General features: G+C 44.6%; 4 protein-coding genes across 14 annotated transcripts in view; 3 read left to right on the top strand and 1 right to left on the bottom strand.

Moving 5' to 3' along the window:
- The window catches only part of Ska1 (spindle and kinetochore associated complex subunit 1), a 13416-nt gene extending 8478 nt beyond the window's left edge, over positions 1–4938 (bottom strand). Inside the window, exons 1-3 of one of the 3 annotated variants that reach the window (XM_042675156.1) lie at positions 4735–4938; positions 4181–4270; positions 1511–1635 (exon numbers count right to left, since the gene is read on the bottom strand). In XM_042675156.1, coding sequence (XP_042531090.1) covers positions 1511–1635; positions 4181–4265 — 210 coding nt within the window. In that variant the 5' untranslated portion in view covers positions 4266–4270; positions 4735–4938. Of the gene's footprint in view, positions 1–1510; positions 1636–4180; positions 4288–4734 lie in introns of all 3 variants that reach the window. The other 2 variants (XM_042675154.1, XM_042675155.1) reach the window with 2 other exon arrangements.
- A 17660-nt stretch (positions 4939–22598) lies between these two features.
- On the top strand, positions 22599–27378 carry Cxxc1 (CXXC finger protein 1). 2 transcript variants are annotated; one of them, XM_042675212.1, is made up of 15 exons: positions 22599–22709; positions 23133–23251; positions 23337–23437; positions 23666–23901; positions 23995–24171; positions 24513–24539; positions 24617–24862; positions 24999–25106; positions 25276–25460; positions 25751–25958; positions 26035–26145; positions 26266–26315; positions 26487–26583; positions 26725–26877; positions 26956–27378. In XM_042675212.1, exons 1-15 carry the CDS (start codon positions 22707–22709, stop codon positions 27100–27102), a joined length of 1968 nt encoding a protein of 655 aa, XP_042531146.1. In that variant the 5' UTR covers positions 22599–22706; the 3' UTR covers positions 27103–27378. The 2 variants fall into 2 exon arrangements, with proteins under 2 accessions (XP_042531146.1, XP_042531147.1); XM_042675213.1 differs by having other exon boundaries at positions 24513–24558; positions 24639–24862.
- Positions 27379–28861: 1483 nt separating this feature from the next.
- On the top strand, positions 28862–49907 carry Mbd1 (methyl-CpG binding domain protein 1). 8 transcript variants are annotated; one of them, XM_042674994.1, is made up of 18 exons: positions 28862–29128; positions 38056–38190; positions 40854–40968; positions 41061–41227; positions 41312–41394; positions 41599–41639; positions 41998–42144; positions 42238–42366; positions 42544–42618; positions 42715–42834; positions 42917–42985; positions 43626–43793; positions 44094–44229; positions 44335–44498; positions 44587–44724; positions 45046–45177; positions 45264–45325; positions 46489–47264. In XM_042674994.1, the coding sequence occupies exons 2-18, from the start codon at positions 38081–38083 to the stop codon at positions 46526–46528; spliced, it is 1896 nt and encodes a 631-aa protein (XP_042530928.1). In that variant the 5' UTR covers positions 28862–29128; positions 38056–38080; the 3' UTR covers positions 46529–47264. The 8 variants fall into 8 exon arrangements, with proteins under 8 accessions (XP_042530928.1, XP_042530923.1, XP_042530921.1 ...); XM_042674989.1 differs by lacking the exons at positions 42544–42618; positions 46489–47264 and adding an exon at positions 49827–49907 and having other exon boundaries at positions 28863–29128; positions 43629–43793; positions 45264–45346; XM_042674988.1 differs by lacking the exons at positions 42544–42618; positions 46489–47264 and adding an exon at positions 49827–49907 and having other exon boundaries at positions 28864–29128; positions 45264–45346.
- Positions 49908–50856: 949 nt separating this feature from the next.
- Positions 50857–68231, top strand: Cfap53 (cilia and flagella associated protein 53). Its single transcript, XM_042674996.1, has 8 exons — positions 50857–51282; positions 54974–55203; positions 56022–56195; positions 60431–60734; positions 61504–61722; positions 64159–64375; positions 66092–66194; positions 67905–68231. The coding sequence occupies exons 1-8, from the start codon at positions 51214–51216 to the stop codon at positions 68131–68133; spliced, it is 1545 nt and encodes a 514-aa protein (XP_042530930.1). The 5' UTR covers positions 50857–51213; the 3' UTR covers positions 68134–68231.
- The last annotated feature ends 1408 nt before the right edge of the window (positions 68232–69639 follow it).

Raw genomic sequence — 69639 nt, 5'->3', positions numbered from 1 at the left:
TGAAAGATGGATGTTTCTCATTCTGGTAAACTGCTTCTGTTGACTGAGCATACATTCCCAGTGCTACCTGTGTACAAGGTACCAGGGAGATAATGCCCATTCAGGTGATGAACATGGGGTGCTGCTTAGAATGGCTTCAACACCAGTGTGATTAAAATTTCTACTTGATCATAACTGGCTTTGTTCTCAGTGGTGTTAGGTGATTTGGTTTTTTTTTCTTTTTTAAATGTTTTTATTTAGTACATGTATTGTATTTAATAAATTAGAATGAGACAATAAAAATCATGCAGATTTTAACAAGGAATATATTCTGTACGTTCGGATTCTTTCATCTGGCTCCAAAGCATAATGGAAACAAATTCTAAATCACCTTTAGTTCTCAGCTGAACAGTCTCTAAGCTTACACCTGCCCTGGTTGTTCTTGGACAGGTTGGAATTGAAATACCAATAGTAGTTTCTGTTTCAAATTTATGATGTTTCTTCTAAAGTACTAAATGAGAGCTGGGCATGGTGGCTCACAACTACTTGGGAGAGTGAGATCATTGTTCAGTATCAGATCAGACAGTTAGCAAGATTTCACCTCAAACATCAAAGTGTAGTGGTAGGCTTGTAATCGTAGCCAGGCAGAAAGCCATAGGTAGGAGGATTACTGTTTAAGGCCAGCTATGGGAAAAATGCAAGACCTTGTCTGAAAAATAACTAAAACAAAAAAAGGTTTAGGGACATAGGTAAAGTGATAGAGTATCTACCTATCGTCACCCAAAAAGAAAAACAAAACAAAACACTAAATGACCTTCAGTTTCATGCTGACTAATAGATAGGATAGGCATAATCAAGTCCATTCCTATAGCTGCAAAATCCTTACAGATTTTAAGGCTTACAAGGCTGAATGAGACTGTGGAGGCTACCTTGTTCATTTCCATAACAGCATGAGATAATGGTACAAACTAAGTATGTTCTCGTTAAAAAGTACATAAGCACTTTTATGAGCTGAAGTCAACCAGAAGTTGAATTCAGAACAAAAAGTGTATATGAGACTCCAGTTTTCTTTACTGAAAAAAATCTCTGTTCAACATTTTCTAAAAGAGAAAGAAATGAAGAAATAAAAGACAGCTAGCAATCCAGCATTATTTTTAAGTAAATTTCCTGAGCCCCCAGTGGATGAAGGAGCTTCCTCAAGTGACAAGTGCTTTCAACAGAATCTGAGGACTCAATATCCCCCCAAGCCAAGCTATCACCCTCCCCAAGCATGCTTGATTTATAACAAACCTAACAAGCATCATTAGAAACCCTCCTCTTTAGTGAAGTTCACTTTCACTGGCTATTAGCATGAAGAAAGAAACAGCAGCAGAGTAGATTCTTCACCATGGACATAAACACTCACTACCACAATAAGTTAAGATACTAAAAACATTACAAACTTAAAGAATCCTTACAAATTACCTGGTGATCAGGGAGTTTGTGTTTATTGCTCTGTTTTTATTTTGTTTCTTCATTTGAAAAGCCTTACCTTGAGTGACGTGTTGGTTTGTTCGAGATACTGAATTTCCAATTCAAATTTATTGAGAAGTTCATTAACTACAACAATCTCATCTCCTATTTTACTTAATAAGGTGTTTGAGGCAGGTTCCTGGCCTGTTATAAACAAAAATAAAGTGGAAAACAAGTATGTATATCAAAATAAGAACATAGAAGTACCCATGTGAACTCATAAGACAAAAGGCCATCTTTAGGAATAGCTGGGCTGAAGAAAGGACTGTTCTTTCAGCCCTAGGACCTGTTTCCATGGGTAATCTCTAAGTAGTATGGAAGAGAAGGATGAAAAGAAAGTACCAAGTATTCCCTAAGACTTTTGTTTCTGGAAAATTCCTCTACTATAATGGAACACCTGAAAGACTAAATAAACACCTGTATATATGCCTGGCTGAGCATGCCTGAGAAAAAGGTAAATCTTAAGGGATTACAATATAAGAGGGACCACAGACAAGGTAGCACGAGTGAACAGATGCTCAAGCATCCTAGTCCAGTGGGTAAAGAGGGATGCTGGGAAGGAAGCTGTCAGCCTTAGCAACTGGATAGCCTTGACTTCAATGGGAATAGATCTAAAGCTCTGAGGCTTCAAAACATACACATTGCATTTGGGGGTCATATTTATACCATCATATGTACACTAGCAACACTACTCAAAACTCCTAATCAGACCAGCAGGGTATTTTATGCCTATAATCTCATTGATTTAGGAGACAGATTGAGAAGAGCAAAGTTTGAGGCTAGCACTATCTCAATTGATATTTTTGATATTAGTCCTCTGGTAAAGTGATAGCAGCCAAAGGGACTGACAAATGCCAGATTCTATTAAACTGGCTAAGGGAATAAAAACAAAGTGTTCTCCGCATGTATAAAATGACAATTGTCCAGGATATAGTGGTCATGGGTCTGACCACTCCAGTTAGGTTTCAGATATTCATGGGGTCATTTTAATGTAGGTGTGTGTGTGTGTGTGTGTGTGTGTGTGTGTGTGTTGGGGCTTGGACTCTAGACCTGGAGAGATACTGTCCCTGAGCTCAAAGATAGCATTCTACCACTTGAGCCACAGCTCCACTTCTGGCTTTCTGGTAGTTAACTGGAGAGGGGAGTCTCAAGGACATTCTTGCCCTGGGCTGGCTTTGAAACATGATCCTTAGATCTCAGCCTTAGGAGTAGCTAGGGTTATTCCAAGCCACTGGTGTCCTGCTGAATGTAGTTTTATATATTCGCAAATGATTGGTTTATTCAACAGTAAACAGGGTCTCAGAATGATCATCTAAATAAGATTAATTATTAAAATCTAAAATTCTTCTAAGTTGTTGCTTTTTCGATAAAAGTAGCCTAGAAGTAGAAATGGTACCATACTGGGGATCAAGACTCACAAACTGCTGTTCTGCCTAAGTATACATGAGCTGGGAACTCTGTCAAGCCATTTCACTTGGTTTCCTCAGGTATGAAATAAGGGGACTTGTTAAACTGAGCCCACAGTGTCTTTGGCTTTTATTTTCTATGGAGTAAGTGAGCTGTAAATCATAAAATAAATGAAGGTTCTTTATTAATGAAGTAAGGAGGTCAAGTCTGGGCCATGACATATTGGCCACATGGTGGATGGTAGGGTCTGGCATCTTGTCTTCATTCTGGGGGAAGGACACCTCCCCCACCCCCTGCCCCCATCACCTGCCTCCCAAGTAATGAGTATGCCAGGACCCCTGGAGGCAGGGGCGGGCACTTGGCTGATAGGTTACTGAATCTGTCAGTCTAGTGCCTGGGACTGGGAATTTCCTGAGGATCTGCCCCCAGCACCGACCTATTTAGGCCCATACCAGCCTAGCTGCTGGAGGCCATGCCACACCTGAGTTGTGTCTCTGTGATTGTGTCCTGTGTCCTGTCTCCTGGCTAGTCTCCAGTCATTATGGAGTCTCAATTCAGCTCTCCATTGGAGCTGAATTGGCTTGTTGGTATTGTTTTTGTTATTTCTTTCCTCTTTAGCATGTTTCCTAGCTGTGTTATGTGTATTTGTGTGCTATAGGCCTTTGTTAACTGTATAATAAAGACTCCAATATTCTATATTTTAAAATGTGACTTCTGGGATGATTTACCTTACAACATAAGAAGGCCTGAGAATAACAAATCCTTGGGGAGCATGTGTAATTCAAAAAGGCATAGCCAACATAATTTGATGTTGGGTGGTGAGGAGATGCTTTTAAACCATCAAATTTATGATCCAAACTACAGCAAAAAGCCAACTCTTCCAAGCAGAAAATCAACTTTTCCTGGACTGGAAGGGAAACACATCCTTCCTAAAACACTCTAGGCTTGGCATGGATCAGCTGTTCCTTTGAACTTTTCATTTTGACCTCTACCACTTCAGGTTTTTCCCTCTTACATTTTAGAATATCCATTTAGTTCTGTAGATGTCATGGATGACATATAGCCTTCATATCTCAAGACTGCTCTATATGCTTCAGAAAAATCTAAGTGAATAATGCTGACAAAATATCAGCTCATCATCCAGTGTATCCTCTGTATTATTCAAGTGGAATGCTTTTTAAAAAGCATTCAAAATTTAAAATTATCTTTCTAAGATACTACTCGAAGTGGAACAATAATTAAAGGGCATTTTCTATACAGAAAGTCAATAATCTTATCTTACCAAGATTTCTTAGTGACAGAGTTCTTTTAATATTGCTGATCTTTTCATTAACATGAAAGCACAATTGTTCCAGATCTGAGGCCATCGTTTAGGTGTCTGAACAACAACAACAACAAAATGTAAACACATTTGTAAAAAAGGAAGGAAAAAAGGGAGGGTAAACTAAACAGACGGGAGAAAGGGCGAGTCACATAATTTTCTCATTTTCAAAATCCAAGAAAAGTAAAACACGGAGTAAATTACAGTTCTTTCAATTGTACAAAATTCGGTTTCTAACCACAGTACTGACACGTCTTAGAGCCTTCTGCAGCCCACGGATCTCAAAAACCAGGGCACAGGGGATCATCCTAGCCCTTTTCCTTGAAGATCCGGTTAGAAAAAGCACTATGCAAAATACATGAGCACATTAAAGAAAACCGCCTAAGAAAGGACTTTCTCATGGGGTAGGGCTTCAGTTTGTGGCAGGCAGAAATGCTGAGAGGGAAAAGCTCACTTCCTAGTCCCGGGGCGGGTGAAGGGTGCTGGGCCCAGCCCACGCCGCGATCCTGCGGCCCCCACCTGCCAAACGATGCTTCTGGCTGCTTCTGAGGTCCGGATCCTCAACTTCGTGCCGACTAGGAACAAAGGACTCACTGGAAGCTGGAGGCCAAGCTGCACAGACTCCAGAAACCCAGGATCAGAGGAAGCAGCGCCCCGGGAAATTCAAACTGCGCGCCAGGCCCAGCATCGCGCAGGCGCACAACAGGGCTCCTGGAACACGGACTGGGCGGGGGAACTCCCGGCTCTTCCTGGGTCGCAGTGGGGCGGAGCCTAAACGGGGAGGGGCCTAAACGGGGCGGGGCCTAAACGGGGCGGGGCCTAAACGGGGCGGGGCCTAAACGGGGTGGGTCCCGGCCCCATAGTAGGGGCAAATCAATAAAAACTTCCTCTCTTACCCCCAAGGAGCTGGGTTGAACTCAAGTCAGTCACTACAAACTGGGGCAAGAGCTCAGATAAAATTTTATGACAACCTGAGATAAAATGACAAACTGACAGTGATTCTCAAAATCTTCTGCAGAGTTACCAGGGGCCCAAAGCTGCCCTACTATGGCTAGGAATCAATGAATGAAATCAGAGCTAACTGAGTAAGACCCAAGCTTTAGTATATTTTTAAAATATTACCAAATGATTCCCAAAAGTAGCCAGGAGAGTGAGCTGAAGAAACAGTGGTGGAGTTTTTTTTGTTATTGTTTTTTGGGGGTGGGGGGTTTACACTCTCAGTAAGAGAAAATAAAAGTAAAGAAATGAAAGTTTATTTTTTCCTAGTTAAAAGAAAGAAAGACAAAGACAAAAGTAAAATGGTACCTGCACAGCCAAGTACCAAACTCCCTCCATCTTTAGATTCCACATGTGTAGCAGCATGCATTCTAACCTTCAGTCCCTGACACCATATCTTCTTCCCAGACAGGGTGATAGGCAGCACAGCCAGCATCTGTAAAGCATTTTCTTCGAGGACACGCCCAATGGCTTCTACCCACTTATCACAGATCGCTCATATCTGTCCAGGAAAAAAAAATTTTTTTAATCTGGAGAGTTGCATTTCATTCCAAAGAGACTAAATGTTTTTTAGTAATCATGAATGAGAGCACAGGTATTAGATTGGTAAAGAAGTTTTAAAATGGACTGGGAATGAGGCTTAGTGGTAGAGTGCTTACCTAGCATGCATGAAGCCCTGGGTTCAATTCCTCAGTACCACATAAACAGAAAAAGCTGGAAGTGGCACTGTGGCTCAAGTGGTAGAGTGGTAGGCTTGAGCAAAAGAAGCTCAGGGACAGAGCCCAGACCCTGAGTTATCAGGACTGACAAAAAAAAGCTTAAAAATGACACCCTCAAATATGCCATTCTGACATATTAATTTGAATTAATAGCCCTAAAAAAATACCAGCCTTCTCTTCTCATGCTGAAAGCAAGAGATGTAATTCCCATGTGAAAGATTAGCTCATTGTAATGTTACCAATGAAACTTAACTCCATTTTGCACCTAAACTGCATTTGTATACTGGCATGGAGGAGGTCTTTAGGGAGTGAAACCAGCTGACCCTTGGGTATGAAGTTCAAGTTTGTGATACTGGAAAAAAAAGGTTATAGAACACATGGAAGTGGAGACCAAGACAATGTATTAGTAAAGCTAAGCAAAGAACAAACATAGTACACAACCCAGACATAAGTGTGGACATATCTGTTATCACCTGTTATCACAGGTGCAGTGAGTATTCTAACATCACTAGGATTTGTGGCGGAAAAAGTAGGCTGGGGTTTTGGCTCAAATTCAACTTTGGGTAAGTACTCCACTTTGTTTGGATACCTGGTATAGTTAGTCGTTCTTGCTGTTACACTGTTTTATTAGTTGGGCCTACAGATGTCAAGGTGGGTCTGTGTATTAAGATGTTTCAGCATCTCCCTTTTTCTTAAGGGTACATTGTAGGTTCTGCCAAATACTCCCTTCAAGACAGTTATTGATCCATCCTGTGAGAAATACTTTCTCTTGAAAGAAGATTTTTGTGTCCAGAACTCTCATTTTCCCCAAGAGATTTTTCCCAGGATATGTACTTTTCTTTAATATATCATAGTTTTACTAATTATTTGTTCAAGTAGTCAGATCAGAGGGAAAGAGATGCTATGTCTTTCCTTTTTAAAAAAATTCCTTTTCATTAAGTATTGCATCTTATTGTTTGATTGGGGACAGCATAAAAGCTGAAAGCAAAGAAAATATTGTTTTGTGTGTATGTATGTCAGTCCTGGGACTTAAACTCAGGACCTGGGTACTTTCTCAGCTTTTTTTACTTAAGGCTAGCGCTATACCACTTTAGTCACAGCTCTACTTCAAGTTCTTTGGTGATTAATGGTTAATTAGAGATAATAAGAAAACATCTCATGGGCTTTTCTGCCAGGCTGGCTTCAAAACCAAGCTCCTCGGATCTTAACCTCTTAGTAGCTAAGATTACAGATATGAGCCACTAGTTCCTCAGCTGCTACATGCTTTTAATCAAACTATTCCCTGATACAGTGTTTATCATTGAATTTCTGGGTCTTTTTTACCAGGCCTTACTTTCCCTGATCTACCCAGCCTTAAACCTAAGCATACTTATCTTCACTGAGCCAGCAATTTCTCTTGTTCTTTTCTGAGAAACCATAGTACTCAGAAACTTTGAAGATGTGACTCTGGGCCATAGCACACCCTGAGTCAACTGGCCCAGCTAATCAGGGTTACACACCTTACCTCATCATCTGCTAACCCACCCACTTTCCTACAACCCCCACTTTTGAAGCTGGCTCATTATTCCAGGAGGTCAACATTACCCTGGGTCTCTGGCCCCCTCCTCTCTTAGAAAATGAACAAACCTTTGCTCCTTGATTGATCTATTGTGAATTATTTTACACCCTGACCACTGGTAGAATTAACTCTTGAACCCAACACTCACTACACCAAGTAGGAAGAAACATTTGCAAGAGAAAAAGAAACATTTTTACCATCAGAGATGAGAAATCAACTCTAAGGAAAAAATGTACAACTAAACTTTATTAAACTAGCCTCTGTCTTTCTAGTCATTTATCCGTGATTAACTATGTAGCCAACGTCCTTTATCTTGCCACATATCCATAATTTGCTACTCTTCATCTAATTTAGTATACAAGCATTTGATGCTGACTGCTTCTTCACTTTCCTGTAAAAATGCACATGTGAAAAAATGATTGGAATACATTGCAAACGTGTGGAAATGTCACAATGCAATCTTCCCACTTGACAAATGTAAGCTAAGAAAAATATTTTTTTCTTGTTAATTGTTTCTATCAGTCCCTGTGAAAAAACACAGAAGAAAAGTTACCTATATTATATAGGCAAATTGGCCATTTGTTTTATTGGTTTAAAAAATAATCTCTTGTTGGGGAAAATGGTGGAATTGGAAACACCAGACTGTCTCCCTATTTAAATAACAATTTCAGAAACTGTGCTGCAACTATTTTGAAACTCTGGAGTCTACTGAAGGCTTGAAACTTCTAGGAAGGGGCTTCGATAGTAATTCTCGTAGTAGCTGTGATATATTTCCTGCTCCCAGCCTTAGAAAAGGCAGCTGTGTATGTCTTCCTGGTGATTTAGGAGCACAACTAGCAGGAGTCAGGGTGAGCAACAGGTCATGTGGAATTCCCAATATCTAAATCTGGGCTCTGATCACTTATTGTTACTGTAAAGTGATTTAAAACTACTTCTTGGAGAAGAATGATGGGGAGCCTGGCATTGGTCAAAATGTATTGTACTCATAACTCGACGTATGGAATTGGAACCTTTTTGTACAACTACTTAATAGTAAAATAAAGTAAAACTACTTACCCCTCCCCAATATTGATGACTGAGCCTAGGGCCTTAAACTTGAGTCATGTCCTAGTCTTTGTTTTCCAGACAGAATCATAGGATAACTTTGTCTGGGCTAGCTTCAAACAGTGATCGTCCTACCTTTGCTTTTCTGAGTAGCTGTGACCAAGAATATACATCATCTTATCCGTCATATTTTTAAAATAGGCTCTCACCAACTTTTGCTCAGGCTGGCCTTCAACTGTTATTCTCCTGTCTCTGCCTCCAGAGTAATGGGGATTACAGGTATACAGCGACATACCCAGCTCTAAAACAACTATCTTATAAATACTTGAGTTGAAAAATACAGATAAAATCCCCTCTTGCCCCAAACACCTGTGAGCACAATAGAAATACTTATAAAGAGATAGGGAACCTAAAAAGACACCAAAGAGGAATTCTACTGAAGAGGCTGGGATCTGAGGATCATAGTTCAAAGCCAACCTTGGCAGAAATCTCTGACTCTTATCTCCAATTAAGAACAAACAAAGCTAGAAGTGGAGCTGTGGTTCAAGTGGTAGAGCACTAGCCTTGAGGAAAAAAGTTCAGGTATTCCTGAACTTGTCACCTAGACCATGAGTCCAAGCCCCAGGACCGGAACACACACACTTCACTGGCGGTATTTAAAAGCAGATTTGAGCAGGATAAAGAATCAGTGACCATGAAGACAGGATGGTTAGAATTAAGGTGTTTGGAAAAAAAGAACTTTCAAAAAATGGGAAAGCTGGGCACCAGTGGCTCACACCTGTAATCCTAGCTACTCAGGAGGCTGAGATCTGAGCATTGTGGTTCAAAGCCAGCCCGGGCAGGAAAGTCTGTGATACTCTTATCTCCAATAAACCACCAGAAAACTGGAAGTGGTGCTGTGGCTCAAGTGGTAGAGCGGTAGCCTTGAGCTGAAGAGCTGAGGGACAGCGCCCAGGCCCAGAGTTCAAGCCCCATGACTGACCAAAAAGGAAGACAATTTGAAGAAAGAAAGTGAATAGGAACTATGGGGCACATGGTCCACATAAAGCAGACCAATAATATGCAAAATTGAAGTCTGAGAAAGAGATCAAAGAGTGTGATGATTAATCTTGTCAACTTGCTAGGATGAGAGATGCCTAAGAGATTAATATGCACACTTCAGGGAGTTGAGAGGATGTTTCCAGAGATGACTAAGGGAAAGACTTTCCCTAAATATGGATAGCACCATCTAATAGGCTGGGGCCCAGGAGGAACAAAGGGGGAAGAAGGAGAATGCCAGCTAGCGCTACCAGGCACCTTCCCTCCCACCCTCCCTCCCTCCCTCCCTCCCTCCCCCCTCTCTCCTCTCTCTCTCTCTCCCTCCCTCCCTCTCTGTCTCTCTGTCTCTCTCTTTCTCTTCCCCCCCCCCCTTTCTGCCTGCCCTGAAGTGAGCAGCCCTCTGCCACTATAACCTTCTGTTTTGTATTGCCTTGGATCTAGTTGCCTTGGATCTGCTCCTTTTAAGTTGTTTTCTCAGGTATTTAATCAGCAATGAAAAATAACACTGACAGAAAAGAAGACCCAAGAATTTTGAAGAAATAATGGCTGAAAATTTCCCAGAATTTTATGAAAAATATAAATACAAATATCCTAGAAGCTCAACAAACTCCAACTTAACTGACATCAAAGAGAGCTACACCAAAATTCACTACAGTTAAACTTTTAAAAGACAAAAAACTTGGAAGCATAAAGAGAAAAGTGATTTTCCATATGCAAATAATTTTCAATAGGAATATTGGAAGATTTCTTCATTGATAGCTGTGTTGGAGGTAGAGTCTTGGGGGAAGTGTTTGAGTCATTGGTGTGGCATAGCTTCCATAAATGGATTGATATCTTTCTCAAGAAAGTGGAGTTCTTGCTATCATGATTCTGTGTTAGAGACAGAATTGTTATAAAACTAACTGACCTGTTTTGTGTCCTTCACACATGCTAGCTTGCCCTTTGGCTTGCTGGCTTTCTGTACTTGGAGTTCTTACCCTCCAGAACTGTGAGCCAAAACAAACCTCTTTTCTTTATAAACTACCTATTCCATTGCTATTTTGTCATAGCAACAAAAAGCAGACCAAGGCATGAAGCAACTCTAAAGATCCTGAACTTCAGGAGTTGGAGATTTTTCCATGTTGAATATATAGTAGTGCTGGGAGGGTTGTGGGCCCCAGAGAAGGCATGGAAATTTCCCACTCCTTCCCCCATACCCTGAACTATGCATCTCTTCCATCTGTCAACCTATCTAGAACTTTTGCAAGGTACTGTAAAAGTATATGGAAAATGTTTCTGAGTTTTGTGAGCTTTATTTTGCACTATATACAAAAAGTAATTTGGGATGGGTTCAAAATCCAATTTTAAATCTTAAAATTATAAAATCTGTAGGGTAAAACATAGGGCAAAATCTTCACAACATTGAATTTAGCAATGATTTATTGACTATGATGACAGACACAGGCAACAAAAGGAAAAATATTGGATTTCATGGAAAAAGATAATATCAACATACTACAAAGGCAACCTACAGAATGGGAAATATACTTGCAAATTATACATAAGATCTGGAATATACAGAAACATCTAAAATCTCAACAAGACACCAAACAACCTGATTCAAAAAAATAGCCAAAAGTGTCAAACAAACAAATGGAACATCAGTGTTAAGGAAGTACAGATCTAAACCACCATGAGAGCAGGCACAATGGTACACCACCTGTACTCCCAGCTACTCAGGAGGCTAAGGTAGAAGAATCATTTGAAATTAGGAGTTCCAGATGAGCTGGGGAAACAAAGTGAGACACCTCCCCTCCCCAATTTCAGAAAGCAAATGAATAAATAAAAACTTACAATGTGGTACCTCCTCACGTCATTTGTATGACTACTATTTTTTAAAAAATTAAAAAATACTAAGTTTTTGCAAGGAGTGGAAAGTTTGTGACTGTTGGTAAGAATCTAAATTGGTACAGCCACTGTGGAATAAGAGTATGATGGTTCATCAAAATGTATTAAAAATAGAATTACCATATGTCCAGCACTTCCATTACTGGCCATATCCCCAAAAGAAGAGAAAGAAGATTTGAACAAGTATTTATACACATAAGAGCATTAAATAGCATTAAGCTATTTTATAATAACTTATATATAGAAGTAACCCAAGTGTCCATCAACAGATGGATGGGTAAACCAAATTGGACTATATTTAGCTTTATCAAGGATGGAAACTCTGTTATATGCTACAGCATGGTCACTGTGGACATTATCAATAGAATGAGTCAGTCACAACAAGAACAATAATGTATAATTCAACCCCTGAAGACAGAACAAGACAGAACAGATTGCCAGGAGCTGGGAACAGTAGAACTAGGGAAGTACTGTTTAGTGGGCACAAAACTTCCATTTCAGCTCAGTGAGTTCTGAGGATTTGAGTTTGAAGCCAACCCGTGCAGGTGAATCCTCCAAATTCTTAATACTCTTATCTACAATTACCCAGCAAAAAGTTAAAAACAGAGATGTGGGGGCTGGGAATGTGGCTCAGTGGTAGAGCGCTTGCCTTGCATGCCTGAGGCCCTGGGTTCGATTCCTCAGCACCACATAAGCAAAAAGAAAAAAAAAGCTGGAAGTGGTGCTGTGGCTCAAGTGGTAGAGCGCTAGCCTTGAGCTGAAGAGCTGAGGGACAACGCCCAGGCCCAGAGTTCAAGCCCCATGACTGGACCCCCCAAAAAACAAAACAAAACAAAAAAACAGAGGTGTAGCTCAAGTGGTAAAATGCCAGCTTTGCATGAAAAGGCTAAGCAAGAGCTTAAGGCTCTGAGTTCAAGCTACAGTATTGTCACAAAAATGAAACAAAGCTTCAGATACACAGAATGAAAAGAATTATGGAGGCAGAGAGTAATGGATGCACAAAATATTAATGAATTAAATACCATTGAACGGTATGCTCAAAATGGGTAATATGGGAAAGTTATTTGATACATGTGTTTATAAAGGGCAACCTCTTTTAATTTTAAAAATTTCCAAGCAATAATTTATATAAGTAGTATAATAAACTTCATGATCAATCATAAGTCAGTTTTAATCAATATAAATTTATCACAAATTCTGTTTTATCTGTTTCTATCTTCTCCACCAAAATAGTTTTGCATCTTCCTATCCTACCAAATATTCTAAGCAAATCTTGATTTTGTTGTTGTTGTTGTTGTTGGTCATGGGGCTTGTACTCTGGGCCTGGGTGCTGTCCTTCAGCTCTTCAGCTCAAGGGCTAGTGCCCTACCACTTGAGCCACTTTTTTCTGCTTATGTGGTGCTGAGGAATTGAACCCAGGGCCTCATGCATGTGAGGCAAGCACTCTACCACTGAGCCACCTTCCCAGCCCCTTGTTGTATCTTTTTATCCAGAAACAGATCCATGTTGATCTCCCAGAGATAAAAACTTTAAAAATATGACTGCAAAGATTATACATGAATATTTTCAAAATTGTTTTTGAATTTTAAAAATCTAATGTTCAAATTTCTCTAACTGTATCATAAAAAGGTAGATTTACATCAGAATTCAAACAATGTTAATCCATTGCATTTGGTTTATGAATGTCTCAAAGTCTTTCTTATTCTTTCTTTTCTCTCCCCCTACCCCCTTCCACACACACCCCCTCGCCCCCCCCCCCGCCCCGCCCCATCTCTCTCTCTCTCTCTCTCTCTCTCTCTCTCTCTGCCAGTCCCTTTGAACTCAGGGCCTGGTACTGTCTCTGAGATTTTCGCTCAAGGCTAGCACTCTATCACTTAAGCCACAGCGCCACTTCCAGCTTTTTGTAATTTATTGGAGATAGGAGTCCCACCGACTTTCCTGCCAGGCTGGATTTGAGCCTTGATCCTCAGATCTCAGCCTCATAAGTAGCTAGGATTACAGGTATGAGCCACTGGCTAGGCTCAAAGTCTCTTTTAATCTATATGCACCTGCTTATTTTGACCTGAATTCCTTTAGCAGGACAAAGCTTTGTACAGTGGCTATACCAATTTAGATTTCTACCAACAGTTATAAAGTTTCTTATTTCTCCACATCCTTGACCAAACTTGTTATTGTCTGTTGTATTTTTTCTTTTTTTCTGTTGTATTTTTCCTAAATATGAGTCTTTAAGGGTCTATAATTAAGGAAGTCATATGGTCACAGGACAGATGTTATCAAATTATTTCTCATGAGAAAAGAAAAGCTCATAAAGGCACTGAATACAAAACTGGAAAATGTGGGAGAGATAGAGAAATGAGCAATATTTCTTCATATTTCCTTCTAGAACTAGTTTGTAAGAATTCCACAGCAATAAAAGCTCAACGCTTAGAAAGACAAAGACTTTAAAGACTTTGCAAGTAATTCAAGAAAGACAGACTTCACCGGTTTACTGAATGGTGGTGATAGTGGTAGTGGTGTGTGTATGTATACACACACACACACACACACACACACACACACACACACACACACACACATACAGACACTTATTTTACATCTGGTCTCACATGCACTAATATTAGTCCTCTCCATCTCTCAGTTTTGCATTCCTCCATGCAAGTAGATAAATTGTTGAGCATGTTTTTCCCCATGTTGATCTCTGATTCCTCCAGACTTATCTTCATATAGGCTGACAGAGCTCAACCGTCCTAACAGATCCAAAAAAACCCTGGAATTGATATTTTTTAGCCCAGCTTGAACTATTTGCTCTCCTCCTGAGTCTATCCATCTATTTAGATGCGTAGAATGGTTGGATTAGGCAGGCACCTGGGGGTAGGAGACAAGGTCAGCTTTTCCTAAAATATGTCTGTGGTGGGTTCTCTAAGGAAAATCTAGGTATTTTATGAGGTGATGTGGGAAGAAGGGGTGAAGGATATAGATTTGAAGGGGATATAAACAAAAAACAAAACTGTATTCATCATGACTTGGCTGCATATATGCAAGGAAGGAAGGAAGGACATGAACGCAAGAAATTGCTTAACTATTTCTTACAAAAACCTCCCCAGGGGCTGGGAAGGTGGCTCAGTGGTAGAGCGCTTGCCTTGCATGCATGAGGCCCTGAGTTCGATTCCTTAGCACCACATAAGCAGAAAAAAAAATCCGGAAGTGGCGCTGTGGCTCAAGTGGTAGAGTGCTAGCCTTGAGCTGAAGAGCTGAGGGACAGCGCCCAGGCCCAGAGTTCAGGCCCCACGACCAGACCCCCCAAAAAAAATAAAAAAATAAACCTCCACAGGGCTGGGAATGTAGCTCAGTTGTACTCACCTAGCATGCATGAAGCCCTTGGTTTGATTCCTCAGTATCACATATACAGAAAAAGCTGGAAGAGCCGGGCGCTGGTGGCTCACGCCTGTAATCCTAGCTACTCAGGAGGCTGAGATCTGAGGATCGCGGTTCAAAGCCAGCCCGGGCAGGAGAGACCGTGAGACTCCTATCTCCAATAAACCACCAGAAAACCGGAAGTGGCACTGTAGCTCAAGTGGTAGAGCGCTCGCCTTGAGCTGAAGAGATGAGGGACAGCGCCCAGGCCCAGAGTTCAAGCCCCACGACCGACAAAAAAAAAAAAAAAAAAGCTGGAAGTGGCACTGTCGCTCAAATGGTAGAGTGCTAGCTTTGAGCAAAAGAAGCTCAGAGACAGAACCCAGGCCCTGAGTTCAAGTCCCAGGACTGGCAAAAACAACAACAAAAAACAAAGGAAAAAAACCCCACAAAGCTGGGCACAGGTGGCTCATGCCTGTAATCCTAGCTATTCAGGAGGCTGAGCTCTGAGATTAACCACCAGAAAATCAGAAGTGGTACTATGGCACAAGTGGTAAAGCACTCTCCTTAAGCTGAAGAGCTCAGGGGCAGCACTCAGGCCCAGAGTTCGAACTCCACGACTAACAACAACAACAACAATAACAAAACAACAAGGCCAGGCTCATGTTTATAATCCTAGCCACTAAACAGCCTGAGATCTGAGGACTGAAATTCAAACTCAGGTTAAAAACAAAGTCCATGAGATTCATCTCCAAATGACAGCAAGAAGCCATAAGTGATATAATCGGGCCGTCTTAGCGTTTACCCTTAGCTTCTGTAACTCCATTTTATTTTTGTGACTGCACACCCACTTATGAGACTAGTCCCTTATGGTTTAACATTTAAAGATATGTATCAACTGTTCCTTCATGGTCCTAGGCAACAGGTCATGAAGACAATCATAGAAATGGGTTATGCTGCCCTTGCTCAAAGCTTGCTTACAGCATTGTCTAGCTTACGCTTCTGTCATTTCTTGCTTGACTTGGACCTGCAGGAAAGAACCATTAGGGACTTCCACCCCTGAGCAAACAAGCAGGTGGGTTTTCTGCTCTTTTAAATAAAAGGAGCCGTGAGACCAGGCTTAAGAATGCACTTTGGGCACCCAACTTCCCAGTGTAGTCCCCACTGGTAATAAAGACTTTCTATTGGCTGTACTTTGTGTCTGTGTAGTTTCTCCTGTGGCTTAACCTACAACAGTGAAGCTGTGGCTCAAGTGGAAGAGCACCAGCCTTGACTGAAAAGACCAAGTGGAAGCTCAAGGCCCTGAGTTCAAGCCTTAGTACTGGTCTCAAAAAGTTAAAACTACCTTTCACCAATTCTTGTAGGAATAAGGAACACCCAGTGCTCCTTACATTGTCATGTCAATCTGTTAGGCAGATATGAGGTAGTCTTTGAAGTTTGTGGTTTTGACCTAAGACAGCTTGTTTCAACCATATCTTTTTTCCCCCTAGGTCTCTCTAGTAAACTAGCTAGAGGATGGCTTAGTTTGTTCTGCTTAATTAAGAGCATCGACCAGCATCCTCTTACTTGGCTTACATCCAAATCTCTGTTGTTTTTGAATGTATCTTTAGGCTTGAACTTTCTCTCCTTGTTAAAACAAAGTTAGTTTCTTGCCAAATTTTTTTTTTTAAGGCTGTTTTGTTTTTTAAGGCTGCCTCTCTCCATCTGCACCAAACTCCGGGACACTCTGTTCTGTGTGTGTGACAGAGAGAGAGAGAGCACGCATATGTATGTTCACACATGTATGTACAGGATCTTAAATGACTTAAACTTAGGGCCTTGTGCTCTTACTTGGCTTTTTTGCTCAAAGCTTAGTCCAATATTTTCATGTGACAGTAGGCTTATAGAGTAAGAAAGTGAGTTGAGAAGACCATCTGCTTGATGAGGGACACACACACACACAATAAAATGTACTTAATTTTTCAGTAATAAGAAAATCTGTCCTTGTTCTAGTTCACATATTGTAGAGGATGGCTGTTGCATGTGTGGGTGTAAAATGCTTAACCCAAACAATAACAATGTCTGAACAACACCTTGAGTCCTGGCAGGCTGTGGGTAAACTGACCTCGAGAGAGACTCAGCTGCAAATTAGAGCAGCTGTTTCTACTCAAAAGAAGCCATGAATTAATAAAGCAGCTTTGTAGTACATTTTTCAGCTTTTGGTAATCAAAGATTAAGTTTCAACACCTTTTGCCACACACTGGATTTACACAAAGAAGAAGAGTAAACACACTGTAAACACACTGTATCATTCAATGCTCTGGCTAGAAACAGATGGAAATCTCAAATTGAATCATTGGAGGAGAATCTAATAAAAAAGGAGAATTAAATGTGTGGACAGAGATTACAGAATGCAGCAAATAACTCAAATTCTCTGAGGCCAAGGTCTGCGGGGGTGGTGGTGGTTGGGGTGGTGGTGGTGGTGTTGAGATAGCTATTACTTCTGAACACAAAGATTAAAGGTCATGTGAGCAAGGGATAGATCTATGAAAGGGGTCACTTAACAGGAACTGTGATATTGGGTAGGGGTTGGTCATATAGATCTGCTGGGATAATAAATACCTACTCCCACTCTTCCGCTTACACATCTCTTTCTGATAACCTTTGCTCTGTTGGATGAGCCCAACCTGAAGCCAGAAGGCAAAGGAAATCCTGAAAATAGTGTGTAGGTCAGGCAGGCCACATTTAACTACTTGACTTTTTGATTATTTACCTGAGTCCACTCCCCTTGCCGCCGATCCCACTATACGGCCCTTATTCCCAATCTTAAGTCCTACCTCTTTCCACTTGAACCTGACACTGCCACCCACAGCAGCTTTGTAATTAGCAATGGCATCTTTTTTTTTTTTTTTACTTGACCTGTTTGTCAATATTTACAAAAGTAGATCCGCTGATAGAAGGGCCACCAAACCTGACAAATGACGGTCAGGTAGGAGCCCAATGATCTTCAGACTCCCTTTCTGAAATGCCAATACAGAAACCCAGCTTTGGTGTGATGCACAAGCCACCGTTGACCTGGCTGGCCTCTGTCTGCCTCATCAGCTTTGTTCACAGCACTTCTTGCTTACAAGTTGATCTTGCTGCAGTAGCTGCTTTTGGGATTTGCCTGTGTCCCCTACCACCACCATGACAGCTCCAAGAGCTCATCTGAAACTGAGAGACAGCCTCAATAAACTTTCCAGCTTCTCTTGCTCTTAGTTGTCTTTAAAAATATCACTGAGTTTGGAGATCACAGAGCTGGGAGACATATTTCTAGTTTCCTATAAGCTTTGCTATAGATAATGCTATTGATACATTGGTTCTAACAGTTGCCTATGTTAGGAACTCCAAGGATGCTTTTGTTGAAAAAGAAAACAACTCTTTACTTGGGCCTACAGATGTCTTGAAAGTGACGAAAAAAGTTGACATCTTTGCTTTCATATTGTACCTCTGTCCATTGTCACCTTAATCTTTGGGTTGGATTTCTGCTCAGTTCTGTGTGATGATTAGAAATGTTTTGTCCATTAGGTGAAGACTCCAATGTACCACCTCTGAACAACTAATGAACTGTTTAGCACAATCAGGAAGCTGAAATATATTTTGGGGAGGGAGGAGGGGGTAAAAAAGAAGGGAGGCACAAGAGTAGAGGGAGAAAGGTGAGCAAATGCAGCCATTATATTCAATGTACATTATGTAAAAGTTGAACTATATAACTTGAGGGTGGGAATGGGATGGGAGGAGATGGGGGTGAACAATAGATCATGATGCTTTGTACTCATAATCTGATTTGCGGAATTGACGCCCCTTTGTACAACTACTTTAAATATAGACATAAATATACAATTCCATATATGTTATATAGCTATATATATTATATGTAAATGTTTTGTCTAAAACTGTAATATAGGATTGATTCGACTTAGACTTGCCTAGACTTTCTCCTTCTCCTTCAAGGCTGAAGATAGAAAGATGAGCATAGTAGATGGGATCCCATTTCAGCCAATAACACAGCATCTGAAGGACTATTTTCTCCCTATAAAGGACTTTGTCACACCTGAGTCCCGAAACAATAATTATTGCTAGTAAATAACCTCTGTCTTCTTAGGCTTGCTAGCTTTCTAAATATTTTTTTTTTCCTTTCACCAACAACTTATCCTGGAGATGTCGGCCTTTTGGGGTGGCAAGTCCAGATTGTTTAATATCTCACAGGCTTCATTCATGTCTGTCTGTGCTCTTCTTTTCTATTGCAACAATTTCCATTCATTTAAAAAAGTTCAGCAAATGAATCCCCTCTCATCAGAGTTATTCCTTAATCCCCCAGAGGGTTCATATCAAGACTCAGAGAAAATTGATAATCACATTTCTTTTTTGCTTGTTTTTATTTTGTTTCCTTTTGTTTGTCTTTGTTTTTTGAGCCAGTACCAGGCTTAAACTTCCTCTGCTTTCCCACTCTTGCTTGGTGCTCTAGCACTTGAGTCAATCCTCTAGTCCAACATTTGGCTGCTTATTTTGAGATGGAGTCTTATAGACTTTTCTGACTGGGCTGTTTTGAAACCACCATCCTCGGATCTTAGTTTCTTGGGTAGCTAGGAGTTTCTTGGGTACGAGCTACCAGTGCCTAGTAGCAAGCAAATTCCAGAGAAGATTGGGAGGAGAATCAGAAAACTGGGTGAAGAAACTCTCCCTGAATCTGGCATCACTATCAAAGAGATGGAATGAAATAGTGGAAGATGGGGGAAGCTTCCTCACACTCACATTGACCCTTTTAGAGCATTTGCACGTTTTTTTGCTGCTGCTCTCACCAATAGAAGTCAGACTCCAGATTGTTCAGCACTTACATACTTACACAAGTAGCTGTCCCTAGTGCTTTCAGGTCTTTGTTCTGTGACTGGGTCGACATCATTGATGACTCCTAATTCTGAGGCTTCCAGCTTCTTGAACTGAGCAGCTACTGCTTTCTCTGGCTTTCCAGCATGCAGACAGTCATTGTGGGACTTTTCAGCCTTTGATGATGTAAGCCAAGCTTATAAATCCCTTCTATAATCAAATATATTCAGTTGGTTCTGTTCCTAGGGAGAACCTTGACAAGAGTAAGAAAATGCCACAAGTCCCTAGAGTACTAGTATTACTCTGATTATGACTAAGCCTGGCTCTGCCTGGTGATGGCTGCATCTTCTCTGCACATTGAGGAGGTCCTGACCCCTCAAGGAAAGGCTTTTATGTTTAACGTATTCTATGTAGGAAATCTCCACTTTGCCAGGTGCGAGTGGCTCACACCTATAATCCTAGCTACTCAGGAGGCTGAGATCTGAGTATCACAGTTCAAAGCCACCCAAGCAAGAAAGTGATACTATTATCTCCAATTAACCAACCTGGAACTGGTGCTGTGGCTCAAGTGATAGAGCACTTGCTTTGGGCTGAAGAGCTCAGGGACAGTGCCCAGTCCCAGAGTTCAAGCTCCATGACTGACAAAAAAAAAAAAAAAAAAAGACAGGAAGGAAGGAAGGAAAGTATTTTCCACTTTGAAGAAATCACATTTGTTGATGATGCAAAAAAGAGAACTATACCCTCAAATAAGATACTTACCTTATGCTTGGTATCAGTAAGGCTTCAGCCAAATCAGAGTTTACTTAGAATACTACTGTTTTCAATCTTGCTAAAAACAGATTTTTTTTTTTTTTTTTTTTTGCTGTACCACAATGTGTGTAGCTGCCACAAGATGGCAGGGCAGTGAAATTCTTCTCAAGGATGTCAACAAAACAAAACCCAGTCAGGTCTGTGCTCTAAAACTTCAAGAAGCAAAACTTCACTCACTTTTTTTTTTTTTTGAATACTCTTTATTTTTCTGTTTTTTAGAGAAGTATGTGCCCTTAAATTTTTAAACAACACAGTCAAGTATAAAGAGAACAATCTTATTAATGTACCTATCAGAAACACATGCTTAGGCTCTGGTCCAGCCCCTATGGATAAATACTGATGTCTGGACCATATCCAGCATTTTTGGCAATGTCACCTGCTATAGGTTCTCACCTCTGCAGTGACACACTTCCTGCAGAAGCTGACACGTTTACTAATGCAGAGCATTCACCAATGTCAAGTACATAATACCCTTATTACAACTTTAACAGAATACAAATCATATACAGTATGCTGACAGATTGCTATACAATTGAACTGGAACTCATAACAGAAAAATCTCAGAACAGACATGAAACAGCATACAACAAAGAGATTCCAGTGGCAAAAATAGCTATAAACAGATTGGTAATCATTTAGGAAAGATGTGATAATAAGTAAAAAAAAAAAAAAAAAAAAAAAAAGAAGGTATTTCCAAAGTTATTTACTCTAATAGCACCAGCACCTAAATTGAATGGGTTCATATGAATGTCATGATTCTGTGGAATCCCGGAGGACCTGAGTACTGTCCACTACTGTCTTTCAGTCATGATAGAAATCTGCAGACCACTTTATTTTGGTTGTCTTCAGTTCTAAATATTTTAACAATGAAGAAAGTAAAAGAGGCAAAACTAAAGCAAAACGCCCTACACTGTAAGGCTATTGTTCATCTTATAGAACTTAAGTGAAATTTGAAATTAGTTCAACCATTATTTTTAAAGACCCAGAGGGGTGGTGCACAGCTGTAATCCCAGCACTTGGGAGGTTAGGACAGGGGAATCGTGAGCTTCAGACCAGCCTTCGCTACAATAACAAGACCCCCATATCTCAAGAACTTTTTTAAAAAGTAAGAATTATGACATTGAGCAAGATGCATCGTACTCAGTGTGACTCGTTGAAATGAAACCCCTTTGCACAAAAACTTAAAAAAAAAAAAAGAATTACTTTTACCTCGGACGAATAAATCCAGACCATGCTAGGCCTGACTGAAGACCAGCAAGGAGTCAGAACATAAAATAATGGCGGTCAAGCCAGGTGCCAACTACAGCGGGCTCCCAACTCTACTTCTAGCTCCTCGGCCGGCTGAGGTTGGAGGGCTGTGGTCCGACGCCAGCCTGGTGAATCCGTGAGGCTCTTCCCTCCAATTAGCCACCCTAAAAGGCAGACGCGGAGGTGCGGCTCAAGTGACAGCACTAGCTTTGAGGAAGGAGGAGGAACGACCAGCAGCGCAGCGACAGCACTCGGGACCGGAGTTCGAGCCCCCGGGAGGGCGGACCGGTTTCCCTGGCAGACACCGGGCGCACAGCCCGCCCGCCGCTTCGCGTGAAAAGGGAGAGGTCAGCGCTCAGCACGGGACGAGTCCGTCCCGGAGGAGGAGGAACAGCGGCGGGCCGCGCGCGCCCGCGTTTGCGCCCGAGCCGGCCCACGTACGGAACGAGCTGCCAAGATGGCGGCGCCCAGCAGAGGAAGACCCGAGCGGAAGATGAGGACGCCGTCCTGAGTCGCCTAGGAACGTACGGAGCGGACTCGCGTACGGAATCAGAGTTCAAGATGACGGCGTCCGTGGGCAAGTCGTGAAATAGAAACGGCCATATTGCCTCAACAGTCGCGGAATGGCAGGGGATGCGGGGGGGGGGGGGGGGGGGGGGGGGATCGCCGTAAGGACGGACTCGACCCAAAAGGTGGCGGCTTCCTTGGCGATGGCCACTTCCAGGCCGAGAATGTTTAGACCCGGCTGCCGTACGGCTTTGGCTGTCAAGATGGCGGCGCCTCGGGGACATTCCGGACGCTCGGCGGGCGCTTAGCGGCTCCGCGGTCGCACTGGGCATGCGCGATGGGAGTACGGTGTCCGGGAGGCGCGCGTAGTAGCGGAAGTAGTTGTGAGTGTCTTTGCAACCGCCGCCGACGCTGCTGAGGGGTTTGTGGTGGTTCGGGGGTTTGTGGTGGAGTCGCCAGCGGCTTCTCTGGGAGCGGGGAAATGGTGAGTACCGGGTCCGGGGAGGCGTCCGGAGATCCGGGTCGGTGGTATGGTCGCCGTGGTGTGCACTGGCGCTCGGGGGTCGTCTCCGGGGTCTGTGGGCCGGGACGGGGGGGGTGTCTGTGGAGAGCATGGCGGGGTCGGGGCGAGGCGGCGGCGGCGCGGGGGTCCGGGGTGGAAGTCCGGCGGGGGGCTGCGGATGCAGTTGGCGGGGCAGGCTGGCCGCGGGGCCGAGGGCGTGGGGTCTGCGGGAAGGCAGCAGCCCCCGCGGGGACGCCGCGTCCAGGTGCCTGTGGGCCGTCGGGGCCTGGGGGGGACCCCTGTCGGGGGGTCGGCGGTGAGGGCGGTGGACCTGGCGCGGAGCGGGGCGTCCGCACGGAGGGGGTCGGGTTCAAGACGCCGTGTGAGTGTGTCCGGGTCGCCCAGGAGGGAGACGGCTCGGACCCGGAGCCGCCCGACGCGGGGGAGGACAGCAAGTCGGAGAACGGAGAGAACGCGCCCATCTACTGCATCTGCCGCAAGCCCGACATCAACTGCTTCATGATGTGAGTGAGCGAGGGACCGGGGTGGGCGGCCCCTGACCCCGGCCGCGGGGCGCCGCTCACTCCTCCCGCCGCCCACCCTCCGCAGCGGCTGTGACAACTGCAACGAGTGGTTCCATGGGGACTGCATCCGGATCACGGAGAAGATGGCCAAGGCCATCCGCGAGTGGTACTGTCGGGACTGCCGAGGTGAGGGGTGCGAGGGCCCGGGAAGGCAGGTGGCTTCCGGGGAGAGGGGTCACGGGTAGGAGCGGCATTCGGTGGTGATTTGGAATTGCCAGCTCCATTCTGAGCCCCCAGAAGCCCAGATCAGGTGGGTGGGACCCTGAGGAAGAGAAGAGAAAGAAAGTTCTGAGATCATTCTGGACCAGAACCCATGCCAACCCGCTCTGGCATCACCTTTTACCCCTTCCCCAGAGAAAGACCCGAAGCTGGAGATTCGGTATCGGCACAAAAAATCGCGAGAGCGGGATGGCAGTGAGAGGGACAGCAGTGAGCCTCGGGATGAGGGTGGAGGGCGTAAGAGGCCTGTTCCAGACCCAGACCTGCAGCGCCGTGCAGGGTCAGGGACAGGGGTTGGGGCCATGATTGCTCGGGGCTCTACGTCGCCCCACAAATCCTCTCCACAGCCCTTGGTGGCCACATCTAGTCAGGTGAGTGGATGCAAGAAGTTGGGATTGGTAAAGTTGTCCCATCTTGGGCCCTTCTGGGGTTTGTGATTTCTACTCTGGGCACTGTTTTCCTAGCATCACCAGCAGCAGCAACAGATCAAACGGTCTGCTCGGATGTGTGGTGAGTGTGAGGCATGCCGGCGTACAGAAGACTGTGGTCACTGTGACTTCTGCCGTGACATGAAGAAGTTTGGGGGCCCCAATAAGATCCGCCAGAAGTGCCGGCTACGCCAGTGCCAGCTGCGGGCCCGGGTGAGCATGGACAGAGCTGGGAAGCTTCAGGTGGGAGGCAAGGCTCTAGTAGTCCACGTAGAGCTGGGGGGTTGAGGCAGCGGGTGGGCTGGAACCTGATTATATCCAGATTAGAAGGGGTCTACCGTGTCCAGATGAATGCCACATGGTCCGGTATGCTGACCGGGTAGGAGACCTTCAGCTCTAGTAGGCCCAGGTGTCTGCAAGTGGTCAGGCATATCAGGGCACGAGAAGTTAGACCTTTGGGGTAAAGGCGCCTGAGGAGGTAAGGAAATGTTAGGCGGGCAGGGCCACCCTCTCTCTACCTGGGGTTGACCTGTGCCTTCCTCTTGTTGGCACAGGAATCATACAAGTACTTCCCATCTTCGGTGAGTCCAGCCCCCCAGGGTAGGGCAGGGCATGTGGGCAGGGCAGTCAGGGCCAGTCCTGAGATTCTGCCCCTCAGCTCTCTCCTGTGACACCTTCAGAATCCATACCAAGGCCCCGCCGGCCACTGCCCATTCAACAGCAGCCACAGACATCCCAGAAGCTGGGGCGTATCCGGGAAGATGAGGGGACAGTAGTGTCATCAGTGGTCAAGGAGCCACCTGAAGCTACAGTAACACCTGAGCCACTCTCAGATGAGGAGCTACCACTAGACCCTGACCTGTACCAGGACTTTTGTGCAGGGGCCTTTGATGACCATGGCCTGGTGGGTGTCAAGAGAGTGGGATTTGGTCATTCTTGGGGAGAGGGGAGGCAGTATATCCAAAGTGGCTTTGGGAAATGAGAAAGAGCTGGGGTTGTCCTAAGTCAGACAGCTGAGTCAGATCATACTTTGCATATAGCCCTGGATGAGTGACACAGAAGAGTCCCCATTTCTGGATCCTGCACTGCGCAAGAGGGCAGTGAAAGTGAAGCATGTGAAACGCCGGGAGAAGAAGTCTGAGAAGAAGGTGATGGAAGGGGAAAGCAGATGTGGAGGGGCAGAGTGTGGGGTGGGGTTGGGGGGAGATAACAGAGAGATCAGGGCTGAATGGGACAGAGCCAGAAAATGCCAGAATGGAGAGACAGGATCTAGGTTGACTTCAGTTCCACACTGACTGGACCTATCTTGCCCAATAGAAGGAAGAGAGGTATAAGCGGCATCGACAGAAGCAGAAGCACAAGGACAAATGGAAACACCCAGAGAGAGCTGATGCTAAGGACCCTGCATCTCTGCCACAGTGCCTGGGGCCTGGCTGTGTGCGTGCTGCCCAGCCTGGCTCCAAGTATTGCTCAGATGATTGTGGCATGAAGCTGGCAGCTAAGTAAGTCTTTCCTGGAGGATTATAGGAAGTCAGGAAATAACAGGGCATGACCAAAGTCTCCTGTATATCTACCAGTCAGTTACCTATAAAATCATTTCATCAACCAGGCACATCCATCCACATGCCTACTTGACCATCTTTCCAGCTATGCATCCAGCTGCCCATCCTGCCAATTAGCCATTTACCACCCTTTCATGTTTTCATCACCTATCCATGTGTTAGCCATTAATCACCACTCATACTGGTTTTGTTGCTTCCTTGCCTACACTCCATCCACTGCCTCCCTGCAGCCGCATCTATGAGATCCTCCCCCAGCGCATCCAGCAATGGCAGCAGAGCCCTTGCATTGCTGAAGAGCATGGCAAGAAGCTGCTAGAACGCATTCGCCGTGAACAGCAGAGTGCCCGCACACGTCTGCAGGAAATGGAACGCAGATTCCATGAGCTTGAGGCCATCATTCTGCGTGCCAAGCAGCAGGCTGTTCGAGAGGATGAAGAGGTGAGAGAGCAGGGCATAGCCAGACAGGGCCTAGTTCCTGATCCCAGTATCTTAACATATCTTCCATCCTCTGCAGAGCAATGAAAATGACAGTGATGACACAGACCTGCAAATCTTCTGTGTCTCCTGTGGGCACCCCATCAACCCACGTGTTGCCTTGCGCCATATGGAGCGCTGCTATGCCAAGGTCAGGGTGTCAGCCTGAGGGGGGGTGGCTAGGGTGGGACCTTCAGTGGTGTTTGGGTGGTGTCTGTGAGGGCATGTAGTGCATATCCATAATTCCTTCCATTTGTGCTCATCCCTTTAGTATGAGAGCCAGACGTCCTTTGGGTCCATGTACCCCACACGCATTGAAGGGTGAGTGAAGGTGCCAGGTAGAGCTAGAGAAGTAGAGGGAAGTTAAGGGTGGGATCAGAAATGGAGTTTGTGTGAAACTAGGACAGGATATGAACATGGGTAAGGATAGGTGGGCCTTCAAGATAATCTGAGTTGACCGCTGCAGACCCTCTTTTCTTTCTTAATCCCTAGGGCCACACGACTCTTCTGTGATGTCTACAATCCTCAGAGCAAAACATATTGTAAGCGGCTCCAGGTGCTATGTCCTGAGCACTCACGGGACCCCAAAGTAAGTTTTTCCTCCAGCTTCCCCTCTGTGCCCACCCTTGCCTCATGCTTCCCCTCTTCCCTTCCCTTTTTCCTGACAGCTTTAATTCCCCTTTCTCCTCCCTATCTACCCCTACTCCTCCCACCCCTGCTGTTCCTGCAGGTGCCAGCTGATGAGGTCTGTGGGTGCCCCCTTGTACGTGACGTCTTTGAGCTCACAGGTGACTTCTGCCGACTGCCTAAGCGCCAGTGCAATCGTCACTACTGTTGGGAGAAGCTGCGGAGGGCCGAAGTGGACCTGGAACGAGTGCGGGTGGTAGGTTTTGATGCTTGACATGGCCAGGCTGAGATGGGCTTCAGGGGCTGCTTCTCACATCTTTTACTCTCTTGGCAGTGGTACAAGCTGGATGAACTGTTTGAGCAGGAGCGCAATGTTCGCACAGCCATGACAAACCGGGCAGGGTTGCTGGCCCTGATGCTGCACCAAACGATCCAGCATGACCCATTAACAACTGACCTACGCTCCAGTGCCGACCGCTGAGCCTCACCAGCCCAGAGCCCCTCACACCCTGCATTCCAGTGGGGAGAGCAGCCCTGGGTGCCCAGTTGTTCATTCCTCCATTCATGTTCCTTCCACTGTCCCTGAGTGTTCCTCCCACTGTCCATCCACAGTTTGACTGGCCAGCCGCCCTTTGCAAGAGGGTGTCACAATTCTCTCTGTCTTTGTTTGTCCCTCTGTTTCCATTCTCTGTGTCTAGGTGGGACTTCCCTTGTCTTTCCCGTCCCCTGGGTTTTGTTAATAAAATTTTGAACCAAGGAAGAGAGCTCCTGATGGTCTCCATACCTGCTCCAGTTGCAGCTGTCATTCCAGTCTCCGGAAGAGGTGGGCACTGGCACTGCTCTTCTCAGGAGTAGGCTGTGAGGATAGTGTTGGAAATGTCCTTTAGGATCTGAGGTATCACAACAGAGTAAGACCCAAGCCTAAGAAATTACATGGCACAGCAATTTTTTACTTCTGCAAAAGAGTGCACAGCTGACAGAAGTCAAATCAGTGAGTACCCTCCGCAGACTTTTTGGTCCAACAGATTTCTTAAGGTTGACCAAAAGAACACCTCCACCCCCAGAGCCTAGGTTGCACTGCTCCCAAAGTGGCTTTGCTCATGCCAAACAGCTGTTTGACGGGAAAGATCCTTGTACAGCTGGGGACCCATTCTGTCCCTTAGGTTGTGAGGATATGACTACCATGGGCAGCCAATGACCTGAATGTTCAGTCACTCATCTTGGGACGCTGGCATCTGCCACTCAGGCAGTGAGACTGGTGATCGGCCCCTGCAAGACCCGAGGGGCTCTGGATTAGCCTACCAGCTGGGGATTAGCCTACCACAGGGGCTTGTCCCACCGTCTCCTCTGCCATAGGGGAACACAGCATGACAGCATGGCCACGGTTTACCTACAGCCTACAGTGCGCCCGCTCTCCTGGGTTCGCTCACTCCCCCCCAGCCCCCCCCCCCCCCCCCGCAGTCCATCCTACTGGGAAGAAGAGGAGGGGACACTGGGGGGCCTGGGGAAGATGTCCCAGGGCCAGGCCCAGTGTCGGGGGTGTATGTGTTAGGAATAAGAGGTAGAACTGGCAATTCACTCCGGAGGGCACTAGGACAGATATGCAAATGAACTAGCACTACGTGCTTATCAGAACTGCAATACGCCCCAAAAATGGACGGCCGGCCACGGCTAGCGGCCAAACGGAGCGAACTAAACTCAGTCTAGGCGGGGTGCAGGGTTAGAGCTCTGTCGTCCGACCCTGCTGGCCGGCCTAGTGTGGGAGCCAGCCGCGGCCCCGGACACGCCAGCCGCAGACCTTGAGAAGCCGCAGGTGAGCAGTCGTGGGGCCGGCCGGATGGCGTCGGGTAGCATTGTATGAAGTGTGTGATAATGGAGGGATGTAATCTTGGAGTAAGTAACAATCGAGCAAATCAATACTGGATGCATCTCAGCTCATCCGCGTAAGGATTGTCCTCGCAACCGAGATAAGGCGCCCCGGTAGAGCCCCGGCTGGGCGGTCCCTCTTCACTACTTGGGAGTCTAACGGTACTTCAGCAAGGCGGTTCCCGCCCCCTGGGTTGAGTCCAAGGCGCAGGCGCCACCAAAATGGGCGGCGTGGGAAGCGGCGCGCCAGCTGAGGAAGCTCGGAGCACGAGCGCTCCCGCGCGAGAAGTGGGCGCCAGCAGGGGTTGCAGTCAGCGCAGGCGCAGAAGGTCCCAGCCCGGTGCGCGCCCCCTGAGCCCCACCGTGGGGCTTCAGCACGCAGGCGCGGCAGTGTCCGCTCCAGGACCCAGCCGCCAAAGCTGTGTGTGGGTTTCACGTCCGGGACGGAGCACGAGAGGCAGGCAGTGGATTTCCGGTTCCGGGAACAACGAACAGCCGCTGGTGCGACAGCTAGGGTTTCGGAGGCGGCGGCCGCAGAGGTGGGAGAAAAGTAGGGCTAGGCGGGACGTGCAGGCGGCATCTTCGTCATGGGGCCGCAGGCCTAGCAGAAGCTGCGGGAGCTCCCGGCCCGCGCCGAGCTGGTGAGAGAGCCGTGGGAGTGGGAGTGGAGGACGCTCGGGCGACGCGGGAAGGAACTACGCCTGACGGGGAGGGAGGGCCCTCGGGCCAGGAGGAGGAAGAATGGCGGCGTCCGAGGGTTGAAAGGGAGGAATGGGGTGACTTGCTGGGGAGGAAGGAATGTCAGAGCCGCACACTGACAGGAGTGGCGGGGGCCTGGGACCCGGCGCAGGCCGGAAAGAGAGACATTAGCACACCCAGGGGCCACGGAAGAGAACTGGGGGGTTCGCAGCACTGAGAGGGAGAATCGGGGGACCCCTCCGGCTGATGACAGGGAGAAACGGGAGGGTTGGATCGCTGAGGGGAGGGGCTCCTGTCGTGGGTGAGAAAAAGGAGAGGGCCAGAATGCCGTGGAAAATACTCCTGAAAGAAGCAAACGGTGCTCCAAGAGTTGGAGAACTCAGGTTTATGACGCGAGGCCCAGAGGAGTTCCTACTCCAGAGTCTGAGCCCTGACCGACAGGAGCAACCCAGTGGTTAGTTTCTCGAAAATTACTTGAAGCATAAAGATCAGGCTGGTTCTGGCAATAGAAGGCTTTTTTCCTTACCAGGTTGAGCTAGTTCCGATGATAACAAGTTTTCCTTATCATTACCCCTTTTGATTCTCTCTCCACACACAAACACTCATGTGTGTATAGATATATATATCCTATATATATTAGGATATGTATGCATATTAAAGTATGTGTATATATTAGAATATAGTAGCATCATCTTTTAATAAATTGTGTTGATCTATGGACTGGTATACTCGCAAAGCAAGGATCTGTGCAGCCATTATCCTTTCTACTGCCAGTTCTGTAGCTAAGAGGGTGTGCACTATGAAGGCAGTACACACAGAATGATTCTGCATCCAGCTGCTATGGCCAAGACTAAAGTCTGGAGTCCACCTAGTCTTGAGAACCATCCTCCAAATAGCTCCTGATGGCAGGGTCTGGAGAAACTGATAACAGACATCTCCCACTGCCCCTGGCCCTCAGTTCAAACCATATTTCCTTGGGGTATTCTAGGGGATCAAAACATAACTTTACAGGACAGGAATAGTATGAATGATAAACTAATGGCTGCAATATGGTGGTGTCTACATAGTTTTTATACACAGTCCAGTCGCAGAGATTGTCACGAATGCTCTGCTCCAGAAGATCACCCTCAAGCTGTGAATTAGTCAGCCCAGGAATAACCAAAGCAGGGCTGTTGTCTCCGTAAGCTTATTCTCAGCGGGTCTTCTCTGGTGAGCTTTTACTTTCCAGCTCCTCCAGGACAGCTGCTCTCTTAACTCATGTGGTGGATCCAAGGAGTGATACCTGCAACCTTTACAGCAGTGGGGGTGGGTAAGATGACAATATGGGGCCCTCCCCACAGTAGGAGTGGTTCCTTTTCCCAGGTTTTGACCTGCACGGACTCCCGTGGTTGTCAAGGCTGAGCCTAGTTTCCAAGGAGAAGGGAGTACTTTCCCAGGAGATACAACGGACTGTTTTTTTTTTTTTTCCCAAGGCTTGGAGCTGTCATGACAACTCTATTTCTCCCAATTGTTTGGAATCTCCCTCCAACCTACCAAAGATAGGTGGGGGCCTGCCATATATAACCACAGAAGAGGAAAATCCCAAGGAATTGGGTGTGTACCTGACTCGTGGAATCCGCAGCAGCAGGGTGCCTCAGTTCCTTGGCAGAGTTTGGCTTAGGTAGTTTTTAGAGTTTGATTCATGCACTCAGCTTTTCCTGAATTCTGGTTAGTAGGAATATGGAGTTTTCATTGGACACTTGAAGCCTTGGCTTCAGAAATGAATGCTGGCCTGTTGTCTGATCCTGTAGACAGAGGCAGCCCATAGAGGGGTGTGATCTCTTTTAACAGTGCTTTTGCAACCTCTCAGGCCCCCTACTTGCGTCTGGAAAGGTCTCAGCTACCTGAATAGGTGCAGAATTGAACTAACAGATAATGGAATCCTTGGCCTGGTTTTACTTCCATGAAGTCCACTGTATGTCCTCAAAGGGTGATTGATATCCCCGCAGCTTGTATGTGAAGGGTCTTGGGAATTTGTTGGTTTACATTATTTTTGGTACAAGTTGTACATTTTTGACTAATGTAGGCACATTGGGTGGGGAGTCTGGCAATAAACTAATACCATTCTAACAAGGATTACAGTTTAGTTTTTTTCCCAGTGCCCCATTTCTTGGCATTGTGTTATTAATTGATAGGCCAATTTCTGTAGGACCAAGAGACACTGGTTGGGGGACCCTCTATAACCTTCTGTTGTCTGATGTCCTCCCTCCAAGGTTAGCTCCCTCTTGCCTATACTTTGGACTTTCTGAGAAGCTTGGGGTTACTAACACCTGGACCATACATTCGGTGGTGACAGGACATTTAGGCTGTTGAATAGCCTCCTTTGCCACCTACTTGGCATACTATTTCCTCTACTGACAGTGTTGTTGCCCTTTTGATGCCCTCTCCAGTGGATTACAGCAACCTGTGATGGGCTCCATACTGTCTTCAGCAGGTGGAGGATTTCTTTATTATTTACTTTATTTCTTTTCCTCTTGCCAAGAGGATTTCCCCCCCCCCTTTTTAAATAAAGGGCTCCATGTACATGCAAGATAGCGAAGGAATATTTAGAGTCAGTGTAGATGTTAACTCACTTGGTGGCAGCAAATTCCAGAGTCCTGGTTAAGGCCCATAATTCTGCCCATTGGGCCAACCATCCCTGTGGAAGGACCTTTGCCTCCGATGTCTGGTTCTTGGTGGTAACTGCATATCCTGCCATCTAGCATCCTTCCCTGACATAAAGCTCCTGTTGGTGAACAGGACCAAGTCTGGAGGCTTGAGGGGGTGGTCAGTTAGTTCAGGTCTGCTTGAAAACTCTTCATCTATCAGGTCTTCACAGACATGATCTGGGAGCCTGGGTCTGCTGGCAGGAAGGTGGCAGTTTCAGTTTCAGGTGATAGTTTTAGTTTGACCTGTTGATTTTTACAGAGTAACCCCAGAGTGCATCATCTGGGTGCCATCAATAGCGTTTGCTATCCATTAAGGTGATCACTGCATGAGGCACTTTTATGTTGATGTTTTGGTTCAGTGTTCATTTATCTGCCTCCTGAAGTAGGCTTACAGTGATGATCAAAGCCCAAAGGCATGGAAGCCATCATGCCACCATAGAGTCCGGTTGCTTGGAGAGATAAGCTACCAGTCACTACCATGGTCCAAATTCTTGAGTGAGGATGCCCAGGACCATCTGGCTTTTCATTAGAACAAAGATTGAATTCCCAAGCAGTCCAAGCACTGGGGCAGAGGTCAGCCGGCACCTCATTGCCTGAACAGCTTGTTCTTACTAAGTTTCCATTGCAAAGTCTCTTATTCTAAGCTTTTTACAATTGCATACAGAGGCAGAGTCAATACCACATATTCTAGTATCCAAATTCTGCAGAATTCAGCCACACCCAGGATTTCACATACCTCTTTTTGGTGTTTAACCTAGGTATTGAGAAGATAGTTCGGTTTTGCTCTGGCCTCAGCGATCTTTCCCCATGGGAGACCGGGAAGCCCACATACTTTACCTGCTGCTGACATATCTGGGCCTTCTTCCAGGAGACTTAGTAGCCAGCCTTATTAAGAGGGTCAGCAATGCTTGGGTGCCCCTGCAACTGTCCTTTTGGTTGGAGCTAGCTAGGAGGAGGTCATCCACATATGGTAATAAGACATTGTTCATTTGGTCCCCTGGGAAGGTGGCCAAATCTCCAGCTAGGGCTTCTTCAAATAAAGTAGGGAATTCTTTAACCACTATGTGGCAATTGGGTCCAGATCAGTTGATCCCCTTTCCTTCTGTCAGGATCCTCCCATTCAAAGGCAAAGAGTGGCTGGCCCACTGGGGTCAGGGCAGAAAGAAGCATACTTGAGATCAAGGTAAATGGACCTGCCAGCTAGCATGGGCATGAGGCTAAAGAGGGTTTGGGACTACAGGGAATATGATTATTGTAACATTATTAACTGCTCGTAAGTCCTGGACAAGCTGATAGTCTTTTTTCCCCGTTACTTTTTCACCAGCAGCAATGGAGTGTTCCATGGCGACTGGATATGGTTTTTGATGCCTAGGGGTTTGCTCCTGGTTTTAAGTTCAACAACCAAGGGAGGTGGGTGATTTTTTTAGCCATACTAGGAGGATTGCCTTTGGCCCAGACAGTAGGAAACTTTCAGTAGGCTAGGTGAATTGGTAATCTCATCTTTTTTTTCTTCTTCTTCTTCTTTTTCCGGTCGTGGGGCTTGAACTCTGGGCCTAGGGACCGTCCCTGAGCTCTACAGCTCAAGGCTAGCACTCTACCACTTGAGCCACAACACCACTTCCAGTTTTTTCTGCTTATGTGGTGCTGAGGGACCCAGGGCCTCATGCATGCAAGGCAAGCACTCTACCACTGAGCCAACTTCCCATTCTGGTAATTCATCTTGATCAAAGAATTGCCACTCAGATTCTCCTGTCACTGTTGTTATTAAGGCCTTCCCATTTCCCAGTGTTGGGTGAGCTGGCTCCCCCTGGGTGAGGATGTTCTGGGTGCTCAATATGGACAGATGGTCTCTTTCCAGTAGAGGGATTGGGCAGTCTGGTAAATATAGACACTCATGGCATACCAGATGGCCATCACGTTGCAGCCTTGGGTTTGATATAAAGGCCAAGTCAGTAGCCCCCATAGTGATTTCCTAGCCAGTGAGTGGGGCTACTAGACATGTTACAGTGGGATGCTGTGCTCCTGTATCTACCATAAAACTCATTGGCCCTCCACCATCATTTCGACCAGGGGCTCCTGGGGCAGGGGGGCCTAAGGATCAGGTCACCCCTATTCTGAATATAGTGCATCCACTACAGGTCTGTGTTTGGGGTGGCAGTACTGGCATGTACCAGGTCTAATTGGCCACCTAGGATATGTTCTTGGAGCCACTCTTGGGCCTCCATTAAAATGCACCTCCTTTTCTCAGTACTGAAAAGAGTGAGAAGGAGCCGGCAGCAATTACCCCAAGTTGGTTGGTTGATCTGGAAGTTGGACTCCAGGAGGTCTCTGAGGGCCTGGGGTTTCTTCAGATAAGGAATATGATATTTCTAGTTCAAGAGGTCAGTGGTACTGAAGAGTTGATAATAAAATGTAGGCCACCCTTTTGGACTGTGCCATATGAGACAATTTGCTGGGGGCCTCACAATTTTTTTGGGGGGGGGTCCAGTTGTGGGGCCTGAACTCTGGGCCTGGGCGCTGTCCCTCAGCTCTTCAGCTCAAGGCTAGTGCTCTACCACTTGAGCCACAGCACCACTTCCGGCTTTTTTCTTTTTCCTTATGTGGTGCTGAGGAATCAAACCCAGGGCCTCAGGCATGCAAGGCAAGCATTCTACCACTGAGCCACCTTCCCAGCCCCAACCTCATGGTTCTTGGCAGGGCATTTACAACACTTGAGCCTGGGCCTCCTGCTCAGCCCTGAGGCTTCAGTCCTCAGGTTGGAGTCTGGCTCTTCCCATTGAAGCAAGACTGATAGTGGCAGGCTTTCAGGCAACTGCCCTGGCACCTCTACTGCTGCGAAGGGTACATAGGGCATAAGTGCAGTGCTTCTTCCTCAGCGTCCCCTTCATAAATGGTCTTCTTTTCTGAGGCCAAGATAGTTATACTAATACGATCTTACATTGGTCCTGTGAGTTTGTGTTGAAGCTCATCATTGAGGGAAGGTTAAGGTAGTCTGTAACCAGGAGTCTACATAGGGGAGCTGGTCTAGATAAGCATACGCCCCTGATACCAGACAGTAGACTTCCCTAATGAACAGACAACAGAAGGTACTAATGTCATTTACCTGGCCAAGTCCCTTGTGGAAGCTTAGGTGCTTCTTAGCTAAAGGTGTACATGTATTAAAAAACGTAGGCCTGATCAGAGGTCCCTTATGGAATGTGAATCACTTTATGTGCTGCAAGTTGGGACCCACCTGAACTCCGTAGGTTTTGGCCACAGATAGTTTCACATTCATTCACACATTCATCCAAGAGGCTAAAACAATCCCTCCCTGTTTAGGGAGTGCCCTAAACTGGTGGCTGTCTGTGAAGAGACACCAATTGGTGGCCCTGTGTAAAGAAAAGCTTGAACAGATGATTCCTTCTAAAAGAAGGGGCCTAAACTGGTGATGGTTTTTAGAAAGGGCCCTGGGAGGTGATCAGGCTCTCCTTCTGTCCTGCTGCATGGAACTGGTTGGGTCAGAAGGACCTGGCCATTATCTGATTCAAAAGAAGATGTTATAAGTTGTTCCATTCTGCACTGAGTCTAGGAGATTGTGCTTTCTCAGAGCTGCAGGGCCCCAGAAGGACGGCCCAAATAACAGTTTAGTGGAGTTCAAACCAATGGAGGCCCATACTGGTGCCTCAAAGGACCAGCAAGGTTGTTTCCCAATTAGGGAACCATATTGTTACAGAAAATAGTCTGCGAAGAAGCAAGCGGCACTTGCCGCTCAGGTTATTACACCAGAAGGCCCAAGGGAGTTCCCATTCTAAAATCTGAACCCCAACCGGCAGGAGTACAACCCTTTCTGGTGTTTGGGTTCTGGGTTTTAGTTTTGGGTAGAGCACAAGCGTTTTGAGTTTTGCTTTACCCCAACGGTTAGTTCTCGAAATTTGAAGTGTAAAGGTCAAGTTAATTCTGGTCAAGCTGGTTCTGTCAATAACAACTCACCATTACCAAATTGAGTTAGTTCTGATAACTGCAGGTTTTTTCTTATCAAGAAGACGGACAAGGATGGCATGATCCTAGGGCATGAACAGCAGGGAACTGGGGCATGGGTGAGGGGGTGGTTTAGAGTTGAGGTCTCTGAGACTGATAAAAGAGGAATGGAGGGGATGTTGCAAGGTTTGATTGTGTGTGTGTGTGTGAGAGAGAGAGAGAGAGAGAGAGAGAGAGAGACAGAGCGTGCGTGCATGCACATGCATGGATACTAGGTCATTGCACTCTCACTTTTTCTGCTTTTTCTGCTTATAGCTGGCTCTGTCACTTGAGCTACACATCCACTTACAGCTTTTTGCTGTTTAATTTGATGTAAGAGTCTCATGGACTTTTCTGTGTGGGCTGGCTTTGAATCCCAGTCTTCAGATCTCAGCCTCCTGAGTAGGTAGTATTATAGCTGTGCACCACTGGCACTGGGCAAAAGTAACTTTTTGTCTGTAAAGGAGAGGAATTGGAGAGGGTTGTGGGCTGTGATAGGCAGAAAGGGATTAGAGCACTGAAAAAGGCTCCCAGGCTGAGGAATGGAAGGAATGAGGGTCTGTTCCTATGTTGATATAGAGGAGTTGAGTTTGGATGTAAGTAAATGTTTGAGCATCGGGAATATGAATAAAGAAAAGAGCCAAAAGGGGAACTCAACAGACCAACAGGTTTTATTCAGGATGAAAACATGGGACTAGCACCAAGTCTTCACCTCGGCTAAAGGAACAAAATTGAACACCTCCCTTACAACAAGGGTCTCCTTTTATTAGGCAGAAAAGGTGAAGTCAGGTGGGGCAGATGTTAGTGGGGTGCCATGGAGGCGGGGTGGGAGAGCAATTTTACTTTGAGTAGGAGGTCTAAAGATTTCAACAGCACCTGTGTCCATGAGGGGTTTCAGTGCCAGATGTGGTCTTGGTCTCAGGCTCTCTTCCAAGACCACAGGGTACATTTGTTCAGAGAAAAGGGAATCTAGATGATTCAGCAGGGTGGGCAGCAAGGATAGTCCTAAGGTATGGCTGCCAAGGGGAAGGTGAGTGCTTTCATTTTAAGTTATTTTCCATCATTGGGGGCTCTAGCTCAGATGATGCAAAGGTAGTGAAAGTTGTAACATTGAAATAGCAAGATAAAAGGACAACAGACAGCAGAAAGAAATAGCTTAAATGCTAAAATAAGGAAATGGGGAGGTCTTGGGCCAAGGAGGCAATGGGAGGCCATACACTGAAGTAGAGGACCAGACTGAAGGCAAAAAGCTGGAAGTGGAGTTGTGGCTCAAATGCAGAGCCCAGAGTTCAAGCCCCAGCATCAGCACAGAAACAAGCAAACCAGGGAATGTTTCCTGCAGCAAGTACAAGCAAGAATGAAGGAGGAAGAATAATTCCTGGTTGATGGTGAAGGGAAAACCATGGATCCTCAGTCTGAGAATAGGAGGGTTAGGGAATCCTTCCCCAGAATCCCTCTATCTCTTCAGTAGAGAAGTCAAAAACGGGGAATCCTTGGCCTTGGTGGCTTACTTCTGTGATCTTACCTACTCAGGAGGTCCAGATGTGAGGATTTAATTTCAAAGTCACCCAAGCAGTAAAATCCACGAGACTCTTATCTCCAGTTAGCCATCAAAAAGCTGGAAGTAGGGGCTGGGAAGTTGGATCAGTGGTAGAGCGCTTGCCTCACATGCATAAGGCCCTAGGTTCGATTCCTCAGTACCACATAAGCAGAAAAAAGCCGGAAGTGGCACTGTGGCTCAAGTGGTAGGGCCCTAGCCTTGAGCTGAAGAGCTGAGGGACAGTGCCCAGGCCTAGAATTCAGCCCCCAGAACCAACAACCAACAAAAAGCTGGAAGTGGAGGTGTGGCTCAAAGGATAGAATCCCAAACTTGAGGTAAAAAGCTTAGAAACAGCACCCTGGCCCAGAGTTCAAGCCCCAGAACCATCATAAATGGAAAAAACAAAAAAAAAGAAGAAGAAGAAATAAACTCCTGGCCCAGGACAGGGAAGAACAGGGTGGAAATGGGGGATTATCAGATGCTTGTTGCCTGTGGCAGCTTGTAAGTTTTGAACAAGCACTAAAGAAAACATTAAAGCACAAACATTAAAGCACAAACCAGGTTTGTGTGTCCTGAGACACAACTTGCTTTCCCCTTTTTAGAGCTTCAGTGTCACCCACCTCCCACCATTCCCTTTTCTTTTCAGGCTGCTGCTATTTCCTAAAGCCTCCATGGCTGAGGACTGGCTGGACTGCCCAGCCCTGGGCCCAGGCTGGAAGCGACGGGAGGTCTATCGAAAGTCTGGGGTCACCTGTGGACGCTCAGACATCTATTACCAGAGGTACTGGGTGGCTTGTGAGCAAGTCAGGTGGAGCTGAGTCTGGTTGGGGGTTATGGAGAAGAGAGTGATTCAATTCACGTACATATTCATTAATTGAAGATTTTGTTTGCAAATTCACTTATTTAATAAAATTTATTTGACCAAAGTTAATATTCACAGTGCTTTCGTGGTTATTCAGAGAAGAGTGAAAATTTTGAGTTGCTTAGTATGTGTGATCCCAGGCCAAATGGAACAAGGGTTTTCTGTTTTCACCTGTTGTACTCTCAACTTGCCTCATTTTGCCTCTGATCTGTTTAGGGCCTTTTTTTTTTTTTTTTTGTGCTTTTCTGTTTGTTCCCAGTTTCCCAGTTTCTCTGTTTATATAACCCCTAAAGTAATACTCCAGTGTCAGGAATACAAGAAGATTATGATGTTACTTACACACAAAAGTGTCAGATAAGCTTTGTTCTGGCATTAATTGCAGTGAATTCAGTATTAGAGATCCAAAATATGGATCTAGAAAAAGAAGAAACTTGCCTGTATGTATGTGGGGCTACACTGGTAATTACTAAAAGTAACAACCAAAAGTAATTGATGACACTAAGGGAAAACTAGGAAAACAGCTAAGTGTGTGAATCCATGAAATGATGGCCAATAAAACATGGACAACATTGTTATAAGGAAAACCAAAGACATGTTATCCAGCATAAGGGAAATATAAATCCATCTCTGTGCTGGCTGGCTTGTACATTATACAAGGTGATATGGTATGAAAAATGTTATACTTGTGTGGAATGCAGGCTGTACAAATCAAGAATCTGCAGGAAAAATCTTTTAAATGCTTGTTGTTATTCAGAATAGCATTTAGGTTTCAGTGCTAATGACTCTTTTTGTGGGGGGAGGGCAGTCCTGGGACTTGAACTCAGGGCCTAGATACTGTTCCTGAGCTTTCTTGTGCTCAGGGCTAGCCCTCTACCACTTGAACACCACTTCTGGCTTTTTCTGAGTAGTCTATTGGCAATAAGAGTCTCATAGACTCCCCTGCTCAGACTGGTTTTGAACGGCAATTTTCCGATCTCAGCCTCCTGAGTAGCTAGAATTGTGAGCCACTGGTGCCTGGAAAATTTCATTTGTTCGTTTGTTTATTTATTTATTTATTGCGAGTTGAACTCAGGCTTGGATACTCTCCTTGAGTTCTTTTGTTCAAGGCTACCTCTTTGAGCCACAGCTCTACTTCCATAATGGGACTTTTTTGATGAGAACCTTGGTAGACAAACCTATATGACAAAAATGGTCTTCAAGGTCCTTGGCTTTGAGTCGGTCATAGACCTTGCAGTCATTTGTGAGAAATATTTATTAAGTAAAATGCCTTTAAACAGAATATACATAAAACAAGGCAGTGTATTAATTAGTGGTTGAAAATGTGACTGAAGCTAGCTGAAACCTAACCATGTATTTCTGTTTGAAATGAGTAGCTAGGATTACAGGCATGAGCCACCAACACCTGGTTGCTGTGAATGCCTTTCTTATAAGATATACAGAAACAGAAGAGACCCATGAAGTTTATTATCAACTACTTATAATTTATTATATATAGTTGTATTTTTATATGTTTTCTAACAGCTTTGAATTGCCTTGTGTATGCATTTGGCAGGTAATATTTATGTTTGCTGTTTCATATGTTTTGCTGTTTTCATTTATGTTTTTATTTACATGAAGTGTTTTCAATACCACTAGTACTATGTGTTATAGCTAATGTCTGTTTATATCATATAGCTATGTGTTATTTAATAATGAGAATACATTCTGAAAAATAGGCATTACTAGATTTTCCTGTGTATACATACAGTAGAATTACACAAATCTAGATGGTATAATGCACTATGTATATACATGTTATGGTCATTGATTGCGTCCCAGCGGTGGGGATACATTTTAGAAGCGTACCATTAGGCAGTTTCATGATGGGATGTACTTAGACAAAACAGGACCACTATGGTATCCCTAGGCAATGTAGTCAGTGGGACCCCATCATGTATGTAGTTCATTATTTGTCAGGACGTTCTTGTGCAGCACATTACCATAATGTATATACTATAGTCTGCTGCTCCTAGGACTATACCAAACAAAATGACACAGGATTAAATCAAATAGAAGAGGAAATTATGGAATGAAGAGATGTAGTAACCATGAGATCTGTGAGTCTGTTGTGGCCAACGTAGTATATAGTGAACTTAAACTCTTGAGATAATGAAAAAAGGAGTACAGTCGTAGTCATTATCTTAAATCAAGTATTATGTCATGTGCAGCGTTGTGCCATACTATATGATTGGCAGTGCAGCAGGCTTGTTTACAGCAGCATCACCACAAAAACATGAGTAAGACATTGTGTTTGACATTACAATGGTCATCATGTCACTAGGCTATAGGAATTTTTCATCCCTATTATAATTTCATTAGACCAGTGTAGAATATTTGACCTGTGGTGGATTTGAATGACATTATGTGGTTCACTGTGTTTAGTAATGCTTGTATACATGCTGGTAGTGGTGATGGGACCTGACTTGGAATCATAGCCTGAATCCTGGCTGCCTCCTGTATTGCACTAGCTCTGTGGGAATGTTAGGTGGGTGGAATGACATTTGCTTCACCTGAGTTAGCAACTCATCCTGATCCATCCCCAGCCCCACAGGAGACAGGATCCGAAGCAAAGTTGAGTTGACCCGTTACCTGGGCCCTGCATGTGACCTTACCCTCTTCAACTTCAAACAAGGCATCTTGTGCCATCCAGCCAGCAAGGTACTTCATGATATGGGTGCCCAGGCAGGGGTTAAGCCACCCGACACCTACCCATGTACTGAACCATAATCTTCCTGCCCTCATGTCTCCAGGGCCATTCTGTGGCCATTCCCAGCAAGAAGCAAAAGAAGCCTTCAAAGCCAGTGAAGGCTCGGAATCATCAGGTTGGACCCCAAAAGGGTGAGATCAGGAAGGAAACCCCAAAGGATGAGACCAAGGCTGATACTGGCACAGCGCAAGCTTCATTCCCTGCACCTGGGTGAGTGTTGACTTGACGTCAGCCAGGTAGCTGAGGTTTGTTAGGGGTGCTGTTAGGGCCCCACACCTGTCTTTCCTATCCCAGGTGCTGTGAGAACTGTGGAATCAGCTTCTCAAGGGATGGTACCAAGAGACAGTGGCTTAAGACATTGTGCAAGGACTGCCGAGGTGAGTGGTCCCCTAAGGAATTGGGGCATTAGGAGACAGGAACAGAATAAACATCAGGCTAAGCTGGAATTTGAGTGGTGGATACTGGCATGGGAAGTTGAATGATAGACATCAGAGCCCAGATAGTGTCCCTTGACCAAGTGTCTCCCTAAAGGGACAGATAGAAAGTCTGTCTCACTTTCCATCCTTCTTTCCCTCTGCCAGCACAGAGAATTGCCTTCAACCGGGAGCAGAGGAAGTATAAGGTAAGAACATTGAACTTCCACAGCCCTGCTGTGGGCACTGGATGTAATGGGCTTGATGTGGGATATGAATGTTTGGTGACAGGTCCACAGGGTGTGAGAGTCCTTTTGAAGGGACGTGGCCATAGATTGGTTAGTAGATAGTAGCAGGAATTAGGGTGTCAATCAGTAAACATACTGAAGGATTCACCAGGGAACCAGTAGATACAAGAGTGTCCTCAGAGTGAGCTAGTCAGTAATTACTAGATTCAGTGAAGGAAGCATGGTGGTGGGAATAGAAGTCATGTCCGTAAACATAAGAGAAACAGAGGTCTTGGAGTCACCTTACTGGGGCCTTTGATCTTGCTCTACACATTTACAGCGTGTGGGCTGTGGAGAGTGTGCAGCCTGCCTGGTAAAAGAAGACTGTGGGACCTGCTCTACATGCCTCCAGCAGCTTTCCCATGATGCAGCTCCAAAGCCATTCTGCAAGTGTGAACGGAGGCGCTGCCTCCGGATTGTGGAGAAGGTGAGTCAAGCACATGGGGTGGGCCCAAGGCTCACCTCAGCCTCTGGCTTTCATGACCTTGACCCCATGCATCACACCTCCGGCCTCCCACAGAGCCGAGGGTGTGGAGTGTGCCGAGGCTGTCAGACCCAAGAGGACTGTGGCCGTTGCAGAGTCTGCCTTCGCCCTCCCCGCCCTGGTGTCAGGCGCCAGTGGAGGTGTGTGCAGCGGCGCTGCCTTCGGGTGAGTCAGGCTGGAGGGGCCAGTGCTGCTGGGGCCAAGGCTGGGCCAGAGCAGCCATCACTACTAAAGCTGCCACCACTGCTGCTGTTGCTTCTTCCTGGTCTGGCTTTGCCCACCTCATGTTTTTTTCTCTTCTGCCCCCATGCTTACCTCTCTGGCCTCACCTTTCTCTGCCAGCATCTTACTCACCGCCCTCATCGCTGCAAACAAGGATGTCAGCGTTGCCCTCCCCTGGTTGTGGTTCCCCCTGCTGTGAGTGTCCCAGTGTGCACTACCTGACTGTTTCTTACTTCTTGGAGGTCCTGTGCTTGCCTTATGCTTCCAAACCTCAACTTGGCTCTCTCCCAGGGTAAGAAACGCAGCCATCGAAGGGGAGGCTGCAACACCAAGAAGGCTCCCCGGAGGCGCTCCCAGGCTCAGCCACCGCCTCAACTTCCTGCATCAAAGTCCCCAAAGCACAGAGAGCTGGTAAGGTCCTGTTGGGTAGGGGATGGTATAAGCCTGACCTTATCTAGTACCTGGCCTGACCCCCACCCATTTGCTTCTACAGCACACCAGTGCTCCAGCGCCCTCATCACCTGCCGAGTTCATCTATTACTGTGTAGAGGAGGATGAACTAGTGAGTGGCCTCCGCCCTTCTTGGATAAACCTAGACTGTTCTGATGGTTAACTCCTAAAAAGCAGATTTTGTAATGGGCCTAATGGGAGAACAGAACGGCACAGTAATGGGGAGTGGAATGACATGAACAATACTGAGGGAAGGAATAGTAAGGGATCAACCACTGCAGCAATAGTTCCTTGGTATCAGATAAACTCACACTGGTACCTAATACTGGACTAGCAGACTACTAATGGGGCTGACTACTAATGGGGCTCATGTAGGATAAGTAGACTCAGCTGACACAGTGAGGAGAGATCTTAGAAATTCAGAGAAATCCTAATGAGAGGGACAGGGGGAAGGGGGAGACATCAAAGCTATTGTCGTGGCAGTTCCTGGGGGAGCAGCAGGTTCTGTGAAGGTAATGGTGGTAGAACAACCACATCCCTAATAGTTGATCAGAGCCAGCTGGCACAATGATGGTGGCTGATTTGAAGGTAACAAGCTGAGGTGTGGTGCGCGGAGACTTAGCAGGTTGAGGTTAGTGTGTAGCTAACTTGTCCCACATGGTTAGGGGAGCACCAGGAACAGCACTGGAGTAGGCATTGAGGATGGCTCCTCCTAATCCTAGTGACAGCAGCGCCATTCCCCTCCACCCCAGCAGCCCTACACGAACCGGCGGCAGAACCGCAAGTGTGGGGCCTGTGCAGCCTGCCTACGGCGGATGGACTGTGGCCACTGTGACTTCTGCTGCGACAAGCCCAAATTTGGGGGCAGCAACCACAAGCGCCAGAAGTGTCGTTGGCGCCAGTGCCTGCAGTTTGCTATGGTGGGTGGGGTAGAAAGGGTTAAGTGGATGGGATAGGTTGGGCCAGGCCTCCCAGTGCCTGGGAGTGGTGGGAAGACCTGGTAGGTGGGTGGGTGGTTCAGTGGTTCTGGCCAAGAATTAGCAGACATTGTTTCTGGGTAACTGAATCCAGTTGGCACTGGCTTTGCTAATGAGAGACTAGCAGGCAAGTGATGAGGTCTTATGTACCCAGAGTCTCTGCTGGACTAATGGGAAGTTAGCAGGGTGGGTGTGGTCGGTCATGGCACTGGATGATCATAGCATCCCCGTCTTTCCTCATAGAAGCGACTACTGCCCAGTATTGGATCAGCGTCCAAGGAGGGAGCAGAATCGCCTCCACTGTGCCGTCGCCGAAAGAGGCCCAGCTCTGTAAAACGGCACCGCCCGGGCCCCACACGAAATCCGTCCCGGACTACACGCACATCCCGACCGGGCACATCTCGACCGGGCACATCTCGACCGGGCACATCCCGACAGGGTACATCTCGACCGGGCACATCCCGACCGGGCACATCTCGGCCAGGCACATCCCGACCAGGCCGTGCCCAGTCTCCAATGAAGCAGGAAGCAAGTGGTGGCTTTGTATTGCCCCCACCGGGTACCGATCTTGTATTTTTACGGGAGGGTGCCAGCAGTCCTGTGCAGGTGCCTGGCCCTGCGGCAGCTTCCACAGAAGTCCCATTGCAGGTGAGAATGCCCCTTACCCTACCTTACTCAGCCCCATGTATCCTCATGCCAGGGGCTAAAGCCAACTTTACCATTCTCTCTCATGCAGGAGGCACAGTGCTCTCGCCTGAGTTGGGTTGTGGCCTTACCCCAGGTGAAGCAAGAAAAGACAGATACCCAGGAAGAGTGGACCCCAGGCACAGCCATCCTGACTTCTCCCACATTGCAACCCGACTGCCCTAACAAGGTGGGGGCAGTGCTGGTGTTTTCTGGGGGCCACAGTGAGAGAATATGTAAGCAAAGTGATGGTGAGCCATGGTAGTGTTGTGAGCACAGCTGTAGGCATGATGACTGAAGTAGCCTGTTGTTTGTGAATCACTTCATTCTGTATAGGCACGCAGCTTTGTCTGTTGTGCTGCTCAGCTGAAAGGAAAGATTGGTGAGAGATGGGAAAATCTGTAGGCACAGGGGCAGCATTTCTTGGTGATGGAAGTGTGGCAGGCTGGTAGAGAGAGACTGCCCTTGGGTCAGTTCTGTCCTAACTGCAGCCCTTCCCCATTTCTCTCAGGCAGTAGACCCACTTCTGCCATCTGTGAAGCAAGAGCCACCAGACCCTGAGGAGGAGAAAGAAGAGAACAAGGATAACTGTGTCTCTCAGTTAGCCCCAGAAGAGGAGACTGGAGGGGCTGGCACACCTGTGGTCAGTGTTGGAGGATCCCCCGTCCTTCCCTCATCTTGCCTTAGTGCCTCCAGCCATGCTGACCTGTGATGTTAATTCTTTCCTAGATCACGGAGATTTTCAGCCTGGGTGGAACCCGCTTCCGGGACACAGCTGTCTGGTTGCCAAGGTGTGCCCCACACAGTGAGGGGTAGGCATGGGGTGGGTGCTGGTCAGATGTGGGCCCTGAATTTTGAAAGTACAGCTAGGAGTTTGGCTGGATACAGAGACAGATAAAGGCCTATATCTACTGTGCTGCTCATGACCAGGGAGGGTGTATGTGTAGCACCCTAGAGATTATCTTGAAACCCAGGCCAAATGGTGTTCCAGCCTCTCCTTTTGGGAAAAGGAAAGAAAACTTGACGCTCTGTGATGAGATTTTAAAAACAAAACAAAACAGAGATCAGAATCTGGTTCCCATTTTCCTAAGAAAATCCTGCAAAGCCAAACATAATGTACAAACTCTTACTCTGTGGATCATTGTTTGAGGTCTTAAAGGCCTTTGTAATTTCCCAAGAGGTAATCTCCCATTGGGTAGCCTGTCTGCTTCTGATGGTGGGAAGAATACGTATCACAGACATTGCGCAAGGCTGGCCCTAGTGTGGGGAAGGCAGGGAGTGTAGATCCTTAGCTGGCTCTGTGAGTTGGGTATACATGCAGCTGCTATATGACCTCTGGCTCATTTCACCTCCTATAGCATCGTGTTTGGAAGGATTTGAGCTGTCTCTCAGCCTTTACTATTGAGGTTACTACCTGTGTCAGATCCTATGCAGAACTTTCCCTATAGTTCTGGCAATAGGAGGAAGGGCAAGATACCTCTAAGAACTGGGCTTGGAGGAGGGCAGGTGAATGCTCCCTCCTGCAAGAGGTCCATGCATGAAGTACCAAGTGGGCTTTCAAACAGAAACGGCCTATGCACATGGCTTCCCTTTCTCCTATTAACCAGTTTTAACAGGCTGGAAACCCCTCCAACTAAAACTGGGAAATGAAAGAGATATTGACTGGTATAGACCCAGTTCCTGGTGGGTACACAGCAGTGGAGATGTAAGCCTTGCCCTTCAAGGGACAGAAACCTACCTGCAGGAAGCTTACCATTTCCCTGTGTGTGGAATCTTGCTTTCCAGGGAAGATGCTGTACTGTCTGCATTGGTAGTTTGTGGAGGAAAGAAAAGAAGTAGAGGCAATTAAGGGAAAGGGGCCAGAGACACATAATAGTAGGAAATGGGTTTGTGATGCTCCATTTTGCAAATAGTAAACGTCATTCAACATACAGACCTGCTCCTTCTTCTCTAGGTCCAAGAAACTTAAAAATCCTGGAGCTAGAAAGCAATAAACTGGAGACTTCTGCAGACTGTAGGATTCAAGGTGATACTTGCAGAGCGGCTTTGAGAGACACCCTGATGTACTAGAGGCTGGGTAGTAGACTGGTTGAAGGGCTGGTGCATGGATTAAGCCTAGGAGGAAAAGCTAGCAAACCAAGGAGCAGGCCCACTTAGTACTTAGAATTTAAGGAAGTCAGTAAAAGTTGGTCATCTGTTCTTCTGGGCTTCTGAACACAATGAGAAGCTGTATTCATGGGAGGAGAATCGGGGGTGAGGAAGGAAATGTAATTTAAAGTCACTACAAAGAACCTACAAGCCACCTTCATCGATGATTTGAAGTGGCTTCTGGATGGGACCTGGCAGTGTCTCAACATTATCTCAGGGAGACAGGAGTTGAAAATGCAATGTCAATAAAGGAGGAAAGGAAAGGGACCACTGTTTGATGAGCTCCTGTGGACCAACTACTTTAATCCTGAAAACAGTCTTTTAAGGAAAACATTGTGCACTTTTGCAGGTGAGGAAACTGAAACTCAAAAGATACTAACTTTCCCAGTGTCAATTAGAATTGGTAGAGTTTAGCATTATGCCCAGAGTGTAAGGTTTTGTTCTTTACGCTGTTGAACTGTTAACTGCAATCCTGTGTGCAATAATGTTACAATATTTCAGTAACAGTATTTTTAGTAGCTTTGAAAATACACAGTGGATTTCAATAAGCACTGTAATAAACCTTTTATACTCTTGCCTCTAGCATGGTTTAGGGACTGCTAAGGCTATATGTAGGTGGGTTCATCTTGTCAGAGCACCTATTCATCCTCAAACTGGATTCCCCACAGACAGCAGATGCTGCATAGGATTTTTCAAATCCTAAAGAGTATTCCTACCCACCAGCTGCTCCCTGACCTCCCCGACCTCAGCCAGAGCAGTGTTTGGAACTAAAATTGCCTGACTGGCTATATCTTCCCTGACAATGAACATCTTCTATCCTCTAATGACCCTTGTGCATGGTTCTTGCCTCCAGCTCAAATATCTACTAGGAGGCTCATTTCCTGCTACAAGTCCTGCCCTAAGGGCCACTCTTGGCTTAGCCCTACCTCACTCTCCATACTTCATTAATTGCCAGAAAGACATGTAGCTTGTAACTTAACCACCTTTACAGTGCCAGAACTGGGTGAGTGCCCCTTAAATTTATATCATACGGTGTTCCTTACCTTAACCTTATTCCTGGCCCTGCAACTTTAGGTAATTCAGATAAAGATTATTCCTTTTATTTTTTAAGACAAGGTCTTGATTTACAGCTCAGAATTGCTTTGAACTCACTTTGTAGCCCTGGCTAGTCTCAAACTCATAACAATAATTCTCCTGCCTCTACCTTCCAGGTGCTAATATCATCTCCCATTTCTAATTCTCAAGATACAGCTGTCTGCCACACTTTTCTTCCTTTGCCCTTCCTTACCTAGTTCTGTCCTGGCCAAGACTGGATATTCTGATGATGCTCTATTTCCACTAGGAGCCAATCACTAGCTCTAGTATTCTGATAGTGATATTCTAAGGGAAATGTGTTTGCTTGACATCCCAACTGAAAGAAGAGTCTGATTACTGTGTGTGTTAATTAGGGTACAGTCAAAACAGCAGAAACCTCTTAAGACAGCGATGATGTATGTGATTATGTAGAGGGATTCAACCTTACACATGGTGGGTACTGGTTACACAGTCTCTGGTAAGGTTGTTAATTCTGCATCTCATGCTGGAGCTTGAAGTCTGCAGCAGGCAGTCGGGAAGGGAAGATGAATGTAAACTGTGGGAGACCCAGGACATATTGGAGCCCACGAGCAGAAGCTGGGACCCACAAGTATGGCCTGGAACCCAAGTCAGTTTCTCACCACCTCCAGCTTCGATGCTCCCAGGGGAGGTGGAGCAGTGGCAAGCCTAGGTGTAGGCCTGACTGCTGCCCCACACCAATGAGGTGAGCCAGCAGAAAACGGACATCACTCGTGAACTGCTGAGCTACGGCAGCGCCTTGTCTCCACATCAGCCTTGCAAGTGTAAAAATCTCAGTATGCTGCTGCTTCACTTCTGTCCTCCAGTTATCAGAGAAAATGTGTACCCAGAAGCATATGGGGAAGGGAGTTCCAGGACGTGGCCCCCGCCATGTTATAAAGCCCTCCTCCCATGAATCCGCTCCTGAGGGTCTCACTACTCACCCGAGGATAACTTGGTAAAGCTGTATTGTTGAAAATACAAAGCTGAAGACCATGGATTTCATGGTGACTCCAGCAAGGAAGGAAATCCTGTCAAGCCCACACAGAAGAAACTTTCTGATCTTGGTTATTTTTGTGTCATTCATTCAAGTATTAACCTGGCCCATAGTAGGCATTGTACTTAATCCTAGGATATAGGGAGGAAAAATAGGGTCCATTCAGTCTTATTAGATGCACTCCTTTATTACAAGCAGCAAATGGATCTCCAAATTTATCATGAACTTTAATGCTGAAATATGCAATCCAGGCAACTTTGGGAAAGCCAGCTCTTGTGAGAATCTTGTTGGGGCACAGTAAATGTTGGAAATAATTTAAATAATTTCTACCTAAGCTGTTACATTTTAAAATAATTTTTTATTGTTCCATTTACTGAACTATATGCTTAGTGTTTCTTTGGGGAAGGTTTTGGTGATGGTATCTGTGTTGGCTACCTTGAAGAAGCTGGGATGCTGGGAGACAGGATAAAGTTCAGTTTTGTCACTTCTCTAGACGTCCAAGTGTGATGAATGAGACACACCACTGGTGTTGAATCTCCTGTGCAGGACATGGTTCCAGTCCTTCAACCTCCTCAGGAACCCTCCAGGCCAATGGGGGCTATTATACAGGTTCTGACCTTGGCGATACTAAGCAACCAAGAATCACTACCTTTCACTGGGTGGGACCCAGAGGAAGCCAATTCCCTTCTTTAGAGTGGTGAAACAGGCAGAACTGAACTGGTTACTATGAAGCTCACTTTGAGTGAGCTCCTAGCATGATGAAATCTCCCAGGGCAGCTGCACAGTCCTAGTTGGTCTCCCCATGCTTTTGCAAACCCCAGCAGAACCCTTTGGGATGTATAACTCTGAGACACTGGGCAAGCACCCCTGAATATTAAGTGGCCTATCAAGGTGTTCCTGTTTTCAGAGTGCATGGGGGAGGGGGGGCGCCGTGGGTCGTTCCATATAGATAAACACCAGGAGGTGCAAAGATCCAAGAGTCATTCCTCAGGACACTAGGGAACCAAACAATCTCCTAATTTCCTTCTTTTTTGTTGTTTGTTTGTTTGTTTCAGGCTACATAAACTCTTAGCAGTAAATGAAAATGAGTATTTTACTGAACTACAGTTGAAAGAAGAAGCATTGTAGGAGGAAAAGAATTATTAAAGAGATTATTAAGAGAGAAGACATTATTTTGTGACTGAAAAGTTGAACCAGCAATTCAGGAAAATGGAATCCCGATCTAGAAACAAACCACAGAACATCTGAAGTGGGTGGATTACAAATGGTTGAGGAATTCCAATTTATAGTGATCCTCGGCTTTAAGAGGACAAATTAGTTGTACTTTGGTTGTTTAGTATATGTCATGCTGATATAATTACTGTTTTTTTTTTTTTCCTGTGTTCTACTGTTCTATGCTCACCCCCACTTTAGAATGGGGATAACTTTTTTTTTGGCAGTACTGGGATTTGAACTCAGGGTCTTGTGCTTGCTAGGCAGGTGCTCTTCTGCTTGAGCCATGCCCCAGCCTGTAAAGTGGCATTCTTAATTGGCTTTTAGGTATTAACTATACCACCCTGCGCTTGATGGAAAATGCAACTCTAGTGCCCATGTGTGCTGAAGGCCCTTTCTGGTTCTCTGATCGTTTTCCTAGTTCTGCCTGGGATCCTTATTCTTGGGAATGGATTGCATGGACTTTGGATCTGAAGACTGACTGTCCTTAGTCTGCTCAAGATGCCCAGTCTTTACTGTGCCCATCCAGGTCACACCACTGGTCCCATTTGATCTGCCCCTTTCCTATGGTAAACCTAAGTCTAAGCCCTGGTTTCTGCCCAGTGCTAGGATTTTTTTTTTAAACTGACTTTATTATACTGATTGGGTGGTTTGATAAAGCACTTAAGCTCCCTGAGCCTTAACTACTCCGTAAAATAAGGATACTACCCAGAGTTCCGTCATCCCTGATTGTTAGGCTCAAAGGCTGTATCTGAAAATACCTGCAAATTGTAAAGCACTACACCAGTCTAAGATTGTCTTGTGATTATTACGGTATGGATATGAAGAATAATGTGTGTGGGACGAAGTTTAACCTTTGCATGAAACTTTTGCTTCCAGACCCATTACAGGCTATAAATAGCAAAGCCGTCTGAAATTATACTTAGACCTTTGAGTCTCTTGGAACTAAAGAGGTTTTTAATTTTAATCCCCGCCCGCCATTCGCCGAACCGGAGGGGACGGGAGCTTGGCTTCCTGAGCTCTGGCCAGGAGCTGGGTGGACCCGCAGGATGTAGTCGGAGATTCGGCTTCACTGCAGCAACAGGAAGTCGCGAGTGCCGGTGGCTGTGGGTCCCATGGCAACAGGAACAACTTCCGGCCCGCCACCACCTTCAAGCCAAACAACAGGCACTCCCTTGGCAACCAGACCTGCCTCTGCAAAACAGGCCGCGCAGGTCTGGAGGCCGGAAAATGTACAGCCAGCGGTTTGGAGTCCTACAGAGGGAGATTAAGGGATCTACTACCAAGGTGGTGGCGGTGGTAAGCGGAGGGCGTGTGTGCCTGATCCTGTAGGTTCGGCTCTCCGGGTCTCCCTGAATCCAACTTCTCTCCCAGCACTGCGTTTGCCTGGGGAACCTGCCCCATCTGATGAGTTGAATTTTGGATGAAGGAAAAACGAGGTCGTTCACTGGTTCCCCTTACTCACTCAAGCCCTACCATTAGCTCTTTTACTCACAATCTCTAATATGAAGATTCATCAACACAAGGGCCAGGGGCGGGAGGGGGGGCTTTTCTCTCTCCTAGGTCCCGGATGGAAATATGTCCTTTGCACTAAGGAGGGGGTGAGGAGATGAGGGTCGTGAGAAAGACATTGAGCCTGGAGTCTGGGCTGGCCACGGTTCAGTAGTACACCTTGGACTGGTTCTGTGCCCCTGGGAAAGTCATGTGTGGAAGGGGAATTTGACTGTGAAGGGTTGTGCATGGTTATAGAACTTTTCTGTGCCAACTCGAGTAATAAGCAGAAACATTTGGAGGGGAGGGGCTGTAGAAGTGAGGACACCAACTGGATAGGACTTCAGCAAGGCAGAAGGATGTGCTAGTGACTGGAAGCCAAGGAGCAAGCACACTGAACAGAGACCTCCTGGGTTTTATTTAATTATTTTGTTGTTGTTGGTTGTCAGGCTTGAACTCAGGTTCGTGAGCTTTTTTCCCACAAGGCTGGCACTCTACCACTTTGAGCCACAGCACCACTTCGTGTTTTCTGGTGATTAAGTGGAGATAAATGGCTCATGGACTTTGCTGCCCAGATTGACTTCAAACCATGATCCTCAGAGCTCAGCCTCCTGTGTAGTTAGGATTACTGGTGTGAGCCACCAGTGCTCAGCTCCAGGCTTTATTCTTGTTGCATTACTGCCCCTCTTCCAATTTGTCAGGACTTAGGTCCACACCTATGATCCTAGCTACTTCGGAGGCTGAAATCTGAGGATGGAGATTCAAAGCCAGCTCCTGGCTCAGATTAATTGCTTGGGCTCCTGCTTGCATAGCACTGTAAGATACTGGAGTAAGTTCTATGACCCTGTAGGCTTCCTCCCCATTAGAAGCTGGATACTTCCTTCAAAGAGCTTATACTCTGGTTGCAGCAACAACTCATATATAAACCATTAGAAGTGAGTATAGTCTATATTGTCTGTGATGGATGATTCTAGAAGAAAGATCAGGGATAATCAAAGATTATACTTGTGTTATAGTCCACAGTGCACTTGGCAAATTTTGGTCAATTTACAGACCTGCTCCTTTTCTCAGTCCAAACTATAGGATTGGGAGCTGGAAAACAATAGACAGGAGGCTTCTATGGCTGTAGTTTTCAGACTGAGGGACAAAAAGTGATTGACTCTGGAGTCCTGTATCCACATGTGCCACCCAGGTGTTGTCCATTTTGGGGGCATTATTACTTGGGCTGGGAATGCACAACTAACAGGAAAAAATATGACCAAAACACAGAAGCATGTCTATTAAAATCTTGATACTTATAGGTTGATAAATTAAGAGGAAAAGGAAGAGGTCAGACTTGGTGCATCTGCTCCTCAGATGTCCTAGTGTGATAAGAAATGTTAGAGAGTTGTGTTAGGGAAAGAATCAAAATCACAAATTGATGAGATTTGGACAAGGAATTCCCTAGGAGAAATCAATAAAAACTGACTTGCATGCCTGCTGGTAAGGATACATATTTTTCTCATTTGACAGATAAGAAAAAGATTCACTAAGCACAGTAATAGGTGGAAGCCAGATTCAAATCCAGAATGAAGGCATTGGATTTGTTGGTTGATAATGAGGATTGAACTCGGTGACTTTGTGCTTGCTAGGCAGATGTTCTATCATTGAGCCATACCTCCAACCCCTTTTTGCACTGGTAGCTTTTGAGATATTGCATAGGCCAGCTCAGACTGTGATCCACCTATTTTATGCTTTCGACTAGAGATGGGATGTCAGATATGAACTACCAGGCCTAGTGTTTTTTGAGATAGAATCTTGAATTTTTTCTGGCAGGCGTGGGGGGGTAGGGGGTGGCGGGGAGGAGAGAGGAGTCTGGGCTGGCCTGGAACTGTAGTTCTCTCTGTCTCCCAAGTAGCTAGGGATTACAGGTGTGATCCATCAATATCTTGCTACAGATTTTTTTTAAAAGACAAACTGTAAACTATTTTCTGGAAACTTAATATGAGATATTATAGTAATAAAATTCTTCAGTAACAAGATCCTTAATCCTGTGTTGTTTTGTCTTTAGCATGTTTCAGAACTTCAGTGTCCAATATAGTAGTCACTAGCCAAACCTGACTTTGACCACTTGAAATGTGTCTGTCACATTTTGAAATGATAATATTTTGGTTGTATTGGTTGAATAAAATATATTAGCAAAATTAATTTCCTGTTTCATTTCTGATACTAGAAAATATAAATTTTCATATCTTTTGTGGTATAAGTCTTGTTGAACAATATAGATTTTGTACTATATCAAGACTGTACTTAGATTGGGATCGCCTTTTCAAAGAATTCCAGGTTATACTTTATTCATACAGATCAGTCCCTTCCCATACAATTTTCTACACAAGATGCACATAGCATAACAGGGCCTCTTGGTCCAGTAGCTGTTACCTTGTTTTTCAGAACCCCTAACTTCCATTCCTCTCTTAAGATAATTGCTTCTGCATGACCTTGGAATATGGTTCCTATTCTCAGCCAGTGTTCTACCAAGAGTCCTAGTTCTGCTGTGTTTCTTACCTATCATGCATCAGTGGTCCTGCTCTGCTTCTCTGTTGCATCTGCATTTCTAATGGTCCAGAAATAATAAGAGAACAGCACTCTGATTAACTGCCTGTAGGATCCAAATAATTTTGATAATGGATTGGTGGGAGTGGAGTTTGAACTCAGGGCTTGGTGCTTGCTAGGCAGATATCCTACCACTTGAGCCACATCTCTAACCTTTTTTGCTTTGGTTGTTTTTTTCTGCATAGTATCCTGCATTTATGCCCTGGCAGGCCATGTCCTTCCTCTTTATGTTCTGAGTAGCTGAGATGTCAGCTATGGTGGGACATGCCACTTTGTCCAGCCTTTTATTGGCTAAGATGAGATCTCACAAACTTTGCACAAGCTCTGGTTAACTAAATTTCTGGTTAACTAATTTCTAGAGCTCTCTTTTTATTTTTACTACCACTTTTGCCCAAGGGATACTTTAGAAATACAGTCTCCAACTAATGATTCAATTTGTGATTTTTATTTTATAACGATACAAAATGATAGGAATTCAATAGAAACTGTACTTTGACCAGAGATGCTTTCCTTGCTTACATAAACTAGGCATAGCATTGGACTCCAGATCCTAGGCCGGCATAGGATCATGGGAGTGAACAATAGACATTCAACAGTGTGCTGTGATGTTTGGTAGGTCAGATATGTTAAATGCGATTTTTTATTAACAATACTTTCAACTTATGATAGGTTTATCAGAGTGTAGTCCCATTATAGATCAAGAAGCATCTATATTTGAGACTGATTTTGTAATTCTTAAGCATAAACTCAGAAAGTCAAAAAAGTTACTCCTCAAGTGCTTACACTTTTCAGTTATCATGGATTGTACCCAATTTTATTTAGTCTTATCAGTCAAGGTCAGGATTCACTGAAGACATGCTTTTGATTTTTAGCTTAGTTATAAATATCATTGTTTTTTTGTTTTCAGAGAGCCAAGCCTCCCAAACCCCAAGGGACTGAGCAGCAAGTGGAAAAAATCCAACGCAAGCACCAGAAGTATCATGCTACTTTGGCTAACATTAAGTCACGTGAAAGGGATCGCCTGAAGGTTGAGTGGAGCCAACACAGTGACCGCAAGTCTTTTGCCAGCCTTGTGCAAGCAAGAGTCAAAGATGCCATGCAAGGGTTTCTCTTCCATACTGAAGAAAGACGAAATAAGTAAGGTTCAAAAAGCCCAGACTATGAGATAGTACTGAAACTGCAATTATTTTCTCCAGTGCTGGGGATCAAATTCAGGGCAACATATATGCTAGGCAAGCTCTCTACTTCTGAGTACATTCCCAGCCTCTAAAACTACGGTTTGGTATTGGTCAGTGAAAACCTGCAAGTGTAGTAAAGATCATGGCTGACTTACTCATACTCAATAGTTACTGATTATTGATATTTTTACTTGGCTTAACATATATTTGATGGAAAACAAAAGGAGATATTGTTTTATACTTCAGGTGTTTTGCTAGTTAATTGGAGATAAGACTCTCTTAGATTTGTTTGCCCCAGCTGGCTTTGAATGGAAATTCTCAGATTTTAGCCTCCTGAATAGCTGAGATTATAGGTGTCTGGCAAATAGATTCTAATTAAGTAAATTATAAAACACTATATCCTTTTGTTTTCTATCAAAATATAGGTTAACAGTAAAATATTACAATATGATATTTTTTGTTTTTCTTTGCTTTCTTGTGCCAGTACTGGTGCTTGAACTGAGGGCCTCATGCTTTCACTAGCTGCCACTCTATTATTTGAACCATACCTCCAGTTCCTATTTTGCTACTTTTATTGAAGATAAGCTTAATATTTTATTTGTATGGTCAAATACAGTAAGACACAAATTACTGTCTACACAGACTGCTGTCTTATGGAGAACTGCAATGATCTTTTCCTTGTGGAATTTATGATTTGACATTAATTAAGAAATTAAGTTTAACAAAAATCATGTAGTAAAATGGGGCACATTAATTTTCTTTGTCTTTTTGTTTCAGGCTACGTGAGCTTTTGGCAGCAGAAGAGTATGAGTATTTTATGGAAATGCAATCAAAAGGAGAAACCATCGAAGAGAAAAAGGATAGAATGAGAGAGAAAACCAAATTATTAAAACAGAAAAAAGAAAGAGAGAGACAGGATTTTGTGGCTCAAAAATTAGATCAACAATTCAGGTAATGGAATTGGAAAAACACATAAAGAGAATATGAAATTGGTATGTTTGAAAAAGACTTAGGAGTGCTAATTTGCAGTAAATTATAGCCTTAGGGTTATGGAAATAGCTATTATACTTTTTAAGTCTTGGTAATTATATTATAGATGAGAGCAAGTAAAAATACTGAGTTTATCTGAAAATTTTGCTGCAATATTCTACCTTGTCTTCGAAAGATAAGATAGCAAACTCATACTAGTGTTCATTGAGACATTCATTGCTATGATGACTGCAACCATTTGCACATGGCAAAGTGAGTAGAATGCCCACGAGGTAATGTACACTCAAGAATAGTTGTGAATAGTATTGCTGGCTATGTGACATGGGGAGATACTTAGGGTTCTTGAGGCTTTGTTGCTTGAATTCTAAAATAGGGACATTAAATTGTAGGGCACTTGTGAGCGGCAAATTAGTTATCATGTGTAAAAGTGATCTGTAAACTGTGAAGGACTCAAACCTTTACACTTTCCCTTTAACAATGCTTATTATCTTCTGTCTATCTAACTATCGATCAATAAAAGTAAGCATTCCTAAATCAGGGTTGCCTGAAGTCCAGTGAACAGATGAATCATTAGTGTATAGGGACCCAACACTTGATGTTTACTGTTTTAATCTTTTCTCTATTTAATTTTTATATATCTAATAACTTATAAGATATAGTAACCATGATAGCATACAATTAATAATTGTATTTGTTTGCTGGCTCTTAGAATTTTCTTACTGGACAGAATAAATAATTGCAGAAGTGTGAAGGCCTACTGATCTCCTCAGACATGTGTGGTACGGGGATCTCTCCACACACTATCAATTTGGCGTGGTTTAGCAGCCGCCATCATCAATGCCTCAACAGTGTTTGTACTCATTGATTTTGTATAAGGAAGAGAATTATTTTAAGAAAATCATCAGAGATGAACCAAAAAAGCCACATTAAAAATATTGGGGTTGGGGATTTAGCTCAATGGAAGAACACTTGCCTTGCAAGTGCAAGGGCTTCAGTTCGATCTCACACTGCAACACAAACAAAAAAAAATGACTACAATTGATACCTGTCTTTTAAAAATAAAAATAGGTTACAAAGTACCATGCAGTCACTTAAGAAAAAAAAACAAAAAACTGTGGTATGGAGCTGGGCACCAGTGGCTCACACCTGTAATCCTATCTACTCAGGAGACTGAGATCTAAGGATCATGGCTCTAAGCCATCCCAGGCAAGAAAGTCTGTGAAACTTTTATCTTCAATAAACTACTCAGAAAATGCTGGAAATGGGGCTATGGCTCAAGTGGTAGAGTCCTAGCCTTGAGCAAAAGAAGCTGAGGGACAGTGCTCAGGCCAAGTTCAAGCCCAAGGACTGGCAAAACAAACAAACAATTGTGGTATATTTATAGGCTATAGCCTTTATTACAGAGCTTATTAAACCATAATATTAAACCATAATAAAAAACCATATTATTAAACCATAATAAAGTTTTGAACTAAGAAATTATTATTATTATTATTATTATTATTGTCAGTTGTGGAGCCTGGGCGCTGTCCCTCAGCTCTTCAGCTCAAGGCTAGTGCTCTACCACTTGAGCCACACTGCCACTTCCAGTTTTCTGAGTGGTTTATTAGAGATAAGAGTCTCAGCCTTTCCTGCCTGGGCTGGCTTTGAATCTAATCCTCAGATCTCAACATCCTGAGTAGCTAGGATTACAGGCATGAGCCACCACACCTAGCTAAGGAATTATTTTTAAGAATATTTCTAAGGAATTGTTCACAATATGTTTAATGTACATATATGTATATATTCAAGATACAAGAGATCTTGTGTGTGTATATATACATACATATATGATACAGGATAGATACCTTGTATGTATATGTATCCTTATATGCATATTTGTATATATATGTATATATGAGTATATATGTGTATTAATTAATATAGATATAGATATAAATTAATAGATAGATATTAATTAATATAGAGAGATATAAAACAAAGACTGACCCTAGTTCTAGTATCACACACACACATAAAACTGTAAGAAAATAGACTAACAAGTAATAGTTATTGCTTGATAGTGTTATTAAGGAAAATTTCTGTATTTTCTTGCTTTTCTTCAATAAATATAATTAATTTTGTAGTTAGAAATGTCATGATTTGTACTCTTTCTGTTTTTAGGCTTTGGGGTTTTATTAATTACTTTTTAAAGTATGAATGATAGGATTGGGAAGGACTTTAATAAGATGCCTTGACCAATTCTAGTGTAAATTTACTGATGAATTTGAGATGTGAATTTGGTTTTTAGTAATTATGTGTTCCTTCCCCCTTTCATTTATTTGTGTATTTTGGTACCCTAGCACTTTCAGCTTCTGCTACCTTGTTGAGACTTCCATAGAGTATGGATAACTGTTGGTTATCATTTATGTTGCTACTGAGCATGATTACATATCAGCTAAACCAACACTATTTGTTGTGACAGTGCATAGTATGGAACATACTAAAAAGATAGGTGGCACACTTACCTCAGCAGTCAGGAGACTAAGGCCAGGGGACTGTGAGATCCAGGCCAATGAGAGAGGTGGGGGGAAGAGAGAAGAGGGGGGAGAGGGAAGAGGGAGGGAGAGGAAGAGATGAGAGAGATGGGAGAAAGAGAAAAGAGAAGAGAGAGAGGAGAGAGGAGAGAGAGAAGAGAGGGGAGAGAGAGGCGGGCAGATAGACATTTGTGAGCCCTAGCCCTTAAAGAGATTGGAGAAATGAGACTAGTCTTCATTAAATGATCGAAATACTCAGAAGTATCTGATGTGTGTAGTATTACCAACCATTGTCATGATCTTAGGTCTCACCCTTTCAGTCTTAGCAAGTCAAATATCTTCAAAGTTTTGAGCTTGTTTCACAGCTTCAGCTTCCTGGTGCTGCATTGGACTTAGAACCAGGAGGATCCATTGTTCAGAACATTGCTTTCAATCAAAGGTTTTCAAACTTGGATGTATACTAGAACTTCTTGGACTGTTAAAAAAAATACTGATACTTGGTTATCCAACCCCAGATGTCTGATTTTACTCATCTGGCTTAGAAGAGAGAGGGAAGAGTAGAATATTGGAATTTTTAAAAATATCCCTAGGTAGCTCAGTGGTAGAGTGCTTGCCTTGCATGTATGAGGCCCTGGGTTCGATTCCTCAGCACCACACAAGCAGGTTTGTGTTGCTTTAACAAAATACCCAAGGCTTGGTAACTTACAAAAATCCTTATTTGGCTCACAATTGTGGTGGCTGGTAGGTCCAAATGGTCTGAAGCCAACATCCTGATAAGGACCCCTCTGGCTGTGTCACAACACCATGGAGAGGTGGGAAGGGACAAAAGGAATGTGAAAGGAGCATGTGTACAAAGGAACAAGAGACAGGGGAGGGGCTGGGCTCACTCTTTTATGACTGAAGACAACAATATTCCATTCATGGGGCTGGTGACCCTATGGCCTAATTATTCCCATCCAATCCCACCTGTGGTGAGACCGTAAAGATTCTACCACTTCCCTTATAACTTAGCACACTTAAGGACCAAGCTTAAACCCTCTGTAAAGCAGATTCCAACCATAGCAAGCCCAGTGAAGAACTTTTTGAAGGTATTTGAATGACTGTGACTGAAGGAGAGGCTAACTTGATATTCAGCCAGGATGTGAAAGAGCAGGGGCCAGGGGGCAGGACCCCCTCTGTGGGCATGTGTGCTGTGGGGAAGGCAGGTGTGGGAGAAGCCTCTGGATGGTATGCCCGCACTGGCCCTAGAGCTTTTTCTTGGCGGTGCGTGCAGCATCTTCTGAGCAGTCCTGACTGCATTGCCGCGTTAGAGGTGCCTATCCCTCCTGTTTCCTGCACCACAATGTAATGAGCCCCAATTATCTAGCAAGCTTTTACATCCATTATTGCTTGCCTTACCAAAATCTCAAAGGCAGCTATTTTGCAGCTGAGGAAAGAGGTGAGGAAATTTTGATCCAAGGCCATGCAGGAAATGGCAGAGCTAGGATTCAAAGCCTACTCTGACTCTTGTGTGTGCATCTTAGAATGTCTTCCTGGAGCTTGCCTCCCTGCTCCCTCCTGCTCCTCTCTGCAGATGGCCTATAGTCAGATCTTTGGCTTTCCTCATCCCTGACTGCATAGAGATGTACATAAATAGAGTGGGGCCTCATGAAAAGCTTCAGACACAAATTCTGCTTTCAGGGAACACTGTGAGGAGCTCCGCACGCAGTTGTTTACCATCCATGAAAAGGTAGTGTCGGAGGAGAGGAAAGCACAGGTAGCCTTCAACGAGGAGCTGAAGAGACAAAAACTGGAGGAAGAAAAGATGTTTGCCAAGCTCTGGGAGGAGGACCGCTTAGCAAAGGAAAAGCGAGAAGCCCAAGAGGAGAGGAGACAGAGGGAGCTGGTGGAGAACACACGCCTGGGGCTGACCACGCAGATTACTAGCAACCTGGCACAGAGGCAGGAGGCTCTGCGGCTGAAGAAAGAGGAGATGCACCTGCTGGTGATGACTCTTGCTAAAGGGTGGAGGGCTCCATAGCTCCTAAGTACTGTGTGACTGTACAGTCTGCCCGAGGGCCTGAGTGGCTTCACAAGGCACATTACCAGTTTTGGACTCTCAGTGCTGCTTAATACCCATGTCTGGCACCAGTGGCTTACATCTGTAACCCTAAGTACTCATGAGGCTGAGATCTGAGGATCACAGTTTGAAGCCAGCCTGGGCAGGAAAGTCTATGAGACTCTTAACAACCAGAAGTGGAGCTGTGACTCAACTGCTTGAGCACTAGCCTTCCATGAACAGCTAAAGGACAGCACCCAGGCCCTGAGTTAAAGCCCCTGTACCAAAGCCCCTGTACCAGCACACCCACGCCCAAATATAATGTACCCATTATATTATTTTGTGCAGATGTGTACAAAAGTATAAAGGCTAGAAGGCTAGTGTACCACAATGCTAAATAGCTGGGTACTGGGTACTGGGATTAAAGGAGATTTCTTTTTATACTCTTCTGCATATTTGAACTCCACTAGTACTTTATGATTTCCCTCATACACAAGAATTTACACACAGCTTTATTACTAACCCAGCTGTGAAAAGCCAAGTTTTGTTTTTTATAATGCCTTTGAATTCAAGTATGAATGTGTGTGTCCATGTGAATGCATGTACACTTGCATATTTCCAAGAAATCCCATAGTCTCATCTTGTGTAGCAAATGCACTAACTTAATTTGTCTTAACTGTACTAATGCATCATCTTCATTATTGTTCTACCTTAGGAATATGACAATGCACAGATTAAATTTGAGGATGAGCAAGAGAAGATGAAGAAACTGAAGGCAAAGCAGGAACTGAGGACCACTTTGCAAAAGGCCTTACGAGAGAAGATAGAGCATATTCAGCAGGAGTACAGAGAAGAGCAGGACTTGAACGTGAAACGTGTGCAAAGAGCCCAACAAAACTTACAGGAAGAAGAAGATAAAAATAAGCAAAAAAGAGTAAGACTTTTATTGCCCACTTCTAAGTCCTGTAGGGGATTTCCAGTTGGGTGCTCAGTCTTGTAGAAAGCAGCCCTAAATACAAGGGTGCTGCAGGTACACTATGCTCCAGCAGCAGAAGGAGCCAGTAATATCTGGAAGGTCAGAAACAGAAATCCTGAGGCTACAGAGTCATACTCTTCATAACAAAATTTTGTTATGAGTGCTCCAGGTTGATTCCAGCAATCAAGGAAGTTAGAGAGCTCCTAGAATTTGAGGAAGACAAACTGAGACAGTAGTGTTTGAGTCAGTACTTAGACGATACGTGAGGCTTTGTATCAGGCAGAGATGAAGGGAAAGCATTCTGTATCAGAACAGATTCCTGTACCTTCAGAATTTGGTTGAACTTTTTAAGGATTTTGCACTTGTCCTACAGGTGTTTTTTAACTTACTTGTTGTGATGTGTTTTAATGTTTGCTTTGGTTTAGCCGTTTTTCAGATAGTGTCTTGGGTTTTTGGGTTGTTTTTTTTGTTTTGTTTTTTGGCCTGGGGCCTATCTTAAGTCATGATTCTCTTGATCTCTATCTTCTGAATAGCTGGTTGACATGGCTGTCTTTTTTTGTTGTTGTTGGTGGTGGTGGGGTTTGAACTCTGGGCCTGGGCGCTGTCCCTCAGCCCTTCAGCTCAAGGCAAATGCTCTACCACTTGAGCCACAGTGTCACTTCCAGTTTTCTGGTGCTTTATTGGAGATAAGAATCTCACCGACTTTTCTGCCTAGGCTGGCTTTGAACTGTGATCCTCAGATCTCAGCTTCCTGAGTAGCTAGGATTACAGGCATGAGCCACCAGTACCTGGCAACATAGCTGTCTTTTGAAGGGTTGACCTGGAATTGTGATCCTCCTGGAACTACCTCCAGAGTAGCTAGGATTATAAAAGTGGGCCACCAATAACTGGCTAATTTTGATGAAGTCAAATTTATCTATATTTACTTTGTTGTTCTTATGCTGGTCATCAGTCCTGAACTCAGGGCCTGGGTGCTGTTCCTGAGTTTTGGCGCTCAAGGCTAGCACTCTACCATGTTGAACTATAGCTCCAATTCTGGATTTTTGGTGGTGGTTAATTGGAGATAAGAATCTCACAGACTTTTCTTCTCAGGCTAGCTTTGAACTGCAATCTTTAGATCTTAGCCTCCTACGTAGCTAGGATTACAGGGATGAGCCACCAGCATGTGGCTGTATTTATATTTTTTGTGCTGTGGGTGTTGTGTTTACAACACTATTTCCTGGCTACTCCAGGTTGCAAAAATATACTCCTTAATAGAGATATAGTTTTAGATTTACATTTAGGTCTTTGATTCATTTTAAGTTTGTTTGTATATGGTGTCAAATAAGGGCCCAGTTAATCTGTATGAAATTTCCACTTGTCCCAGCCCATTTGTTGAAAAGACTATTTTTCCCTGTTGAGCTATGTTGGTACCCTTGGTCAAAAAAATCAGTTATAGTAAAATGAATGTTTAGTTTTGAACTTTCAGTTCTATTCTGTTAACTTTAAGTCTGCCAGAATCACATACCTATATATCATCACTGCTAAAGCATTATAATAAGTTTGAAACCAAGAAATGTAAATCTTCCAACTTGCCTTTCTATATTAATTTACTATCAACTTCTGCAAAGAAGCCAATGGAATTTTCATTGAAATTGAGTTGAATCTCTGCATCAATTTCAGTAATACTGACATTTTAAGAGTATTGTCTTCTGGCACAGTGCCAGCTGTGAAAAAGAGCCAGGCAACAGCACAAGGCTCTGTACTGGTAAGGTTGAGCCCTATATTAGCTATATAAAAAAAATCAACTAATATCCATTCTGACATAATTTTTAATGTTTTAGTCTGTTACTCTAAAAGACTGGGTTGATAACTTTAAAGGTTTGCTCTTAAATTTGCCCCCTTTTTTTTGGGGGGGGAGTCCGGTTGTGGGGCCTGAACTCTGGGCCTGGGTGCTGTCCCTCAACTCTTCAGCTCAAGGCTAGCACTCTACCACTTGAGCCACAGCACCACTTCCGGCTTTTTTTTTCTGCTTATGTGGTGCTGAGGAATCGAACCCAGGGCCTCATGCATGCAAGGCAAGCACTCTACCTCCGAGCCACCTTCCCAGCCCTCCCCCCCCCCCCCCCCCGCCTTTTGTTTTTTGGTGTAGAGCTTGAACTCAGGGCCTGGACACTGTCCCTGAGCTTTTTTCCCAAAGCTAGTAGTGCTCCGCTATTTTGAGCTACAACACCAGTTTTGTTTTCTAGTGGTTAATTGGAGATAAGACTTTCACAGACTTTCCTGACTGGGCTGGCTTTGAAATGCAATTCTCAGATCTCAGTCTCCTGAGTTGCTAGGATTACAGGTTTGAGCCGCCGGTGCCCAGCTTAAACTTTATTTGTAACAAGATAAATTAATTTCTATTTCATGTAGGACAATATGATGAGAGAACAGAAGTTGTATCTTGAATATTTGGCACAGCGACATGAGGAAGAAAAAGCTCAGGAGAAAGAATTGAACAGAATGTTAGAGGAAGAGAAGGAAAAGAAGTGGGCTGAGAATGACAAACAGCTGAGACTTGAGAAGGAGGCAAGGCAACAACTCTTGAATGAGGTCACACGCACAAGACAACTCCAAGTAGAGGAAAAGTGTAAGGAACTGAATTAAACTTATTTTATATTTTGCCCTTACTCCAACTTAAGCAACAACAAAAATATTTAAATAAGTATGTGTGAAACATTCCGAGCAATACAAAAAACATTAAGGCAAGGTTTTGCTTTTGCAAAGTGTAATAAATAAATCGTATACATGATATATATATATATATATATATATATATATATATACACACACATAGGAAGCATTTCATTGGCTGGGCACCAGTGGCTCACGCCTGTAATCTGAGCTACTGAGATCTGAAGATTGCAGTTCTAGGCCAGTCCAGCAAGAAAGTCCATGTTACTCATACCTCTAACTACCAAAAAGCAGAAGTGGATCTTTGGCTCAAGTGGTAGAGTGCTAAACTTGAGCAAAAGAGCTCAACAACAGTGCTCAGGTCCTGAGTTCAAGCCCCAGTACAGGCTTGAAAGAAAAGGAAAAAAAGACAGGAAAAGAAAATGAAAGAAATGAGGTCCTAGGTTCGATTCCTCAGCACCACATAAGCAAAAAGAAAAAAGCCAGAAGTGGCGCTGTGGCTCAAGTGGTAGAGCGCTAGTCTTGAGTTGAGAGCTGAGGGACAGCGCCCAGGCCCAGAGTTCAGGCCCCACGACCGGACTCCCCCCCCAAAAAATGAAAAAAATCTGTATTTCAGCAGATTCTAAGCAGTACCAGGAAAAATGTTCTCAAGGATAATAAAGCAGTATAATACACATCTCCTACACACACACACACACACACACACACACACTCACACAGTCTGGGCCTATTGTCTTGAATTTTTTCTCTCAAGGCTAGTGCTTTTACCATTGAGCCATTTCCATCTTTTTGGTGGTTAATTGGAGATTAGAGTATCATGGACTTTCCTGCCTGGTTGCCTTCAAACTGTGATCCTCAGATCTCAGCCTTCTGAGTAGCTAGTATTACAGGCCCAAAGGTGCCTAGCAGTCTTTTTTTTTTTTTGTAGTTTCAGATGGGTGTTTTCTTCTGTCTATGATGCTCTTTATCTTGAGAAATCCTAGACCGTCAAGGCCAGCTGAAATATCTCCTACCTTCAGAGGCTGTCTGCATTCTCTCGTTTGCAATGACTCCTCTTTCCAAGGTCCTCACTTCAGTCTGCTGACATCTCACACAAGCAGCTGACCAGAGGGTCTCCATTCAGAACCCAATCTCGGCCCAGGGCATTCTTCCCCTATTTCTTACCTGCACTCAGTTACTAGTTATTTCTTTCATAAAGAAAATTAAGCTGGGCAACAGTGGCTCATGCCTGTAGTCCTAGCTACTCAGGAGACTGAGATCTGAGGATAGCAGTTCAAAGCCAGGAAACTCATGAGATTCTTATCTCCACTTAATTACTCAGAAAAAGCCTGAAGTGGCTCATGGGCTCCAGTGGCAAAGCACTAGCCTTGAGCTAAAAAGGCTCTGGTACAGGCCCTGAGTTCAAGCCCAGGATCACCGTGCATGTGTGCACACGTGCTTGTGAGCACACACACACACACACACACACACACACACACACACAAATTGTTAACCCTTGCTGGCATATGGCTATACACACAGCACTCAGGTCAGGCAGATCAGGCCCATTGGCATGTCCTACCAGACAGTATGGCTTTTGGTACCCAGAGAAGAGGTATTGGCAGATCTTAAGGTATTGTCATGTCTTGTGTGCAAAAGGCATTTGGAAAATAATTTGTCTTGCCTTTCTTAGTACAACGGAAAGCCAAAGAACAGGAAGATTATGCCATGGAGCAGAAATGCATAGCTGAAGGCCTTAGAGCACTTTACTTTGATGGAGAGGAAAATTATGCAAGGTATGATTTTGTTTTCTTTAATATTATCATTTGTTACCAAAACCAAGGTTTTTAACATAGATGATAATATGCCACTAATTAATGCATTATTGATATTATTTTACATTAATATTACACTTGTTCTAGAAGCTCAATGCATTTTATAAAATTTCACATAAAAAGGCACCAACTGTCTTTGTAAAGTTAAAAAAAAGAAGACAGTTGGGTGCTGATGGCTCATACTTATAATACTAACTTCTTATGAGGCTGTGATCTGAGGATTGAAGCTCATAGTCAGCCAGTCAGGAAAGTCCAATTAACCAGCAAAAAGTTGTAAGTGGAGTTGTGACTAAAGTGATAGAGCACCTGCCGTGAGTGAAAAGCTAAGGGACAGCACACAGGCCCTGAGTTCAAGTCCCAGGACCAGCATAAAAATATGCTGATGTCTGATTTAGCAAAAAGTCACTATGCAACAGTAACTTTCGGTTCTGATGTTCACTGTCCTGAGTTAATGCAGACCCCAAAGATGGGGAGCTTAGATCTACAGTACTGTTTCTATGTAAGACACACATCACAAGTCCAGGCCACTTCTGACATAAATCTAACAGCTCTAAATCTAACAGCTGTTAACATTCAGTGTGCTAGATCTTTTCACAGAACACAGGAACACACTTCATATAAGCTTATCATACAGGGTACAATAGAGAGAAAACCAATGGAAGACATGCATGGTGGTTGGTGCCCCTTTCCAGTCCCACCACTCTCTCATCACCTTTATGTGTCGCTCATTCCAGAAGCGAGGACCCGGATGATCAAAATTTGAAGCTAATCTGAGCAGAAAAATCTATAGACTCCATCTCTAATTAATAGGTGAATGCTGGGCCCGAGGTATGGCTCAAGTGGTAGAGTCTAGCCATGATCAAGCAAGCTGAATAAGAGTATAAGACTCTGAGTTCAAGCCCAAGTACTAGTGCATGTGCATGCACATGTGTGCACGCAAACACACACACACTATACACGTATACACGTACACACACAAAATGGAATTACTCAGGGAAGGCATAGAGAGGAGGAATGCATTCTAGCATGGCTTACATGGTGGAGCACTTGCTTTGCTAGAATAAGACCCTGAGTTCAAAACTCTAATACTTCCAAAAAATAAAAAAAAATTTAGAATATGGAGTTACTCAGTATAGGGCATGGCTGTCTATATACAATATGCCTATATGTTCACTCCAACTTTTTGATAAACCATTTCTTTCCTGGAGAAGAGTGAGAAAAGGGTTTCCTCTACCTGCCAGTAAATATTTCAAAAAGAGATGATATACCGTCTCTAAAATTTGGACCTTCTCTAAGACTTTATTAAAGATAATTGCATAAGAAACATATTATGGAATTTTTCATCTATTTCTTCCCCATTCCCCTTGACATTTTCCCCAAATATTTTACTGTGAAAGTTTTCAATCATATGAGTACTCATTGCAGTATCCACCTGAATTTCATCACTTGGAAGGTTGAGGCAGGAGAATCTTAGGTTTGAGGTGAGTTCCTGGTCAGTCTGGGTTATATGATAAAATCCCTGTCTCAAAAAAAAAAAATCAGAAGAAGCAAACAGGAAACTTCTTGATCTTAATTGTAATCTTAATTTGTTTTCACAAATTATAACTTAATTATAATTAAATAAAACCAAATATTTACTAATTTGACACTTCAACATTTCTAATGCTTCAGGCGGTGTGAGTTAGCCCAGAAATACAGGGAGCATCTTCAGATGCAAATTGCTCACCAGCAGCAGATCCGAGAAGCTGAGAAGGCAGAGCAACGCCGAGAATTTGAGTCAGGAATGGCAGCACAGAAGGCCAATGAGGAGAAGATCCAGAAGATCCTGTCGACCCAATCCGTGCAGCCCCAAAACATTCACCCCATGCGGAGAGCTTACCCCTACAAGCTTCCACAATAGTTTCATGAACATCAATGTATTTTTCTTACTCTTGTCATAGTATTAAGTACAGTATGCTTGTGTGTTCCCTTAACTTACGGATAAACTGTATTTTTTAATTCCGAGTTTATGTAATTTGTTATATATAGACTTCTTCCTTAAATATATGTGTCCAGTACTTTTAGATTTCATAGACATGTTAATCAGTTTTTCATCACTGTGGCAAAATACCGGCCATTAAGCAACCTACAAGAAGCCAAGATTAATTCTGCCTCATGGTTTAGAGGCTTCAGTCCAAGACTGATTGACTGCATATTTTGGAGGCTGTGTGGAGGCAGAGCATCATGGCAGAAGAGAGCTTCTCACCTCATGGCAGCCAGGAAGCAGGCTGGGAGGGACCCAGGTTCCACTTTCCAGAGCTGACCATCTCCCAGCAGATGGCTTTTTAGTCTAACAATAGATTAAGCTATTAAGTCAGACCTCTGTGATCAAATTGTCTCAGGAAACTCTGTCCAGGGGTGGTCTTAGGTGTATCTCAATCCAAGTTGGACATCCAGATTAACCATCACAATAGACTTACAAATATCAATGGTCATTTCATGGTTTTTTTTCCTCACTTGCCCCACGTCTCCTCCTTCACATGTTAATAGCTGAACTTTCTGACCCATATGACCATTTCTTCTTCCTGCAGCTTATAAGGCAGAGTCTGGAGAAGCCCAGTTACTGATAACTCCAGGAGATGGAGGATGGGAGTCCTGCCAAGCTGGATAGCACAGGCACTTGGGCTCTCACCACAGAGACCTGTAGCACCTCAGAAAATTGGCATATACATGGGACTCTGCCAGCTACGTACACCAGGACGGTGACTATCATTTTACAACAGAGGAAAGTGAAGTGGCAGCTCAAAAAGCCTGGCGTAGGGGCTGGGAAGGTGGCTCAGTGGTAGAGTGTTTGCCTTGCATATGTGAGGCACTGGATTCGATTCTTCAGCACCACATAAGTAGAAAAAGCCAAAAGTGGCGCTGTGGCTCAGGTGGAGTACTAGCATAGCCTGCCATTGGAGACAGCCACTCCAACCACTTGGCAGAAAAGTAGCCTGGGGAATCCTTATTGTGTCAATCAATAGAGACATCAGCCTCACAGGCATTAGCCAGCTGCAACAGCTAAGATTCTGAAAGGCTTGCCCCTTTTTTCCATGTAAAGTCTGATGAGAGGAGAAAAAAAAGTGCTCATACCTAGATATAAAGCTGCTTTGTTCACTGGATAGACCTATATATAAATATACATATATAGACACAGAATAGCAATAAAAATTTATTTTTCCAGGTACCAGTGGCTCATACCTGAGACCTGAAGATGGCAGTTTGAAGCCAGCCTGGGCAGAAAAGTCCCCATAAGACTCTTTTTTGTTGCTGTTGGTGGTGGTGTGGGGCTTGAACTCTGAGTCTGGGTGTTGTCCCTGAGCATTTCAGCTTAAGCAAGCACTCTACCACTGGAGCCACAGTGCCACTTCTGGTTTTCTGAGTG

Source organism: Dipodomys spectabilis, unplaced genomic scaffold (genome assembly GCF_019054845.1).
Source record: "Dipodomys spectabilis isolate Male_0828 unplaced genomic scaffold, ASM1905484v1 ptg000024l, whole genome shotgun sequence".
Lineage (NCBI taxonomy): Eukaryota > Metazoa > Chordata > Mammalia > Rodentia > Heteromyidae > Dipodomys > Dipodomys spectabilis.
Note: the sequence above shows the minus strand (reverse complement) of the source record. Positions and strands in the feature narration are given on the sequence as shown.

What these genes read in the sequence shown, in the direction of transcription:
- Cfap53 (XM_042674996.1), top strand. Translation starts at nt 51,214, where the DNA reads ATGTACAGCCAGCGGTTTGGAGTCCTACAGAGGGAGATTAAGGGATCT. An exon ending in CTACCAAGGTGGTGGCGGTG is followed by an intron (nt 51,283 to 54,973) that starts GTAAGCGGAGGG and finishes TTTTGTTTTCAG; the next exon opens with AGAGCCAAGCCTCCCAAACC. An exon ending in GGAGAGGAAAATTATGCAAG is followed by an intron (nt 66,195 to 67,904) that starts GTATGATTTTGT and finishes CTAATGCTTCAG; the next exon opens with GCGGTGTGAGTTAGCCCAGA.
- Cxxc1 (XM_042675212.1), top strand. An exon ending in AGTGCCAGCTGCGGGCCCGG is followed by an intron (nt 24,172 to 24,512) that starts GTGAGCATGGAC and finishes TTGTTGGCACAG; the next exon opens with GAATCATACAAGTACTTCCC. An exon ending in GGCATGAAGCTGGCAGCTAA is followed by an intron (nt 25,461 to 25,750) that starts GTAAGTCTTTCC and finishes GCCTCCCTGCAG; the next exon opens with CCGCATCTATGAGATCCTCC.
- Mbd1 (XM_042674987.1), top strand. Translation starts at nt 38,081, where the DNA reads ATGGCTGAGGACTGGCTGGACTGCCCAGCCCTGGGCCCAGGCTGGAAG. An exon ending in ATTGTGCAAGGACTGCCGAG is followed by an intron (nt 41,395 to 41,598) that starts GTGAGTGGTCCC and finishes TCCCTCTGCCAG; the next exon opens with CACAGAGAATTGCCTTCAAC. An exon ending in CCCCAAAGCACAGAGAGCTG is followed by an intron (nt 42,835 to 42,916) that starts GTAAGGTCCTGT and finishes TTGCTTCTACAG; the next exon opens with CACACCAGTGCTCCAGCGCC.